The sequence below is a fragment of the Canis aureus genome, unplaced genomic scaffold (assembly GCF_053574225.1).
Source record: "Canis aureus isolate CA01 unplaced genomic scaffold, VMU_Caureus_v.1.0 ptg000141l_RagTag, whole genome shotgun sequence".
Taxonomy (NCBI): Eukaryota; Metazoa; Chordata; class Mammalia; order Carnivora; family Canidae; genus Canis; species Canis aureus.
The window spans coordinates 138,324-210,412 of record NW_027554447.1 but is presented as its reverse complement, the minus strand read 5'-3'; the positions used below and the strand labels follow the sequence as shown (position 1 = coordinate 210,412).

Here is a 72,089-nt window from a genome sequence, read left to right as displayed (position 1 = left end):
AAGCTGATCCGATTAGCACATAGAGCAATATTTAGTGAACTGCACATAGGTCAACAATATGTTAAGACCCTTAATAAATCTAACAGAATATAGAAAATGGTAGTGTTAGAATGCATCTTCAAACAGCTATGCAAAGCCAATCAGGCTACTTAAATTTAATTTAAGTCCCCTACCTAGCTTTAGCAGTACCTAAAGTTAACGAATCCTGGCTTTCCCATCCTCCTTCCTATTTTCATTTTAATAAAATATAAAAAACAGTAACATAAAGAAAAAAAATCAAGATGTGGCAGTGTCCAAAAGCTATATAAACAGTAGGACATGGTAAATAAAATAAAGGAAAGACCAAATTCTGGTCCTTATCATTCAAGTATTTTTTATCCCCATTCCATAAGATTGTATTCAAGGAATTATCATTACAAATTAGGAATTACTTTCAAACTTTATTAAATTTTCTTATTAAAAAGGTAGTATCTGCAATATTACTGATGATTAAATATGTACGCTAATATTAATACAACCAAGTGACTATTTTCCTCTATCATAATAACCTGGCGAAATTATATATTTATTCCACTGATAAATGTACTGTACATTTTTTGTTTTCTAGCAAATCTCTTTTGGAATTGCCTTTAGTACCAGTTTAAGAAGCCACAAAACAAAACCCATTTTATTACTTTTTAAATTCATCTTTTGTTTTGTTTTATAACCAGAAATCTCCCACTTTGGTCACTAGACTTATTTCAAAATGACTTCTGGTTGTTTCAAAAACAAAGATATTCTCATTCAAAAACTTGAAATGTGGGAATGTGGGATGCCTGAGTGGCTCAGCGGTTGAGCGCCTGCCTTCAGCCCAGGGAGTGATCCTGGGGTCCCGGGATCGAGTCCCATGTCGGGTTCCCTGCACAGAGCCTGCTTCTCCCTCTGCCTGTGTCTCTGCTTCTCTCTCTCTGTGTGTGTGTCTCTCATGAATAAATAAAATCTTTAAAAAATTTTTGAAAAGTTAGTATGTGCCTGTTTTAAAGACTGTGCAATCTCTTACTTACATCTCTTCCTTGTCATTCCCACAGCCAGTGCCCCAATCCAATCCCTCATTTCCTCTTCCCAGATCTCTCTTTCAGCTAATGTCCCTCTGATCTTCAGTTATGCACAGTACTGCCAGGATTGTCCTATCAAAGCACAGCTTCTATCTCTTTGCCCCCATTGCTCAAAAGCTTTCAGGGGCATCCCGGAAAGAATGTCCACCCTCCTGCCTTCTAACACTTACATAATGCTTGCTATATGCTGGGCACTGTTCTAGGTGCATTACATATGGTATCTTATTGTTCATATCAACTTAATAAAAAAAAATAAAGATATTATCCCCATTTTAAAGATGAGAAACTAAGACACACAGTTCAAGTCACTTGTCAAAAGACAGTTAATATGTGTCAGTACTACGATTTATACCCAGGGACCCTGGCTCCAGAGTTCTATCTCCCTGGTTTCTTTTCTTACTTTACCTACTATTCAACCATTCTCTAATTGAACCAAGTGCTTTTCTGCTTTTGGTCCTTTGTTTACAAGTTTTTTCTTCTTGCCTGACATATCCTTTTCCCATATTTTCCTACCCATATCCACCAAGATCCATCTGAAATACAACCTCTTCCATGAAGCTCAACCAGATACGTCATCTATTTCACTCTATGCTTCTTTTATAACTATTAAAACATTGTATTTTGTACTATATTAATTTGTACATACATTTCTAAATGTTAACTCTGAAGGAAAACCATTTCTTATTTTTTACTGTCCCCCTTCAGCATTGTTACTATTACTGACAGAAGGGAGAGTGGCAGACAATTGATATAATTGAAAATAAACAAACTACTAGCCAAAACAATCTTGAGAAAGAAGGACAAAGCCAAATACTCCCAGATACTACGAAGCTACAGTAATCAAAACAGTGTGATACTGGCAGAAAAAAAAGACACAAAGATCAGTGGAACAGAACCAGAAATAAACACAAATTTATATGGCCAATTAATCTACAACAAAAGAGGCAAGAAAATACAATAGGGATAAGATAATGTCTTCAATAAATGATGCTGGGAAAACTGGCCAACTACATGAGAACAATGAAGCTGGACCACTTTTTTTTTTAATAATAAATTTATATTTTATTGGTGTTCAATTTGCCAACATACAGAATAACACCCAGTGTTCATCCCGTCAAGTGCCCACCTCAGTGCCTGCCACCCAGTCACCCCCACCCCCGCCCTCCTCCCCTTCCACCACCCCTAGTTCGTTTCCCAGAGTTAGGAGTCTACTGGACCACTTTCTTATACTATACACAAAAATAAACTCAAAATGGATTAAAAACCTACATGTAATACCTGAAACCATAAAACTCCTAAAGGAAAATATAGACAATAAACTCTTTACTGGTCTTAGCAACATTTTTCTAGATATGTCTCTGCAGGTAAGGAAAATAAATGCAAAAATAAAACTATTGGAACTACACAAGAATTAGGGACTGCTCAATGGGAGAAATTTATAAACTATATATCCAATAAGGGGTTAGTATCCAAAATACACAGAAAACTTATACACCTCAACACCAAAAAATCCCAGATAATCCAGTTAAAAAATGGGTAGAGGACCTGAATGGACGTTTTTCCAAAAAAGATATATAAATGGCTAACAGACATATGAAAAGATGCTCAATATCACTAATCATCCGGGAAATACAAATCAAAACTACAATAAGATACCATCTTATACCAATCAGAATGGCTAAAACAAAAAGACAAGAAATAACAAGTGTTGGTGAGGATGTGGAGAAAAAGGAACATGTGTGTACTCTTGGTGGAATGTAAACTGTGCAACCACTGTGGAAAACAGTATGGAGGTTCCTCAAAATATTAAAAATGGAAACAGCATATGATCCAGTAATTCCACTTTTGGATATTTAACTAAAGAAAACACTAATTCAAAAATATATATGCATTCCTATGTTTATTGCAGCATTATTTATAACAGACAATATAGTATCAATATAATACTTAGGAAAACAACCTAAGTATCCATTGATGGATGAATGGGTAAAGAATATGTGGCATCTATGGGACAGCTCAGTTGGTTAAGCAGCCAACTCTAGGTTTTGGCTCAGGTCATGAACTCAGGGTCATGAGATGAAGCTCCAAGTTGAGCTCCATGCTTGGTATAGAGTCTGCTAGGGATTCTCTGCCTCTCCCTTGTCCCTCTCCCACTTAGGTTTTATCTCTCTCCCTGAAATAAATAAAATCTTTGAATAAATAAATGTGTGATATATACACAACAGAATATTATTCAGCCATAAAAAATGAGATCTTGCCATCTGAGACAACATGGATAGACCTAGTGGGTATTATGCTAAATGAAATAAGTCAGACTGAGATAGAAAAATACCGTATTATTTCATTTATATAAGGAATTTAAAATATAAAACAAGTGAACAAATAAACAAAAAAGCAGAAATAAACCCATAAACACAGAGAACAGACTTATGGTTGTCAGAAGGGAGTGGGGGAGGAATAGATAGGTAAACCATGTGAAGAGGAATGGGAGATACAGGCCTCCAGTTATGGAATGAATAAATCAAAGGGATAAAAGGCACAGCATAGGGAATATAGCCAGTTGTATTGTAATAGCTCAGTATGGTGACAGATGGCAACTACACATGCAGTATGCATGGCATAACAGACTGGTCAAATCACTATGTGTACAAGAAACTAATGCAACAGTGTATGTCAACTATACTTCAACTAAAAAAAATAAATGACAACTGATGAGTAAAATCATGCTACTTAAAAATATGTACTATAGGCACTCTGTAAATGTTAACTGATATGAAAAGATGAGTATATTCAAAAGACTGTACTAAAGGCTCTGAACTCTGAAAGCAATTCCAGAACTCCTGTGGACATTGATGCAATAAATATGTATCATACCAAAAGAATCTCTTTTAACCTGACAACTAATTTTTATGGACTCAGTGAACCATTACTACTTATTGAGTACCCATTCTGTGCCAAGCACAAAGATATATAAAAAAAAAAAAACAACTAAAGTTCTAGTGTATTTCACACACACAAAAATCCAGCTAGCTCCCTCATATTTTTTAGGGAAGCAATATTTCTTAATGAGAAAATATTACAGAAAATTTTCCTGTGCTGTAAGTTTCTAAAAGACATACTAACAGGGCCTAGGTCTTCAGTGGGGATAGTCAGAAGGAACTCAAAGAAAAAGTTCTAAAAACAATGATCTATAATTTATACACTCTCAGGGACTTTCAGGAAGAGAAATTTCATGCTTTATATATTTAACATGTAATAACTACTATGTATAGAATTTGTGGGAATATGAGATTCCTGGGTAGAAGATGCTACAATAGTAGTTCAAAGTCTGAACAAAGATGATAGCTTTGTCTGCCATCAAAAATGCAGCTTTACTCTATCTATTAAGGGGTATGTTTGAAGCTGTGCTATTTCCTAGATCTCTATATGATAATATCCTCAAAAGAGAAGACTAGGTTTTTAAGAACTGCAGATTTTTCTTCTTTATTTCCACAGATGTCTGCTTCTATTTTGAGCCACTCTTCCTCTTATTCGTATGGAATAAACTCAATCATAATGTTCCTTTGCCTTCAGTTTTTGTTTATTTAATTAAGATGATTTTCTACATGAGTAATTATAAAGGCCATAATTATACTATCAAGTTTCTGCCAAAGTAACAATCTAAGGTTAACACTTGGCAATATTTAAATCTAAAACAATATAAAAACCCTGAGTATATGAATAAGGTGGATTTAATCAGGCTATTTCCTCTGGAGTGTAAAAGAACATTCTAGCTGTCATTGTTTATTATTATATACTATTTTAAAGAGAAATAGTTTATAAGCTATTATAAATAGTAGATGGCTGTGCCAAACCAAGATCCTTCTGAATTTATAAAGGCAGCAGCTATTATAAAACCAGGAAAGATAATATGACAATAGAGTAAAATAGCATAAGCAAGGTATACATTAGCAGGTAATATTTATGGTTAAGATATTTTGGGATAGCAGAATCAGAAAATTGTGGGAGTCAAAAGAGATTCCTTAGAATTTTCTCTTTCATTTAGATGGGAACATATGTGCATACTTATTCTAGTTAAATTAAGAGCACTCTTTGTTTTTCAGTCTCTCTTGGAGTTAGAGATTTTACCATCCTCTTTGGTCATCCATACTGGGTTTACATTACATTTAAGTCTATTTCTCTTCTTCTGTCCTAAAGACAGAGAACTGACAACTATCCTTTCTGCAGCAAGAGCCTTCCTACACTTGAAGATAACATTTAATCACTCATCAGCCTTATTATCTCCAGAAAATGAAAGAAGATCAAAATAATTTTTAAAAGATGTCAGAGGATATGGTTTAATGTTACCCACACATAACATTCAAAAACCTGAAGCCAGTGAGGGAAGAGGAAAGGAATAATCAAGAATAAAGGAACAGCAGACCAGATTACATAGGAAATAAAGGCTATAAGGAGAGAATAAAATAATAGATCCATGATGGGCTTCAAAAATACGATTTGAGTGCTTATATATGCAAGGCACTGTGCAGAGTACTTTATATATGCGTTGTTGATATCATCATCTTCATCCTATTAGCTAACACTTAATGTGCACTTTGCATCAGGCATCATTCTATGTACTTTTCATATATGAACTCATGCAATCTTCGTGACATCTTAAGGGTAGGATTATTCCCATATTTCAGAAAAGGAACTAAAACATAGGTTTATAAAAACTTCAAATTCTTGGTGCATTCTATAAGGGACATCAAAACGTCTCTAACAAATGAGAAAACTTGAGTACCACAGATTAAATAACATAATAAAAATAGTTGTTAAGTGACAGAGCTGGGATTTTAAACCATGAATTATCTGATTCCAAAGTTCTTTTTGACTACATGTTTAACTTGAGAGAAGAAATAAAATAACAACAATAAGCACAGTAAGAACATATTACATACCAGGCACTGTTCAAAGTGTTCAGTATTAACATATTGAATCCTTATAATAAGCCTATGAAAATAGGTACTATTATTATTCCCATTTCACGGTTGAGAAAACCAAGGTACATGATCCTAATCTATCTGGGTCATTCAGCTGCTAGCTAGGGCATTGGGACTCATATTCATGAAGTCCAGTTCCAGGGCTGTGCTCTTACCACAACACTATACTGTCCCTTGTAATTAATATATATAAGGGGAGCAAATGTTTGCAATACTGATGAGAATAGTCTCACAGGTAAATAGTCTCACAGTACACTGGCACTACTCCATAGCTAACATTTATTGAGCATTTACTAAATACTTCTGGGGGAAACTGGGATGGGCCACCCAGATATTCCTTTAGGAATGAAGGACTTATTTCACCAGCTAATGGGAGACCTGAGAGAAGATGGCCCTCAGTTGAAAAAACTTACCTGTAGCTCTCAGTTGAAAAAACTTACCTGTAGGATTGGCTGAGGTCTTTGCTGGGAATGCACTACAACTCATTTTCCAGAGGTGCTGATCCCAAGAGTACTCCCTAATAAATGGTAAACATCCTGAATGCTCATCTCCATGTAACTCAACCTGTAACAAACTTTGTATAATCTCTTGTAATTCTGATCATCATATGAATCAGGTGTTATTACCCTCACATACTCATTTTACAAATGAAGACACTGAGGCTTAACTTGCCAGAGATCACAGAGTTGGTCAAGGTTGGAAACAGAATTTGAACTGAGACTAATTCTGGAGCCTACACTCAACTTCTACATGATTTTATATAAGAGAAAAGTTTCAGTAATTCAGACTTATTATTAGTTCAACATATATTTAATACTGAAGAAAAAGAGGCACTCTGAAAGACATTGACATCTTGAGGGAAAAGAAATCTAACATTTTGTTTAAAGCATAGGTAACAATCATGGAAGTAAGTAGCATGACCTTGAAATACAAACCAGGTGGCCTGAAAAGGAAGCCTAGTCAAGAAAATACCTGAACAATTTTTCCTCTATGCTTTCTACAATTTATTTCTTGGGAAAACAGAACTGAGGACAAAGAAAAGTTCCCATTTGATATGGGAGAGAAAAATGTTCAATTAAAAATAAACTCTCGCACATTAAATTATCTTACATTCAAAGAGAAAAGGCTTCACTCTCCAATATGCAACATTGACCATCTGATACATCTATCCAGCATCTTTTCTCATTAAAGAGAAGCTGAAAACATAAAATGACAGCATATGGTTCTGACTTCAATGAAAAGTTATAGGATCTGATATCTGTCCACAATAGTCTAAGAGACATGGGATAGTGTTAAATGAAGGGGTGGAGAAAGGGAGTTGAGGAAGCACAGAGCCACAGCTTTTGCCTGAGCTAGCCTATACAACTACAGATTTTCTCCAGTGTTGTAAATTTCCAGGCACTATTACCATCTTAATTTTCTCACATTTTCCAGATGAGATTCAAGAGATAAACAAATCCCTTGACTCAGATGGAAGCTTAAATTGTGGACTCCACTTTTAAAAATTATACCTCTTTTTTTCTGGGCATAGATAATTTCCTCCATTTCCAACAGAGGGAAGGAAAAATTGCAACTAAAAAAAACCCTTACAAATATTAAATTTATCCTTTCAGTACTCATATGTCCTGGTGCATTCTTGATTTCACTTAAAACCAAAAGTAAACCTAAAATATACCCAGAACATAAGAGGACCTGAAAAACCAAGTTCAGAGAAAATGGGATGCAGTTAGCAAAGATTACATGCATCAGTGAACTGTACTAAATTGAACACTTTTAAATGCCAGAGATTTTCTCTGTGAAACTGGGGGGGTTTGAAAGAAAAATCAATAATGTTGGAAAAGAGAAACCTTCTTCACACATCTCTAATCAGTCATAGCAGAATCTGGTGGATTTCCATATTACAACTGGATCAAACTTCTGAAACTGGTTTTGATCCCAGACTCACTCAGTACATCTTCCAGGAGAAGTTCCACTCAAGACAATCAAAGGCTTTTCAACCTTGAATGATCCTCAAGATCACTCTTTCAGTCTGCATCCATCCTACATTATGTTCTGCGGCTGTCTAATGTTGCCTACAGCAAATCTCCCTGGAATTACCCTGAAAGAGCTCCATTTATAAAAACAGGCAAAGGATCTTCAAACTGTTCAGCTTCAACTTTAGCTCGAGCTTTCAAAATCTATAATAATAAGTAAAACCAGGCATAAAGAGGCAAAGTTCTTCAGATCTTTTATTTTTTTTAACAAATCAAATAAATATTGGCCATATTGTTTATATTTAGAGCATGAACTCCTCTGTAAAGTCCCTGTTCAAGTCTAATAATGGACTAGGTAAAGGGTTTCTGTATTTTTCTGAATAATCAATACCAAAGCCACTGATGAAAATTTATTTGAACCCCAGGGAACACATCCTTTGAAGTTCTGGGAAAATTTTAAATATAGTGTACAAATCAATAAGTGGACAAAAACATCTCTTTCAATGTGTTCATTTTTATTTAGAGAGGAAATATTTATCTTTAATTGTAATCTCTCTTTCATTCCATCTGTGAACCCTTTTCCCAAATCATTTATTCTACAAAATAAACTCATGACAGTCAGTTGACCTTAAATTTTTTTTTTTTTTTTTTTAACCAGAAGTGGTGTAGTTGTCACCTTTCTGAATGGGATGATTTCTCAAGCCCAAAACATAGTATTCCTCTTTCCACCCTCTTGTAATGCTATTCTACTTTGCTCTCTTCCCAACCACTTCGCATCCAGTTTTGGAGCCTCAATAACCAGAATGGTTTGAGGGCATTTCTAGAAGGGATTCAACTGGCCTGGTTTCGTGGTATGCGCTGTTTCGAATAGGATACATCTAGGAGATTAAAAATATATTTTTTCATTACTGCCTATTTTCACAGTCCACTGAGCAAAAATACAAAGCAATTTTTTTTTCCTCTCCCCATTCTCCCCTTTTCCTTCGTTCTCTTTCTTCCCCTGTGGAGTTCAAATTAAAGAAAGGTGAAAATTGAAGCTGTTGTAGGCAAGGCGATTGCAACATGCATATTTGATTTTTATGATGGATCTAAATTGCTGAATAAGGCCATGGAACAAAGGGAGACTGCAGCTTCCTGCCCATCACAAGCAGCCACTGAATGCAGAACAAAAGCTTCGGCCATTAGGGGCTCAGCAGGGAGACACATTATATAAATGACTTTGTCTTTTCTGCCCCCTCCCCCCTACTGGGTGCACTGGACAGGGATGGGTGTGTGTGTGCCTGTGTGTATGTGTGTGTTATGATTTGCCAGGGCAAGAGATAAGAAATTCTGGGAGCAGCAATAGGAATAGAAATGTACAGCACATTATGATCCCAAAAGGCCATGCTTTACTCTTTGGACCAGTGTAGCTCCCAGTGCTGTAGTAAGAGCGCCACCTAAGACAACCACTCCCCTAAAGAAACTTGGCATCTTTTCAGAGTAACCTATAGCTTTTCTTTTTACTGTTCTTGTTTCTTTCATCAGGAATGATAAAGCATAAAGAAAAAACGTGGAAAAAATATGAAGGCCTAGTATTCCAAGGTAATTGCCAGACCTGCTTAAAGAACAAATTGACCTACCACACAGTTCATTGTGGCACTGGTTTCCTCAGAAACTACTACTCTTAATTCCTTCTTCTAGACTCACGGCTTTTCTTTTAGCAGGAAGAGAAATATAAACCAATAACAATCCTAACCTATCATATAGTGAAGTCAACTGACTTTTAAGAGGTCCCCTGTGGTGGTGACTTGAATAGGTGCTACTGTTCTATCTGGCTTGAAACATCAGCAGTTCTGCACAAACACACTCAGCAATCTTTGCATCTAATTTGTTTTGTAGAAGGACTTTAGTATGCTTCACAAAAATTGATTATTTTACTAGTTCTAATATCACTGAAACAGGTAGGAAATAAGAGGCTCTAACTTCAAGTTTAGAATGGTTAAGTACATTGAAGGTGACACACTGAATTGCAGCAAGACTAAATGAAACCCAGGTCACTGGATGCTCACTTCAGTTCTATCACTACAAGTTTCATACAAATTGTAGGAAGATGCTCTAACAGTCCTCCAACTGTCTGAGGGATAGTAGAGAAGGTAGTCCCATTGTGGACCAAAATAAATGAAAATCACTGTCATGTGGGATCCCTGGGTGGCGCAGCGGTTTGGCGCCTGCCTTTGGCCCAGGGCGCGATCCTGGAGACCCGGGATCGAATCCCACATCAGGCTCCCGGTGCATGGAGCCTGTTTCTCCCTCTGCCTCTCTCTCTCTCTCTCTCTGTGACTATCATAAATAAATAAAAATTTAAAGAAAAAAACCACCTCTTTAAAAAAAGAAAAAAGAAAAAAGAAAATCACTGTCATGTGCTGCAGAATTCCCACTAAGGGTTCTTAGAACGTCCCAAAGACAAATTCAACATATGAATATATACAACCTTAAGTAACCTAAGGGTGAGTGAATTGTGTAAAGCCAGCTAAGTGAAATACTATGAGACAACTGCCACTTGTCACATGCCATCATTATTCTGTCTTAAAATGGGCAATTCATGTAAAATAAGGTAGACTCTTATGATTTATATGAAAGCTGAGAAGTCTTAAGAGACAAAGCATGTTGTCACCGTAGCGTAATTCATTTCTGAGCTACAGAGGTCATCAAGCTTTTCACTAGTTCTTTTGGATCTACTTTAAGATAGTTAAATCCCTTTTTGGTGAGTGGGAAAAGGTCTCTCAATGAAGACTGCTTAGATAGAATTGAGATTTATGTTTATCAATAGTTTTAAGCAACAGGGCTGAATAGATGGTTAAGGGAAGTCCTTAATGGCCTGAGGTATGTGGATGAGAACCAGGATGGATAAAAAAGCAGAAAGACGAGTATAGTAGAAAAGACTGCTGTATAGTCATTCACTTCTTTATCGGAATCTTTTCTGGATCTTTTATCCAGGTGTCAAATATTCACTAAGGGCCTACAACAATTCCATGAACTATAGACTGACAGTAAGACACTATCCCTGCCCTAAATAAAATCTTATGTGTGGCTGGGGTTGTGAAGATATTATATAATTATACAAATATCAATATACGTTAGTATATGGCAAGAGACAAGAAGAGAAAGTGCAGAATTCTACAAGAATGTTAACTAGGAGGAACTACTTCATCTAGAGGAAGTCAGGGATGGCTTTAATGACCAAGAAACATTTAAGCTAAGACAAATATATGAGAAAAAATATATGTACTCTAACCAACTACATTTCACCTTCTGAGATGCCTCAAAGTATCAATTAAAAATGACAGTCAAGGAAATTATGTTTAAGTTCTTATTACTTTGCTTAAAAGTAAAGCAAAACACCAATTTGGCTATAAATGCTTTAGGTAATTAAAATTCAATTATTCCAGAGTAAAAGCCAAAGGCAACACTGGCTAGAGCTGCAGGGTTTAACACAGTAGATACTAGCCATACATGGCAACCTCAATTTCAACTGATTAAAATTTAGATTCCTTAGCTACACTAGCCACACATGGTTCAGAAGTCACCATATTAGACACTGCAGCTAAAGACTATTAGAATTAAATAAAATTAAACATTCAGTTCCTCCATTATACTAACCATATTCTGAGTGTTCAGTTTCAAGTGAGTAATGGTTAACACAGTGGGCAGCAGATAAGAACATTTCCATCACTGTAGAAAGTGCTAATGGAGAGCACTGCATTACTATCTGGCGCCTTGTTGCCTCCCTAACCTCATTTTACATTGCTCTTGCCTTACTTATGCCACTTTAGCCACGCTGGAATCTTTGCTGCTCTGAGTATACTCAGCATGACCCAGCCTCAGGGCCTTTGCAGAGTTTGGTCCCTACTTTCCTCTTCAGCCCCATGCTGTATGAGAGTCTCCAGCTGGTTTATCCATCCTGAGCTGTGCCAGCCTTCTTTCTATTTCCCTTATTCTCAAGGTCTTTATTGTCTCAGGGCTTTTCATATATTAGTACCTTCCTTTGTAAGGCTCCTCCTTCCCTACTTTAACTTTCCTTCAAATATTAGCTTACTTATTATTTTATCAGAGAAGCCTTTTCTGATTAGGTCAAATTTTCCTTGTACAAACTCACATCCCTATCTTGCATAATGCTTTTTACAATAGCACATTTACATTTATTTGTCATTTTTTATTCATAAAACTCTCCTCTGATCAACTGACAGCTCCATGAGGGCAGGGATCATATCTGTTTCTGACCACCACTATATTTTCAAAAGGTAGCAGAATGCATGGAACAAAATAGGACATAAACATAATAATATTTATAATTATGAAAGAATGAATAGATGCTATAGAAAAAATAGCCAATGGTCAGTTTAAAAAATATATATATTGTACTGCTTCTTCAATGCATGTCAAGTGCCCAAATACACAGTGAGCAAAACAGAATGACAGGGATTGTAATAATTTCAGAGGTAGGACATATTTGTTTCAGATAGATAAAAAGTACTGTTCACCCAATGGATAACAGAATCATAGGTATAATTTGCATTTGTTTTGCTTATCTGAATTGTCTAATATTTCTCCATAGTCATGTATTGGTTATAAGAATATTATCTTTAATTGCAATGTCCAAAGTTATTCTGCTCCAGTGCAGCAGAAAACCAAAATACATGGGAGGCACAGTGGTTAAAGGGGTGCTTTTTTTTTTTCCTACCATACAAACCAGAGTTGAATTCCTGTCTCCTGTTCTTTTGCTGGTGACCTTGAGCATATTTACCTCACCTCTCTAAACCTCATCTTTCAAATGAGATAGTAATATTCACTATAGTAGGTGGTTGTGAAGTTTCAATGAGACAATGGATATAAAACATTCAATAAATGGTAGCTTAAAATCTACATGCCAAAATGACCATATTTAAAGTGTAGGTGTACATAAACCTCAATAACTCTCTATTATTAATCGTTAATTTGAAAGTAAAAGATTTTAGGTCATAGATTCTAAGTTTGTCTTCTCATGCTAGATTTCCTCCTAAGATTACACTATCTTTCTTTTGAAAGTGGCTGCTCCACATACTCTAGAAATTGAAGTTAGTTCCAAGGAATTAAATTCATTCACTTATTCAACAAATATTTTTGTATGCCTTCTGTATAACAGGCATTGCTGTGTTAGGGATAATATGGTTAGCCAAACAGATATTAATATATCTCTTTCAATCTTAATAGCCTATGTGATTCTGGGCAAGCATCTAAGATAAAAACTTAGTTACCAACTGTTACATAAACTATTTGCATTAATCCAGTAAGAATATATTTGAATAAATGACTTAACAAGTGCTTTTTATAGATGTGTGAAAAGTACTTTTATAAAGATATTCTCTTAGCACTGTTTATACTATTGAATATTCAAATGCCTAATAATGTATTAGTTATATTAATGGTAATAAATTCACAAAATAGAATACTACGTAACTATTAAAAATGCAGTGGTAGAAGCATTGTAAACATCTTCCTATACCAGTAGGAACATGTTGGTAAGTTTAAAACGTTTCAAAATTGTGTGCTTCATAAGAATCTATATAAAAATTATGTTTATACAAGCAAAAAAGACCTGAAGGACATTAAAATATTATTTTCTCTATCAGTTGTTCATAATGTGACTAAATATTAGAGTCAACATGGCAGGGCACCTGGATGGCTCAGTTAGGTACCTGCCTTTGGCTAAAGTCATGATCCTGGGGGTCCTGGGATTGAGTCCCACATTGGGCTTCCTGCTCAGTGGGGAGCCTGCTTTTCCCTTTCCTACTCCCTCTGCTTGTGCTCTCTCAAATAAATAAATATTTTCTTAAGTGGCAATTTAAAAAATATAGATGCAAAGACACAATTAGAAATTATGATTTAAATAATCCTCCAACAGGCCCAAAGCATCAATATTTAAAGAATGCATACTTGACAATTCCAGTGTACATCTAGGATTGAGAAACATTTTTTCCTAACTATTGGGACACTATTTTACTTTGTTATCTGTTTTTCTAAATTATATACACAAGTATCATATATTCTTTATACAGTAAAAAAATTATGCCACAATGTAGAGCCCTGTTAATATTACTATATGTTGCCAAATGGTGAAGTAGGATATATGGTAATGTCTCCCAACTTTTTAATTCCTTTTTTTTTTTTTTCCAACTTTTTAATTCCTGAATTTAGTTAGTTATGCCTTCTTTTATTTTTAATGATGAGTTCTGTCTGGGAATAAGTATCAATTTTATTTCAAAGAAACTACTTTTGGCTTGTTGATTTGTTGAATATTTATTATTTCATTAATTACTATTCTTAGTTTTTTCCTTCTAGTTTCTTTTCGTTTGAATTTGTTGTTTTTTCTTCCTTCCTCAGATAGTTGCTCAAATCACTTTTTCAGCTTTCCGTCTTTTCTAACATGTGAATCTAAAGCCAAAATTTTCTCTGTAAGCTTGTTTTAGCTATACACCTACAAGTTTTAATATATAGTATTTTCATCAGTATTTAAAAATATTTTCTATTTTTCTTTTTTTTCCCTTGAGGCATGAGATATTTAATGTTCTATCTTTAAATTTACAAATATATAGGGCTTTTCTAATTATCTTTATGTTATTCTTTTGTAATCTAATTTCATGATGATCTGAGAAAATATGATTTCAATCCTTTGAAATTTGATAATTTCTTTATGGATGAACTATAGTCAAATATTTAAAATGTTCTGTATGTACTCAATAATAAAGGGCATTAAGTAGTTTTAATATTCATTTTGAAGTTTTACATACAAGATAAGTAAATCAAGCTTGTTAATTGGGTTAAAATTTTCCTTCTATTAATTTCTGTCTGCTTGTTGTAAAAGTCATTGAGAATGGTAAGTTAAAATCTGTGATCATTAATTTTCATATTTCTCCTTTTTTTAAGATTTTATTTATTTATTCATGAGAGACACAGAGAGAGAGGCAAAGACACAGGTAGAGAGAGAAGCAGGCTCCATGCACAGAGCCCAATGTGGCACTTGATCCTGTGACTCTGGGATCACACCCTGAGCCAAAGGCAGACGCTCAACTGCTGAGCCACCCAGGTGCCCCATATTTCTTCTTTTTGAATTGTAAATTTTTGTTTTCTATATTTTGAGGCTAGTTATTAGGTACATATATATTCAGAATTATTTTTGCTTACAGGTAAATTAAGTATTTTGTCAAGAAACATCACTGTTTATCTCTAATTTTTTTTAATTTTTATTTATTTGTGATAGTCACAGAGAGAGAGAGAGAATGAGGCAGAGACACAGGCAGAGGGAGAAGCAGGCTCCATGCACCGGGAGCCCGACGTGGGATTCGATCCCGGGTCTCCAGGATCGCGCCCTGGGCCAAAGGCAGGCGCCAAACCGCTGCGCCACCCAGGGATCCCTATCTCTAATTTTTTTAATGACAACTTTGAGCATAGCTTTCTCATACTTGTTTTGGTTAGTGTTTAAATGATTTGGTACATTGTATTATTGACCATAGTTCTTCACCCCTTCATTTTGTGTCCTTTGCCATGTGACTACTGTTCCTTCTTCTAGAGATAGAATACCTTTCTGAGCTTTGACTTTGGATTAAGTCACATTACTTATTTTAGCCTTGAGATGTTAGTAGCTATAGTGCATACAGAATCTTGAAATGTGTTTGTTCAACTGAACTTGCCCACGCATCTGACATTACTGTAAGAATGTGCCCTAACTACATAGGTGGGAAATAGAGTAGACTTAGACCTAAATTCCGGTTTGGAGTCTAGACCAGCTCATTCTAAGATGTATAAAAAAGAATAAATTATTTTGTTTTAAGCTACTGAATTAGAGACATTACTATAGCAAAAGTGAACAGCTATAGAAGAAGTAAGCTGTAAGCAGGGTGCTCCAATAGCAAAAAACTAAAATACATAATAGTTTAGAACCAGGAAGCAGGTATTGAGGAGACTCTAATAGGAAGCTGGAAAAATGGCAGGGAAAAAGAAATCAGAAAAATTATGATTCATATAATGGCAAACAGTTGGCAAAAATGTTGCATGGGATAATCTAGCAGAAAATAATTTAATAAACTTACAGAACTGGGGGAGGAGATTTTGAGGAAAAATGTTAAATGCACAAACTATTTCATTTGGTAAGATTCTACAAGAAAGAGATGACTTGAGAAAAGGCATGATCCATTTGCAGGCAAAATTAAAGAGATTATAAATTGCCCAGACATTTCAGATTGGAAAATAAAACATTCTCATCTAATAAAAGCCCTAGCCATTAAGAAACAGCTTGAGGGAAAAGACTAAACCTAGGGCATTGGGTAAAGACCAGATCAAGGATAATGGCTATTGAACATTTTCTTAAGAGCTCTGGAAGAATTAAGATGGTACCTTGCATATCAACAACAAAGGTAAACAAGTTAATTTCTAGAAATACAAAAGGCATAGTCCCACAAAAGTGTGACATCCCCCAAGTATCTGTAATTTAAGTGTAGAGAGAAGGGCAAGTCTCAAATAGAATCAGGGGTTTGGTTTTGGCATACAGAGTTGATTAGAATCAAATATGAAATCCCCGTTTTTTAAGAGAGATGAATCAGTAGAAGCACTGCCCACTTGGAACAAAAGAAATTGTGATATTTTGAGGCAAAAAAGACTTCTGGATACCATTACACACCTTTTAGAATGGAAAAAATCCAAATCAGTGGCAACATCAAATGCTGGTTAGGAGGTAGAGTAACAAGAATTCTCAGTCATTACTGGTGGGAATACAAAATGGGACAGCTACTTTGGAAGACGGGTTAGCAGGTTCCTACAAAACTAAACATACTCTTACCATATGACCCAGTAATCAAACACACTGGTATTTACTGAAAGGACTTACAAACCCATGTCCACACAAAAATCTGTAACATGGATATTTATAGCAGCTGTATTAATAACTGCTAAAACCTGGAAACAACCAAGATGCCCTTCAGTAAGTGAGTACTTTGGTACTTCAACATAATGGAATATTATTCAGCACTAAAAAGAAATGAGCTATCAAGTCAAGAAAAGACATTTAAGGAAGAGCCTTAAATTCATATCACCAAGTAAAAAAAGGCAATCTGCAAAGGCTTCATACATGACGCATGATTCTAACTATATGATATACTAGAAAAGGCAAAATTATGGAGACAGCAATAATATCAGAGGTAGCCAGGGGTTGGGAGAAGGAAGGGATGAATATGTGGAGCACAGAGGACTGTTAGGGCAGTGAAAATACCTCATATGATACTATAATGGTGGATAAATATTATACACTTGTCCAAACTCCCAAAATGTACATCAAGAGTGAAATCTAATGTAAATTATAGACTTTAGGTGATAATGTGTCAGGGCAGGTTCATCAACTATAACAAATGTACCATTTTGGTGGGGGGAGGGATTTTGACAATGGAGGAGATTAGGAGATATGCAGACAATGGGTATAGGAGAACTCTGTACCTTCCTCTCAATCTTTTTGTGAAGCCAAAAAAAAAAAAAAAAAAAAAAAAAGAAAAAGGACTTCTGGGGCAGAGGATTCTAGGAAGATGGTAGAGTAGGAAACATTAACTCATCAGAAATCTGTCTCCTCACCTAGACAACTATTGCACCAATGGAATCTGTCTGATGTAACTATTTTGGAACTCTGGAGTCTATCTGAAGGCTTATAGCTAGGTTTCCAGGGAAGTCTTGGACAGTAAACAGTGATAATCTCTGGGAGCTCTTAATACAGCATCAGCTCTTCACCCCCCACTCCCTAGCCTCATGGCAAGCAACTGTGTACACGATCCTGAAGCAGTTTGTATGCAGCCTGTGAGAATCAAGTGGGAAACCAGACCTTTTCCTTTAAATATTTGGGGATCTGGGCTCTGACTGCTGATTGCTTCTCCTGACAGTGGAAGGAGAGATACAGAGCCAGGCAGCTGTTACTTTAAGTTCATCCACCTCCATCCAAAGTGACTTCCAGGAGATTTAAAGGCTTCACACACATTTTATCCTCCTGCCTCATTAATGTTTATGTTTTTCTTCTTTTGGAAGCCAGATATTTAAGAAGTAGGATATTGGAAAGCAACTGCATATATAGGGGATTTAGAATGTCATGGCAAAGGCCCAAAGAAAGGAGAAAGCATAGAATAGATCTAGAAAGACCTTAAGTTTACATCTCAGGCAGATCCTCAGCACAGAATCAGGCTACAAGAACAATAAAAAACAACAATGACAACAACAAAAAGAGCATATGGTGGCAAAGAGGGAAAATATGCTTTTGAGCTGCTACATTATATGATTCAGTTTTTGTCTAGTTTTTACATAAAAAATCAAAAGGCATACAAAGAATCAGAATAGTATTTCCCAAAGAAAAACATTAACAGAATACATCACATTAACAGAATGAAGGAAAAAAATTACATGACTATCTCAACTGATGTAGAAAGAGCATTTGACACAATTCAATACCTTTTCATGATAAAAACACTCAATAAACTAGGAATGGAAGGAAAACACCTCAACATAATAAAAGCCACATATGAAAAACACACAGCTAATATTATCCTCAAAGGTCAAAGGCTTGTTTGGAATGAGACAAGGATGTCTATTTTTGCAACTTCCATTCAGCATAGTACTCTAAGTTCTAGGCAGAGCAATTAAGCAAGGCATCCAACTTGGAAAGAAGTAAATTTATCTCTATTTGCAGATGATAAGATCTTATATGTAGAAAGCCCTAAAAAATTGGACAAAAACTTTTTAGAATAAGCAAACTGAGCAAAATAGCGTGATACAAGATCAACACTCGAACAACTGCATTTGTATACATTAACAACAAGCAACCTGAAAAGGAAATTAAGATAATTCCATTGACAATCCCATCCAAAAGAATAAGATACTTAGAAATTTCAACCAAATAGGTAAAAGATTTGTACAGTGAAAACTACAAAACATTGGTGAAGGAAATTAAAAATTACTTAAGTAGAAGAATAGGCTATTGTGGATACTATTTAATACTGTTATGATGTCAGTGCTAACCACGGTGATCTACAAATCTGATTAAATCCCCACTGAAATTCCCATGATGCTTTCTGCAGAAATAGAAAAATCCATCCTAAAATCTGTATGAAATCTCATGGGACCCCTAATAGCCAAAAACAATCCTGAAAATGAAGTTAGAGGACTCACACTTATGATTTCAAAACTTACCAAAGCTATAGTAATCAAAACAGTATGGTGCAGGCATAAAAACAGATAAACAAATGGAATAAAGAGCCCAGATATAAACCCTTGTATACATGGTTGCTATGGACTGAATTGTGTTCCCCCCCTCCCTGCACTCCACAATTCATATTTTAAAACCCTAATTACCCATGTGACTGTGCTGGAGATAAGGCCTTTAAAGAGTGATTAAGGTTAAATGAAGTGACAAAAATGGATCCCTGATCTGTAGACCTAGGGCCCTTACAAGAAAGGAAGAGACACTAAAGGTCTCTCTCTCTCTCTGCCATGTGATAACACAGCAAAAAGCAGCCCTTTGCAAGTCAAAAAGAGAGCTCCTACCAGAATCCAACTATGTTAACACCCGGATACTGGACTTCTACCCTCTAGAACTGTGCTAAATTGATTTCTGTTGTTTAAGCCACATTTAAAACTTAACCCAAAATGGATCAAAGAAACATAAGAACTAAAATTATAAAACTCTTAGAGGAAACATAGGACAAAAATGTTACAAAACTGGGTTTGGTAAAGATTTCTTGGAATGATGCTTAAGGCACAGGCAATAAAAGCAAAACTAGACTTAATGAAAATTAAAAACATGCATCAAAGGACACTATCAATAGAATAAAACTATAACCCACAGGAGAAAATATCTGAAAATCACATATCCAATAGGAATTAAAATCAGAATATATAGTGTCCTCATATATTATTCTTATTGTGAAATCTGCGTCTAAAACCCCCATCATCTAAATCACCTGTATAAGTCTCTTTGTATTGGGTGTTGTTTCTCTTGTTTTTTTATCATGCAGTTTTATCTTTTGTGCCTATTTTCTATTTTGACTGAACACCAGTAAGTGTTCCTCTATAGAAATTTCTGGGAGTGGATAACTCCAGTAGTAATTCTGTATTACCTAAACCAGATCAAGATTTGAAATTATTTAAAATTGGTTTTCAGGGGCATCTCAGTGACTCAGTCAGTTAAGCATCTGCTTTGGGCTCAGGTCATGATCCCAGGATCCTGGGATATCAGGCTCCCTGCTCAGCAGAGAGTCTGCTCCTCCCTCTCCCTTTGCTGCTCCCCTGCTTGTGCCCTGTGTGTCAAATAAATAAATAAAATCTCTTTAAAAATAAATAAAATTGGTTTTCAGTCTCTGGCTAGGCTGGTCTATTTCAGGTTCATCCTTCCTCTGAGATTTTATCAGGTATTATCCCCCTCTTTGGGGGCCTTGAACTCTAGTTTTTCCCACAGACTTCATGATTGTGAGTATCGCAGGCTTTTAGCCATCTTTATTGGAAATGGCAGATACTCAGATCTACAAGAAATGGCAGAAACCTCTAAGGGAAAAACACCTCTAAATGCTAGACTCATCTCTCTTGAATGTCCTCCTAGTTGGTCTCATAGGTTCTCACTATACTGTTAGTTACAAGGCCTCAAACAGATTTTTGTTTCTATTTCAAAAAAACCACTTTCCTAATTGCTCTCTGTAGGAGAGATGGTTCAAATTGCTTAGTTTAACATTATTACTAGAAGCTAAACTCCATACTCACTTACTTTTTAAAAGGATATTTATTTGTCAAAGTAAACTTCCATAAACTGGCCTGCAGATCATTTATATAAGAATTATCTAGGGTGCCTGGGTGGCTCAGTTAAGTGTCTACCATCTGCCTTCAGCTCAGGTCCTAGAATTCAGCCTGAGTGGGGCTCCCTGCTCAGCTGGGCATCTGCTTCTCCTTCTCTCTCTGCCCTCCACCTCATGCTTTCTCTCTTACTCAAATAAAATCTTTTTAAAAAAATGTTTAAATGCAATTCCTAAATTCTCTCTCCAATCTAGCTGAGTCAGAACTGCATTTTTAACCAGCATCCTGGTTCACCGAGTACCCATCTGTATATAAAAATAAGCAACTGGGGCAGCCCAGGTGGCTCAGCAGTTTAGCTCCACCTTTGGCCCAGGGCCTGATTCTGGAGACCTGGGATCGAGTCCCATGTCAGGCTCCCTGCATGGAGCCTGCTTCTCCCTCTGCCTATGTCTCTGCCTCTCTCTCTGTGTCTCTCATGAACAAATAAATAAAATCTTTTTTAAAAAATTAAGTAACTGGAGGGGCTCAGTGAAAAAAAAAGTGTTAGACTTTTGATTTTGGCTCAGGTCCTGATTTCAGGGTCGTCAGATCAAGCCCTGCACTGGGCTCTGCACTCAGCAGAGTATCTGCTTCTCTCCTTCCTCTGCGCCTCTTCTTGCTCATGCTTTCTCTAAAATAAATTAAAAATAAATAAATAAGTGGAGAGATACTCTTTTTTATTTAATGATAATTGACCACTCAGTCATAAAGTTACTACTTTACAGAAAAGTTAATGGGAATACTTGTCTTCTAAACAAAAAATCCTAGTATACTTGCATTTTAAAATGTAATTAGGTAGGGGTACCTGGGTGGCTCAGTCAGTTAGGTGGCTGCCTTCTACTCAGGTCATGATCTCATAGGTTCTGAGACTGAGCCCCCAGTCAGACTCCTTGCTCAGCAGGGAATCTGCTTCTCCCTCTGCCTTTCCCCTGCTCCCCAGCTCATGCTTACTCTCAAATAAATGATAAAATTTCAAAACATACATTAACTTCATGATCTTGTATTTAAATATAATGTTGGGCAGCCCGGGTGGCTCAGGGGTTTAGCGCCGCCTTCAGCCCTGGACCTGATCCTGGAGTCCCTTGCAGGGAGCCTGCTTCTCCCTCTGCCTGTGTCTCTGCCGCTGTCTCTCTGTGTCTCTCATGAATAAATAAATAAAAATCTTAAATATATATATATACACATATATAACTGTTATTTTCCTTTTTTTAGTTTAGTTATTTTTAAGTAATCTCTATACCCAATATGGGGCTCACACTCACAACTTTGAGATCAAAAGTCACATACTCTTCTAAGCCAACCAGGCACCCCATGTACACTGTTACTTTAAAACATTATTAGGGGATCCCTGGGTGGCTCAGCAGTTTAGCGCCTGCCTTTGGCCCAGGCCACAATCCTGGAGACCTGGGATCTAGTCCCATGTTGGGCTCCCAGCATGGAGCCTGCTTCTCCCTCTGCCTGTGTGTCTGCCTCTCTCTCTCTATGTCTATGATGAATAAATAAAATCTTTTAAAAAATAATAAATAGGGATCCCTGGGTGGCGCAGCGGTTTGGCGCCTGCCTTTGGCCCAGGGCACGATCCTGGAGACCCGGGATCGAATCCCACGTCGGGCTCCCGGTGCATGGAGCCTGCTTCTCCCTCTGCCTGTGTCTCTGCCTCTCTCTCTCTCTCTGTGACTATCATAAATAAATAAAAATTAAAAAAATAAAAATAATAAAAAACAATAAATAAATAAATAAATAAATAAATAAATAAATAAATAAATAAAACATTATTAGGAGATCTATATAAGATATGAAATGTAAAGAACCAAATCAAAAAAAAACTCATCTTATTAATAAGATCAAGATGTGTTAGGGACGACTGGGTGGCTCAGTGGTTGAATGCCTGTCTTCGGCTCAGGGCCTGATCCCAGAGTCCTGGGATCAAGTCTTGCATCGGATTCCCTGTATGGAGCCTGTTTCTCTCTCTGCCTGTGTCTCTGCCTCTCTCCGTGTCTCTCATGAATAAATAAATAAAATCTTAAAAAAAAAAAGAAAAGAAATGGGAAATATTTTATTTTCTCACATACATAACCCCTACTGGCATGTTAGATAGCTTATATTCATCCATGAAACTTCAAATGTTTATAGCCCCTTCTCATTTTACAAAACTCAAATCTAGTTTTTTTTAGTCAAGCCACACATATTAACTTCTATTAAACTTGACTTTAAAAAAAAATGAACTTGACTTTAATGTCTAAAAATATAGTCTTATTAATTTCCTTTTATTAATATCTTCAAAATGCAACACAATCTTCTTGGGTAGTCCTACCAAAAGGAACAGAAATATATAATTGTATTCCTTTCAACTATATACTAGCTTTTATATGATTATTGCTTTACCAAGTAGGAACATTTTAATCAATTTTTTATTTCCCTATTATTTGTTTCTACCTATTCCTTAGTCAACTTCACAAATATTCTGCACAGTCTTTGATCTTTTAACCTAGTCTAACCACAGTGTCTCCCAGCATGTTATTCACCCTCTTAGATTCTTCATCTCTGATAAAAAGGTGACCTTCAGGGGATCCCTGGGTGGCTCAGTGGTTTGGCGCCTGCCTTTGACCCAGGGCGCGATTCTGGAGTCCCGGGATCGAGTCCCACGTCGGTCTCCTGGCATGGAGCCTGCTTCTCCCTCCTCCTGTGTCTCTGCCTCTCTCTCTCTCTCTATGTCTATCATAAGTAAATAAGTAAAAAATTTTTTTTAAAAAAAAGGTGACCTTCAATTGTGCTATCCAATCATCATTGGATTTTGAGTCATGACTTAGTCTGCCTCTTAAAATCAATGTGTTTTTTTTTCTTTTTCCTGTCCTGTAACAGACTTTTAGTAAAACTTTGGTAAAACTTTCAATAAAATATTTTACAAAACCCAAATCCAGACTGTATGTTACTAGGGAAAAACAAAGCCAAAAAAACCCCAAATAAACAAGGTTAAAAGAGAACCTACCCACTCAGGGATTTGGGGACCATATTGATGGTCAAATCAAATTATTTAAGCCAAGTATATTTTGTCTGGCATAAACTTTAAGAATTGGCCTTTTATTTGATTCTGAATTCTAAATATAATTATATCATGCTCTACTATTCTCTACCTCCAAAATATTACTCAAGTCCATAAATTAGCCATTTCTGAGAATTTATAGCACTGAGTTTAATAATGACAATGTATGTTTAAAAATATATGTCTGTGTTGCTTAATTTAACACACATTTTAAATTATGTACATAATTTTCTTCTACATTCTGGTACTCCCATTCTTATTCCAGTCCAATTTATCTTTCTCGATATTAAAGTCTAGGAATCTGTCCATTAGTTCCTCTCATGCAAAGATTTTATTACTCAACCATATCTGAAGGACTGCTTTCATCAAGATTTCTAGTAATAGGCTCTCCCTGTCCTTATGAAAATAACCTTCAATGTGGAGAGCTACAGTGTGAAGAACATTAATGAGTTCATGACTGGTACTCTTTCCTAGTTATGGTGTGAGTTAGGTGTGAAGACATACTGCCAGGGTGAAGATGGGGGTTCAAAAATGAAATCATTATTACTAAGTGAAAAATAATTGATATTTAATTTGGCAGAACTTCATGCCTGAGGGGCAGTTAATTTTAATGTATTTGGTTCCAACTTTAATGGAAATATTAAGAGAAAAATCTTATGGGAATAAGGTTAAAATCAATAAGTGTTAGGAAAACCTTAGAACACATTAGAAACAAACTCATTGCTATAATCATAAAATCTCAGATGTTTCTCCTGTTTTCTCTTTTAGGCTCAAAAAGAGGCTAAAATTTGAATTAAGGGCTTAGAAGATTTTTTTCTCGTCTTTGTAAAATTGAGTAGATAAAAGGACATGGAGAGAAACAGGACTGTTTGACAATCCTTCTCCTATGATACCACCCCAAACATAAAAAGATCTAAATGGTAGCTCACCAAATAATGTCTGCATAAAAAGAATAAAAACAAGTCTGCATAAACACTTTAGGAATTTTAATTATACTTTTTGTTTGCTGCATATTTTTTCCTTTGTTCAGGGACTTGCAATGGGAAAGGAAGCTGTGCCCCAAGAAAATTCCCAGAATGCACCATGATTTGTGCTGCATTTGAAGCCTCTGCTTATTAAGGACACCTATGAGTTTCTTCTTTGTTTTTTAAGAGGACAGAACCCAGTAATAACTCAAATGCTCAGACCTCTCCCCAGACATCATTTTTCTAACAGTCCAAGAGGAGCTGATTCAAGGTCAGAGGTCATAGGCTGTGCTCCCATTTGCCAGCTGGCAGTAAGCTCCAAGGACAGAGGGTGCAAGAAGCGTGACGATTCCTGAAGATGCTCATTCACAAAGCACTGAGAATATCCCCACGGATACCTCAGAAATACTCATTTTATGTCAGTTTGGTGGGTTGGAGAAAAGGGGGTCAATTTTCTGGGATAGCTTTGCAGAGCTTCACATCTCTGATCTCATCTCACTGAAGCTGACTTTATTTTACAATAACACAATAAAGTCTAAGAGAGGATAAAAAGTTTCTATTATAAACATTATCTGCCCTGTGACTCAGAACAGAGCTATACTGACTAAAAGGCAAATATCTGGAAACCTCAGTTGAGAGAAACAGTGGCTAGTATGAACATTCTATCTAGAATGACAAGAAAATTTCCAGACAGAGGGAAATCAGGATATTGAAATGTTGATCTACAGTAATTTGGGGTGAGTTCTTTCCTCAAACTTATTCTTGAGTTTTTGTGCACTGGTCCCATACCACATTCAGAATTTGACTGTTTTTTTCTTTTCCTAAATGGCTAAACTGAGATGCTGTGTGTAAGAAATGGAAATTGACAAGATATGACCGAAGCATTGGAAATCAATCCAAACTAAATGTGCTTCTTAACTATAAGTGAACAGTTGAAAACAATCCTCTTTTATAGCCATGGAGATAAATACTCTGTTTTTATTAGGAAAAAATTGCTTTGGACTGAATAAAGTCATTTGATTAACAAGTCAAAGCAGATGGTTTATTGATGTTTCAGAAAGGAGTTTACAAGGTCTAGTGAAAAAAGAGACCTAGCTCTGAATTAACAAATTACCCTGGTATATAGGACATTGACAGTTCACTGTTAATAGATTTATGGGCTACTGCTGGGTGTTTCATCCCTATTTGGTTTATTATGATAAAATATTGGGGCATGGGTAACCTATAGCCTTATTGCAATATACCATATTGACCTTTGAACTTTAGGACCTGACAGCAAAACTATGTATTAGATTTTTAATTTGTCTTAATCTAACAGGATCAACATCAGTGTTGTGTGGTTTATTTTGAAGAGGCCATTCAGTGTAATTAACACATGGCATACTGGCTTGGGATTTGCTAGAACTCAATAAATTAGCTCTCAGAGGTTATAAGAGTCACATGTTAAGATCCAGAAGTCACTGGTGAAATGGCATGTGGTTTGAGTAAAGAAAGTATCTGTAAGGAATCTCACTCTTCAACTTGGAAATATTTTTTGTCTCTCTGGAAATTTCAGAATCTTTGTATTTGACAGTGCATCTTCTGACTTCAATAAATTTTTTATTTCTGGAAGTTCTTCTTTTTATTTTCAATCTGCCTGGATATCTGTCTGTTCTCTTTTCCATTTCTTTTGTATCTTTAAATGTTTAGAACAGTTATTTTATAGTCTTTATTTGAGAATGCTATTATTGAGAATTCTTGGGCGTCAACACTGCTAGTTTGTGTCCTAAATTTGGGTTACTGAGTTCATTTTTTTTTTAATTTTTATTTTATTTTATTTTATGATAGGCACACAGTGAGAGAGAGAGAGAGAGAGGCAGAGACACAGGCAGAGGGAGAAGCAGGCTCCATGCACTGGGAACCCGACGTGGGATTCGATCCCGGGTCTCCAGGATCGCGCCCTGGGCCAAAGGCAGGCACTAAACCGCTGCGCCACCCAGGGATCCCTACTGAGTTCATTTTTAAGTGAGGTTATATTTGTGGGAATCCTTGAATGAAGTTATGTATCCCCAAAATTGTTGCTTTCATTTCTTATAGATGCTGTCTGGATCTTTCCAGCCCACGGTGATTATTATTATTATCATTATTATTATTTTTTAGCCCAGGTTGGTTTTTATGTCTGTTTCTGAGTTTAGGAATTCCTGAACCACGTAGACAAGGTAAATCTGACCCCAAACAGGAATGGGGGCAGGCCTCGGGCCGTGGATACACAAAGGAAACTAGATATTTCATTTCTCTGTCTCTCTATTAACCCCCACCCCCTTAATCCAGAGCCCAGGGCTAGAGAGACAAGTTTTCTTGAGTTCTTACTGTCCCATTGGGAAGATTTTTTTTTTTTTTTTTTTTAGTTCTGCCCTTTTACTTGGGACGTAGTCTTTGGAGGACTTTGAATTTCAGCTACAATTGTGTGCCTTTCACAGCTCCAAGTCCAACATGGTAGGTTAAAACCACAGACCCTTGGATACTGAGACCAGCAAATTCCTACAGGCAGCTGCAGCTATTAACTCACACTCAATTTCTTTATCATCTTAATTTTAGGCTACTGGGAAATAATTTTCCTTTCTTGTTTTTTTCTCTGTTACCTCAGTTATACATTCAAAAATATTTTTAAAATAGCTTATGCTGAAATATTTGATAGCAATTTTCAGGTTGACAAATTCACCAAACTGTTAGGACTGAGTAGTCAGAACTCATTTTAGAAATGCTCCTTTTCACACAAATGAATTAAGTAGATGCAGGAAGGAATCTAAGGCTTAAAATTTATCCTATCAACATAATACATTTCATGAATGACCTGATTTATTGCATTAGCCTATATATTTCATCATTGCTTGTTTCTTCTATTTGGTCTGTTTTCTATATTCTGGATGTAGGGTTCAATATTTTGGGACAGCACATGGAATGACACATGAATAGCTCTTTAGAAAACTACCATGTTTGAAATACAGGGACTGCTTTAACTGGCTAGTTTTATTTAAATTATCATTAAACTTTCATGATATAATAAACATTTAGCCTGACATGGTTATTTTCAAAGGGATTTTACATGGATCATTCCAAAAACTGGAAACCATTGTATTGAATAAGCTCACAAATACCTTCCAGAAATCTGCAGGCCTTAAAACATTTCTGCTTTTTCAGAGAAGCAATCACCAACCATTGAATACAACTAATGCTTCACTCTTCTGTGGTTCCTACATTCCCTGCTGCCATCATATTGGATGCAACACGCTTCAGCCTAATGTGTATTGACACTACAGATTAACTAAAATACAATGAAAAAGAACTGGTAAAAGTCTGAAAGTTATAATTTTGATAGGTATCTATACTCCTTCCAGATAAAAGGAAGGTTAAAATGGGGATGAGGAATAAGTCAACAATAAAAAAAGAAAAATATTGATGAAATAATACTGTAGGTTTTCTCCAAAGAAGTCATGGACATCTTCCAGAAATTAGGTTAATCTTATAGCATGTTATTTAATATAAAATATTTAAATTACTTTTCTTACTCTGTGTTTTTGGAATAATACTTATTACAAATAAGAGAGTGGAATCACTTAGTGATTAAGTAATTCAAGGGCTCTATAAAAACTATTTTTGAGGTATAGGCAATAAAATCATTGTTGCTTGGTTCACATGGAGAATGGTGATTGCATCAATGACATTTTTCTCATCTCTTCATTCAATCTTAAAACTTTCCTTTGAGCATTCCATGGATAGAGGAAAGGATCCATTTAACAAAAATATTATTTTAAATTTTAGTTTTGTAAAGATAGGAGCAAGATTATTGAACTGAATGGAAACAGTGGTACATAGATATTTCTATCCTTGCCCATTTAATTATACCAAAGGACTTTTACTTAGTAACTCAACTTGCTATTTGGATTTGGGGTTCTTATTTAATTTTGACACTCAGACTCATTATCTGAAGATTTCTGTTTATGGTTCAGAGTCTCTCCTTCAAAAACACATGCACACACGCACACACACACACACTCTGCATACTTTATACTGAAGCTAACATTCAATTCCACCATTCCGTAAACTTATTATTTTCTGCTCTGCTCAAAAAAAAAAAAAAAAAAAAAAAAAAAAAAAAAAAAGATTAAGACTAAAAGAAGGGCCATTTAAAGAAGATGTCTAAGATATTTTAACACATTATTCTGAAGCTAGAGGAAGCAATGGAACAGAAGAGTAGTTCTGCCTCTTAAAAGTTATACACTATTAACTCTGATACAAGAAGAAAAAGTTCTAGATTTTGATAAATTATGTAAAAGAATATGAATTAGATGGCATTTTCCATAGGAATTTAAGAGAAAAAGGCAGAGTTATTCTGAATTGATGAAAGGGAAAATATCTGAAATCAGAGAATATGCCTTTATTTGCACCAAATTTTAGTTTTGCAGTGGTGCCAAATGATATCTGCATCCGAGGACAGCATGGTGATGAACAGAACATGAAAGCATCTTTTACTGTGTCTGCCACTTTTCTTTATTGAGTACTGGACAGATAGATACAAAAATTCTTATGATTTGTTCTGCTGCCCCTTTTCTGCTTACTTTACTGTAATAGGATCTGCAGAAATAATTTGAAAGGCTGTAAGATAATTTAGTGTTTAAGCCTTCTTTCCTCCACCCCCTTTACACTTTCCATAAGCACTAAGTACCCTTGAAGTGAACTAATCCTGCTGTAAAATATTACTTCTGGTCTTATTCTTATCTATCAACTGCCCTCAGTTTTAATTACATGGCTTCAGATTAACTGTGGTTGAAATTACTATTCTTTTTTTTTTCCTTCTCTTTGGACTTCACTTTCAATAATTTATTTTTCTAAAAGCTATTTTCTTTCTATCTCTTCACCATGCCCTGCCTCCCTTTTCTCTCTTTGTCTATAAGAAGTGTATTGTGTAAAAAAAAACAATTCTAGAAACTCAATTTTCATTCTCTCAAAATTTTATTAAAGAATTTTTACTCTTTAGAAAAATAAACTCCAATTATCAATATACCTTTAAATGTCTGAGTAAATATGCTTTTTGTGTAGATGGAAACTCTTATTCTATACTTGAAAACTAAAGACCTGGAAGTGAACCTATATACTGAGAATAATATATTTTTATTACCTTGGGTGATATAGCCCACCCAAGGTAAACCATAGGCTAAGAGGATACTTGAACATCTAGGAAGCTGGACATATTTCTGGGGTGACTCTGGAGCACAATTTGCTGTGGTTCAAAGACAGACTCTTACTGACAATGTGATAACAAGTCTATACAGTTAGCTTTAAACAATGGAGAGATCAAAACATAAGTATTTTTGCTTTAGGGAAACCACCTCTAATGAGATCATAGGTATATTTCAGTAAAGTAGTAAAGCATTTTGAATTTTATCTTTTAGATCTTAACTGATTTTCATGGCTAGGTTTTTATCCATCCCTTTCTCCCTTTAAGAAATCTTTAAGAGTTGAGATGTGCTTATTGAGGGATATACAAGGGGCCTCCAAGCAAAAGCAACCCAGTTTTAAAGCAAGAGTTCTGATAAAAAGTCATAGGCATAAATTGTTAGCCTAAGCAATGCATTGAATAATTTTATTTAATTAACCAAGACCACCAAGTAGCTCTGGGATGAACCCATAATGCTATTCCAATTTCTGTCACTCCCAAATTAACATAAATTCCCTTTTATAAGGTGCCTATGATGTGTCTTTCATTTTGAGTTTTTAACCTATAAAGATAAATGAAACCATTTTTAAAGGTGGGAAAATACTTGGGAGTTTGTAATCACAAACAACTCAAGTTTATGATGTAAAGGAGGGTTACAGTTAAGCTAGACACCGTGGAATGTTATTTTTTTAAAGATTTTATTTATTTATTCTTAAGAGACACAGAGAGAGAGGCAGAGACATAGGCAGAGAGAGAAGCAGGGTCCATGCAGGGAGCCTGATGTGGGACTTGATCCCAGGACTCTAAGATCATACCCTGGGCTGAAGGCAGGCACTTAACTGCTAAGCCACCCAGGCATCTCTATGAATGTTATATTTTTGGGAAAAAAACAATTAAAATGAAAAATATTATGAATGAAATAAAATAAATGGGGTGCCTAGGTGGCACAGTCCATTAGGTAAGGGTCCATTTCTTGGTTTTGGCTCAGGTTGTGGTCTCAGAGTCATAGGATCATGGGATTGAGCCCTGCATGGGGCTCTATGCTCAGCACAGAGTCTGCTTCAGATTCTCTCTCCCTCTCCCTCTGCCCCATCTACTTTTTTTTTTAATTTATTTTTTATTGGTGTTCAATTTACTAACATACAGAATAACCCCCAGTGCCCGTCACCCATTCACTCCCACCCCCCTCCCTCCTCCCCTTCTACCACCCCTAGTTCGTTTCCCAGAGTTAGCAGTCTTTACGTTCTGTCTCCCTTTCTGATATTTCCCACACATTTCTTCTCTCTTCCCTTATATTCCCTTTCACTATTATTTATATTCCCCAAATGAATGAGAACATATAATGTTTGTCCCTCTCCGACTGACTTACTTCACTCAGCATAATACCCTCCAGTTCCATCCACATTGAAGCAAATGGTGGGTATTTGTCATTTCTAATAGCTGAGTAATATTCCATTGTATACGTAAACCACATCTTCTTTATCCATTCATCTTTCGATGGACACCAAGGCTCCTTCCACAGTTTGGCTATCGTGGCCATTGCTGCTAGAAACATCGGGGTGCAGGTGTCCAGGCGTTTCATTGCATTTGTATCTTTGGGGTAAATCCCCAACAGTGCAATTGCTGGGTCGTAGGGCAGATATATTTTTAACTGTTTGAGGAACCTCCACACAGTTTTCCAGAGTGGCTGCACCAGTTCACATTCCCACCAACAGTGTATGAGGGTTCCCTTTTCTCCGCATCCTCTCCAACATTTGTTGTTTCCTGCCTTGTTAATTTTCCCCATTCTCACTGGTGTGAGGTGGTATCTCATTGTAGTTTTGATTTGTATTTCCCTGATGGCAAGTGATGCAGAGCATTTTCTCATATGCATGTTGGCCATGTCTATGTCTTCCTCTGTGAGATTTCTGTTCATGTCTTTTGCCCATTTCATGATTGGATTGTTTGTTTCTTTGCTGTTGAGTTTAATAAGTTCTTTATAGATCTTGGAAACTAGCCCTTTATCTGATATGTCATTTGCAAATATCTTCTCCCATTCTGTAGGTTGTCTTTGAGTTTTGTTGACTGTATCATTTGCTGTGCAAAAGCTTCTTATCTTGATGAAGTCCCAATAGTTCATTTTTGCTTTTGTTTCTTTTGCCTTCGTGGATGTATCTTGCAAGAAGTTACTATGGCCGAGTTCAAAAAGGGTGTTGCCTGTGTTCTTCTCTAGGATTTTGATGGAATCTTGTCTCACATTTAGATCTTTCATCCATTTTGAGTTTATCTTTGTGTATGGTGAAAGAGAGTGCTCTAGTTTCATTCTTCTGCATGTGGATGTCCAATTTTCCCAGCACCATTTATTGAAGAGACTGTCTTTCTTCCAATGGATAGTCTTTCCTCTTTTATCGAATATTAGTTGCCCATAAAGTTCAGGGTCCACTTCTGGATTCTCTATTCTGTTCCACTGATCTATGTGTCTGTTTTTGTGCCAGTACCACACTGTCTTGATGACCACAGCTTTGTAGTACAACCTGAAATCTGGCATTGTGATGCCCCCAGATATGGTTTTCTTTTTTAAAATTCCCCTGGCTATTCGGGGTCTTTTCTGATTCCACACAAATCTTAAAATAATTTGTTCTAACTCTCTGAAGAAAGTCCATGGTATTTTGATAGGGATTGCATTAAACGTGTATATTGCCCTGGGTAACATTGACATTTTCACAATATTAATTCTGCCAATCCATGAGCATGGAATATTTTTCCATCTCTTTGTGTCTTCCTCAATTTCTTTCAGAAGTGTTCTATAGTTTTGAGGATATAGATCCTTTACATCTTTGGTTAGGTTTATTCCTAGGTATCTTATGCTTTTGGGTGCAATTGTAAATGGGATTGACTCCTTAATTTCTCTTTCTTCAGTCTCATTGTTAGTGTATAGAAATGCCACTGACTTCTGGGCATTGATTTTGTAACCTGCCACGCTACCGAATTGCTGTATGAGTTCTAGCAATCTTGGGGTGGAGACTTTTGGGTTTTCTATGTAGAGTATCATGTCATCAGCGAAGAGGGAGAGTTTGACTTCTTCTTTGCCAATCTGAATGCCTTTAATGTCTTTTTGTTGTCTGATTGCTGAGGCTAGGACTTCCAGTACTATGTTGAACAGCAGTGGTGAGAGTGGACATCCCTGTCTTGTTCCTGATCTTAGGGGAAAGGCTCCCAGTGCTTCCCCATTGAGAATTATATTTGCTGTGGGCTTTTCATAGATGGCTTTTAAGATGTCGAGGAATGTTCCCTCGATCCCTACACTCTGAAGAGTTTTGATCAGGAATGGATGCTGTATTTTGTCAAATGCTTTCTCTGCATCCAATGAGAGGATCATATGGTTCTTGGTTTTTCTCTTGCTGATATGATGAATCACATTGATTGTTTTACGGGTGTTGAACCAGCCTTGTGTCCCAGGGATAAATCCTACTTGGTCATGGTGAATAATTTTCTTAATGTACTGTTGGATCCTATTGGCCAGTATCTTGTTGAGAATTTTTGCATCCATGTTCATCAGGGATATTGGTCTGTAATTCTCCTTTTTGGTGGGGTCTTTGTCTGGTTTTGGAATTAAGGTGATGCTGGCCTCATAGAACGAATTTGGAAGTACTCCATCTCTTTCTATCTTTCCAAACAGCTTTAGGAGAATAGGTATGATTTCTTCTTTAAACGTTTGATAAAATTCCCCTGGGAAGCCATCTGGCCCTGGACTCTTGTGTCTTGGGAGGTTTTTGATGACTGCTTCAATTTCCTCCCTGGTTATTGGCCTGTTCAGGTTTTCTATTTCTTCCTGTTCCAGTTTTGGTAGTTTGTGGCTTTCCAGGAATGCGTCCATTTCTTCCAGATTGCCTAATTTATTGGCGTATAGCTGTTCATAATATGTTTTTAAAATCGTTTGTATTTCCTTGGTGTTGGTAGTGATCTCTCCTTTCTCATTCATGATTTTTTTTTAGTCTTCTCTCTCTTCTTTTTAATAAGGCTGGCTAATGGTTTATCTATCTTATTAATTCTTTCAAAGAACCAACTCCTGGTTCTGTTGATCTGTTCCACAGTTCTTCTGATCTCGATTTCGTTGAGTTCTGCTCGAATCTTTATTAACTCCCTTCTTCTCTTGGGTGTAGGATCTATTTGCTGTTTTTTCTCTCGCTCCTTTATGTGTAAGGTTAGCTTTTGTATTTGAGTTCTTTCCTGTTTTTGAATGGATGCTTGTATTGCGATGTATTTCCCCCTTAGGACTGCTTTTGCTGCATCCCAAAGATTTTGAACGGTTGTATCTTCATTCTCATTAGTTTCCATGAATCTTTTTAATTCTTCCTTAATTTCCTGGTTGACCCTTTTATCTTTTAGCAGGATGGTCCTTAACCTCCACCTCCTTAAGGTGTTTGAGGTCCTTCCAAACTTCTTGTTGTGATTTAGTTCTAATTTCAAGGCATTATGGTCTGAGAATATGCAGGGAACAATCCCAATCTTTTGGTACCGGTTCAGACCCGATTTGTGACCCAATATGTGGTCTATTCTGGAGAAAGTTCCATGTGCGCTTGAGAAGAATGTGTATTCAGTTGAGTTTGGATGTAAAGTTCTGTAGATATCTGTGAAATCCATCTGGTCCAGTGTCTCATTTAAAGCTCTCGTTTCTTTGGAGATGTTGTGCTTAGAAGACCTATCGAGTATAGAAAGAGCTAGATTGAAGTCACCTAGTATAAGTGTACTATTATCTAAGTATTTCTTCACTTTGGTTAATAATTGATTGATATATTTGGCAGCTCCCACATTCGGGGCATATATATTGAGGATTGTTAAGTCCTCTTGTTGAATAGATCCTTTAAGTATGATATAGTGTCCCTCTTCATCTCTCACTACAGTCTTTGGGGTAAATTTTAGTTTATCTGATATAAGGATGGCTACCCCTGCTTTCTTTTGAGGACCATTCGAATGGTAAATGGTTCTCCAACCTTTTATTTTCAGGCTGTAGGTGTCCTTCTGTCTAAAATGAGTCCCTTGTAGACAGCAAATAGATGGGTCCTGCTTTTTTATCCAGTCTGAAACCCTGCGCCTTTTGATGGGGTCATTAAGCCCGTTCACATTCAGAGTTACTATTGAGAGATATGAGTTTAGTGTCATCATGATATCTATTCAGTCCTTGTTTTTGTGGACTGTTCCACTGAACTTCTTCTTAAAGGGGAATTTTAAGAGTCCCCCTTAAAATTTCTTGCAGAGCTGGTTTGGAGGTCACATATTCTTTTAGTTGCTGCCTGTCTTGGAAGCTCTTTATCTCTCCTTCCATTTTGAATGAGAGCCTTGCTGGATAAAGTATTCTTGGTTGCATGTTCTTTTCATTTAGGACCCTGAATATATCCTGCCAGCCCTTTCTGGCCTGCCAGGTCTCTGTGGAGAGGTCTGCTGTTACCCTAATACTCCTCCCCATAAAAGTCAGGGATTTCTTGTCTCTTGCTGCTTTAAGGATCTTCTCTTTATCTTTGGAATTTGCAAGCTTCACTATTAAATGTCGAGGTGTTGAACGGTTTTTATTGATTTTAGGGGGGGATCTCTCTATTTCCTGGATCTGAATGCCTGTTTCCCTTCCCAGATTAGGAAAGTTTTCAGCTAGAATTTGTTCAAATACGTATTCTGGCCCTCTGTCCCTTTCGGCACCCTCGGGAACCCCAATTAAACGTAGGTTTTTCTTTCTCAGGCTGTCGTTTATTTCCCTTAATCTATCTTCATGGTCTTTTAATTGTTTGTCTCTTTTTTCCTCAGTTTCCCTCTTTGCTATCAACTTGTCTTCTATGTCACTCACTCGTTCTTCCACCTCGTTAACCCTCATCGTTAGGACTTCTAGTTTGGATTTCTAGCATCTCATTCAATTGATTTTTATTTCTGCCTGATTAGCTCTAAATTCTGCAGTCATGAAGTCTCTTGAGTCCTTTATGTTTTTTTCTAGAGCCACCAGTAGCTGTATAATAGTGCTTCTGAATTGGCTTTCTGACATTGAATTGTAATCCAGATTTTGTAACTCTGTGGGAGAGAGGACTGTTTCTGATTCTTTCTTTTGAGGTGAGGTTTTCCTTCTAGTCATTTTGCTCAGTGCAGAGTGGCCAAAAGCAAGTTGTATTGGGAAAAAGAGAAAAAGAGAGGAGAGAAAGAAGGAAAGAAAAGAGAAAGAGAAAAAAAAGGGAAGAAAAAAAACGAAAAAAAAAAAAAAAAGAAGAAAAAGAAAGAAAAAGAAAGGAGAAAAAAAGGGGGTGGGGAAGGAAACAAATCAAAAAGCAAAACAAAAAAAAAAAAAAAAAAAAAAAAGAACCACGGGGGAGTATCTTCTGATTCTGTGTACTTTAAGTCCCTTGGCTTCTCCTGGAAGTTGTCAGTCTAGCTGGTGTTCTGGGGGAGGGGCCTGTTGTGCTGATTTTCAGGTGTTAGCAGTCGGGGGAGCTGCTGTGCCCCTGCCTGGTGCAGGGCTCAGTGGGGGTTGTTTACCCCATGAGGCCGCAGGAGGAACAGCCCCAGTGGCGGGGCCAGCTCTGGAAACCTGGATTCAGCTCCGGCAGGAACTCCGTCTGCAGGGCCTGGAGGCTCCGGGGCGGGGCCGCTGATCTGCTCAGCTGGGGCAGGAGCGTCCTTGCTGTCCTGGGCCCTCCCGGCCTCTGCCTGTCCCGGGGGAGGCCGGATCCTGGGCCGTGTCCCGGCGCCCTGTGCTCTGGAGCCTGCGCTGTTGGATTCGCACTCCCGGGCCGCGCAGCCCCCTCCGCGGAGCTGCCGCCCGAGCCCCTCCGAGCTGCTCCTGGAACCGCACAGGCGTCTCTGCATGGAGCCTCTTCCTCTGCCCGAGCCCCTCCGAGCTGCTCCGGGTCCCGCCGTGCGCGCTGCAGCCCTTAGGGAGCTCGGCGCACTCTCCTGGGCGCGCAGTTGCTGTTACTGTCCCAGGGAACCCGAGGGCATCCTCGCCCTCCTGGGTCCTGCTCCACCTCCCCGCAAGCCCCTCTCCGCCCGGGAAGGTTGGTGCAGCTCCTGCGTCTCCGGGACGGGGCTCTCCTGTCCTGGGGACACTCGCCCCGGCCTCAGCCCGGCTCCTCGCGGGGCCCCTCCCCCTTGGAGGCCTTTGTTTCTTTATTTCTTTTTCCCCGTCTTCCTACCTTGATAGATGCGCGAACTCTTCTCACTGTAGCATTCCAGCTGGTCTCTCTTTAAATCTCAGGCCGAATTGATAGATTTTCAGGATAATTTGAAGGTTTTCTAGGTAATTTGGTGGAGACAGGTGATTTGGAGACCCTACTCTTCCGCCATCTTGCTCCTCCCCCCTCTGCCCCATCTACTGATGTTCTCGCCCTCTCACTAAATTTAAAATTTTTAAAAAGAAATGAATAATCGAGAAATGAATAAAAGAACTATATAGCAAATATTTTTAAAATGGAAGAATGATATGATATAGTATGCTAATCATCAAGGAAGTCAAAGGAGACAAAAAAAGCAAAATGAAATAATGTCCGATTGAGGAATTAATGGAAATCAGAAAGAATTAAAAACAGACTCAGATGGAAGTGGGACAGGACCGTGACAAAGCACAACAAATGAGAATTTGCAGGAATGTTAAATAGCTCTTTTGCTTAACTTTCTGTGAGAAAGGCCAATAATAAGAAAAATAAGAACATTATACAAGATGCCAGTAAGGGAATCCAATAGTAGAAAAATCTATGAGTCTAAAGGGCTAATATGGAGATTGGAAAAAACAATCTTGTAAATTAAATTGACCGACTGACTGATTGAGAGTCATGACTGATTGAGAGAGTGTGTGTGTGCAGGAGCCTGGATGGGGGAGAGGCAGAGGGAGAGTGAGACAGAGAATCCTAAGCAGACTCCAAGCCCAGCATGGAGCCGCACATGGGGCTTGATCTCATGACCCTGAGATCATGATCTGAGCCAAAAGCAAGAGTTGGATGCTTAATGGACTGAGCCAGCCAGGCACCTCTGTAAAGTATATTTAAATCTAAAGATTTAGGGGTATCTGGCTGGCCCCATTGGAAAAGCATAGGACTCTTGATCTCAGGGTTGTGAGTTTGAGCCACGTCAGGGGCACAGTTTACTTAGTAAAAAAAATAAGTAAATCTACAGATTTGTATGAACTAGTCTTAAAAATGAATAACTATGGAGCATCTGTAACTGATCTTGGAGTCAAGTTAATTCCATTATCAAAGGACAAACTAACAAAGAGATGCTACTTCCACATTCTCAAGAAATGAGAATTTGAAACCTTGTGTTAATATAGCCTGGGCACTGGTTCCATGAAACTATAAACTCACTGCTAATTCATATATAAGGAGCTAAAAGAAAGATGACAGATTACCAGCAACCCTAATTTTTCCTAAGTAACTCATATCAAATAAACCACACCAGCTTTTCATAAAACTTAAGATTTACTTCATAATGATAATTTAGAATGGAGAGACCAAGAATATTTGGTATCTCCCCAGGCAAGAGAAACAAAAGCGAAAATAAACAACTGGGACTATATCAAAACAAAAAGCTTCTGCACAGCAAAAGAAACTATCAACAAAACAAAAGGCAAAGTACTGAACTACTGAATGGGAGAAAACATTTGCAAATCATATATCCAATGGGGAGTTATTATCTAAAATATATAAAGAAAAAATATAGAAAGAACTCATATAACCCAACAACAAAACAATCCGATTAAAAAAAGGGGAGAATGGTGGCACAGTGGTTTAGCACCTGCAGCTCAGGGTGTGATCCTGGAGACCCGGGATCAAGTCCCACGTCGGGCTTCCTGCATGGAGCCTGCTTCTCCCTCAGTCTCTCTCTCTCTCTGAATAAATAAATGAAAAAAAAAATGGGGAGAAGACCTGAACAGATACTTTTCCAAAGAAGACATACAGATGGCAGAGACATGAAAAAGATGCTCAATGTCATTACTCATCAGAGAAATGCAAATCAAAACCACAATAAGATATCACTTTACACCTGTCATAATGGGTAGAATCAAAAAGATAAGAAATAGCAAGTGTTGATGAGGATGTAGAAAAAGGAACCCTCTTTACTGCTGGTGGTAATGTAAATTGGGCAACCACTGTGGAAAACAGCATAATGTTTCTCAAAAAATTAAAAAATATTAATACCATATGATCCAGTAACTCCACTACTGGGTATTTACCCAAAGAAAACAAAAACACTAACTTGAAAAGATATATGAACCCGTATGTTTATTGCAGCATCATTTGCAATAGTCATGACATGGAAACAATCCAAATATCCATTGACAGATGAATGGGTAAAGAATATATGGTATAGGGGCACCTGGGTGGCTCAGTGGTTGAATGTCAGCCTTTGGCTCAGGTTGCGATCCTGGGATCCTTGGATCGAGCCCCTCATTGGGCTTCCCGCAGGGAGCCTGCTTCTCCCTCTGCCCATGTCTCTGCCTCTCTTTGTGTCTCTCATGAATAAATAAAATCTTTAAAAAAAAAAAAAGAATATGTGGTATATATACACAATGGAATATTACTCAGCATAGAAAAGAATGAGATCTTGTCATTTGCGACAATAAGGATGGATTTAGAGGGTATTGTGCTAAATGAAATAAGTTAGGCAGAGAAAGGCAGATACCATATAATTTTGCTTTTATGTGGAATCTAAGAAATAAAACAAATTAACAACAAACCCATAAATACAGAGAACAAACTGGTGGTTGCTAGAGGGCAAAGGGTTGGCAGATAGGCAAGAGAGGTGAGGGGACCAAGAGACACAAACTTCAATTATAAAATAAGTCGTGGGGATGAACAATATAGCATAGAGACTACAGTCAATAATATCTTAAGAACTTTTTTAAAAAAGATTTTATCCATTCATTCATGAAAGTCACAGAGGCAGAGACATAGGCAGAAGGAGACACAGGATCCCTGGGGGGGAACCCAATGCAGGACTCGATCCCAGGACCTCGCGATCACGACCCAAGCCAAAAACCGATAGATGCTCAACCACTGAGCCACCTAGGTGCCCCTTATTTTAAGAACTTTTTCAATAGCTGATTAAAAAGAACAAATATTTCTAGTAAAAAAAAAAGAACTTTTTATGATGACAGGTGGTAACTACACTTATTTTAGTGAGCATTTTTTAATATACAGAAGTTTTACATTATTATGTTGTACACTTGAGACTGATATAATATTGTATATCAACTGTTTCAATTTTTTAAAAGAATATTTGGATATTATCAGGCATTTTTCAATACCAAATTATCATTTCTAAAAATTTATGACACTGAATAAACTCCAAGAAAATAAATTATGGTATGGTTTCTATATGAGTCTATAAAGGTGACACTGAAGTCTATTTCATTTTGATTACATATTGCTGATTACCTGCAGTTGCAACGAATTCAGTGCAAAAGACAGTGAATGTAAAGTTCATCATACCACATGTTAGAATTTGATGAATAGGTCGGGAATAAAGAATAGTGATCTATGGTAAAAGCAATGATAATAGAAAAACAGTAATAAATAGAATTAAACCCTACATTACTTTCCCTCTTTATCAGTGTCTAAAATAAACATTAACTCATTTGTTTTAAGTTAATGGAACACAAATCCAACCATTAGGTTTTATGAACAAGAAAAAGATGTGACTCTTGATTATTCTTATCCAAATTTTGTGAAAAGATAGAGTAGCTAAGGGGGAAAAAGGAGTCAAGAAGAAAAAGGAAAACATTTAAGCTGGTATTTAGAGATATTTGGAGTACTCAAGCATGTGTCCGAAATCTATATGGGGACACCAATTTAAAAGATACTGCAAATTCTATTATAAATACCTCTCTAAATGTCAACACCACTGCAAAGGAAAGTAACAGTAACAATGAATTCAAATTATGATGAAAGGATTAGAGGATAAACACCAGATGAAGTTTTCCAAATTATCTAAATGGTTGTACATTTTGTATTCATGGTTTAGCAGACTGCTTCCTTTTTTCCTGCATAGCATGGGAAGGAGATTACAATGATAAAAAATAAGAATTATAGAGCTCTCATTCCATGATTAGGATAGGTGAATGACAAAAATAAAACAAGAAAACATGGAAATCTAATGCTATAATTAGGACAATTCTACACTTATTTTAATATTTTGTTACCTTAAATAAAAGTATGAAATATAAGGGACAATAATCTGAGATTAGGAAAAAATTCTTAGGAATATTCTCATAAGAGATAGCACAATAGAGTAATTTAAAAGATAAAGACAAAACTGGAGGAGCCAGACTCAGAATAAATTACCCATTTGTTAAAGTGAAATTGTAATCTTATCTTTAAAATGATGAATTCCTAAAATAACTATACAAAAGGCAGCAATCAATAATCCTAACTTTCATAAGAATAACAAGAAAATACTCCCCATCATCTTCCAAGTGGTCCTTAATAATACCTTTAAGAATCTACAACCCGTCTATAAGGTAAGTTAACGTAAATTTAGGTAACAATGATGGCTCCTGATAAACACAAGTAATTCATTACCTTAAAAAGCAGTAGAGCCTGGTAACTCAGAAAATTTACATATATTATGAATGACAGATGCATAGGAAGTTAAACTTTTTAAGACTTGAAGTATGGCAGACAAACACTCTCTCCCATAAAACCTGCTTGGCTTGGCATTACTTTTGGAAGCTGAATACCATGCTGGTAGAGCTGCAGGTATAACAATGTACGGTAAATCTTATGCTTCTTGTACTTTATGATTATGTCATAAAGAATATTTCTTACAACCATAGTAACCTGACTATATTTAGAGTGCAAAAATAACATATTCTATCAAAATCAACATTAAAAATCAACACTGGAATCCAAAAATTCCAGGTCTAGCAGCAAATTTCCTGAGATAAGTCATACTAGCTCTTTTTTCCCTAAACCTTACTAAGTTATATTCGTACATGTGTGTGTGTACATATTCTTTTCACCACTATGTTGAAGACTCAAGTTTTACAACTTTGTTGAACATCTTCAGAATTACTATAGTAGCAAAATAAGAATATTTCTCCTTTTCGTGCAATTATAAAGAATCCAGAACTCTTATTATATGTTGGCAGTAGTAAGCATGTTAGAAATAAACGTATGTTACCTTTAACCAAAACCTATATATAGATTGTAGTTTACAAATACAAAATATTTAGCAATACAGAATTTATTTAAAGGTGTCAGAGTTCTGTGAGGTTACTTCAATTCATGTCTATATAAATATCAATTGATCACAGGTGATGACAGCCGGGGCAAAGCAAGAAGAATGATGAAAATAGACCATGATAACTAGCTACACAATGAATGAAACCAAGAAATCTAAAGATTTCTTAGAGGGTGGATTTTGATTGGTTTATTATGGGAGAGTTAGAAGTCAACAGTCTTAGGATGAAATCTGAATAATCAGGAAGTCTACTTGGAACTTACATTCAGAGATGTTTCTAGGTGGTAGAGCCAATATGAGAAATCTAGCACTCACCATGATAAAATCATTAAAGAGAAGTCCAGAAAAATCTGCAACTTTGCAAAATGAAATAAAATCTTGCTGGTGCAAACAAACAAAAACCCAAATAAGTTAATCTCCTTACCGTTTAATCAACTTTGCATTTGACTATAACAAATACTTTGTTCTATTGCTCACGTTATTTTTCTGTTTTGTGATTATAAAAATCATTTGATAAAAATACAGGAAGTTGGTAAGGGTCAGAATTCAAGTCTATTGTTTTCATGAAGAATATCTGGGGGGCAGCCCCAGTGGCTCAGCGGTTTAGCGCTGCCTTCAGTCTAGGGTGTGATCCTGGAGACCTAGGATCAAGTCCCAAGTCAGGCTCCCTGCATGGAGCTTGCTTCTCCCTCTGCCTGTGTCTCTGCCTCTCTCTCTCTCTGTGTCTCTCATGAATATCTGGGAAATTATTAGAAGCCCTTCTCAGCCACAAATATTCAAAATGATTCCCAATACGCTGGCTATACCACTGCAAAAGATTTAAAAATAAAAAGATATCCTAGGCACCAAAGAACTCATGGCCAAGGATCTAGTCTCAGCTTCTAAGAGAGATGAAGATGTTAAGACCTAAATAAAAATCAAGAAATGGTAACAAATAGCATCCAGATGACAAGAATATTTCGAGGCATATGTGGCTTTCTAAAGATACTAAGTTGTAGATGAGCAAAAATTAGATGTTTAATATCAATAGTAAACTAGATTCTTGTATGCTTTAAGTCAGTGGACATGATCAGTTTTACTATCTATTGTTGAAGTGACTGTAGAAATGACAGCTATACCTCTGACACATGAGTCATGAAAAAATAATGACCAGGTTACCTCGAAGAATATAAAGAAGGCAACTTTTTGGAGTTTGTCACAGAAGTGTCTAAGAAAATACTGAACAATATGAATTATTTCAGGTACAGAATTATCAAGTCCCTTTTTACTTCCTGTCACAACGTTTTTCAAAGAATTAATGATAAATGTGCTTATATCTAGTCTTTTAACCTCCCTACACTTCTGGTGTTTAGGGTTCTGTATTTTATGAGAGTTAAGGCTGGGTTGTCCAATAACAAATAATTTAATAACCAAGTATAACACCTAGGCATCTAGAGCCTGAACTGAGGGAACAGTTCTTGTTCTTTATACATTCTTGTTTTATATATATATGTATATATTTTATATGTAGAGCTATATCTCTACAGTAAGAAGCTTTGCTGAAAAAGGAGAATAGATGATATTGTTTAGTTTTATAAAGATCTTGAGACAACCATATCATGTGTGTACTCTGTAGGCATCCAAGCAGCCATATAATTAACACAAATATCCTCAATGCATGGACAAGAACCTTAGAATTCATTTGATCCAGCCTCCCATCCAATGTAGGATTCTCCTCAGTTTCTTAAAAATACAACATCGAGCACTAAAAAAAAAAAAAAAACAAACAAAAAAAAACAACATCAATTTATTGTGTAGTATCCTTTCCCCAACTATGCGGGGTATTCCTTCCTTCATCTCTGTGCCCACTATGACTATATATAAAAGAAGAGGGGGTTGAGACAAGATCTCACATATTTCTTCTAACTCACTGATTCTCATAAATATTTTGTTTGTTGTAATCTACTGAGCCTAAATATTATGTATGCCCTTAGGATTATACATTTTTTTCATACAGATGTTAAAGAAATACATACTCTTAAACCATAAAAATAAAAATTCATAGACTTTTTTTGTACTGGGAAAGTTTTTTCAAAAGCATCTATTATGTTATACTTAATAAGTATATGTAGTCATCTAGAAGAGAGATTTCTTCATATATTATTCTGAATGACTCCTTGCCAACAGGTGATAATGCCTTGGGGTTTCCTGATATATGCTGTGATCACTGGAATATTGCACTGCTACTAGAATTCTGATCTATGTGGTTTTTTTTTCTTAAAGTTGTTATTCAGTAAGGTCTCAAGTACAACACACTTCTCAGATGTTACTCTAGTTTATGCTCTGTTTTATAGCTGCTGGTAGGAGCATATGCATGCATTTGCAAACAAGGCTTGCATCATTGGGATGTAGATGTGACTTAAGCTTCAGTCAGTTTTAGTAAGTAATCAAGAAAGGCTATATTAATTTAATTTAATCTTAATGAAAATGAGAAATTACAAAGAATTTGTAAATTTAATTGGAGAAACAAGGGAGAAGGTTAAAAAGAGGTAAGGTTCTCTGAGGCTTAGTATAAGTTGTGTGTTTGACAAAGGGTCACCTATGTGGGATATGAATTAGAATCAGTAGTTATGAATGGAAAGACTGGTGAAAAAACTCAGTATAATTTGCTGAAGATAAACATACTTGTCAGCCATGTTCTAAGGCTTAATCATTTTTATTACTACTTCTATTTTGTCAATGGTAGTTAGGTACCAACTTGACACAAAACGAATTCTGTCTTCCAGATGTCGTTTTACTGGAGGTCTGAAGAACAGACCATGCTATCCTCTCTTTGTGGTATGTAGTATATGCAGCCATAATCTTCAAAATCACTATATCATAAATTTCTATCTACTTTAATATTCATTTTCACTTTGAGGTCCTTTTGACCATTTGATGACTTTCAGATCGCAATTCCTTTTAATACCTATTCTGCTTTATTGTTTTTCTCCTAATGCAGTAGTAGTTTCTATTTTAGAGGGGTAGAATCTCATCTTGTCTCCACTCCACATGTCTAAGTTCTCTGCATACTTTTATATTGCTTTGCTGCCCTTACTGCTATTTGCAATTTAATATAATCTGTGAATTTCATTAATATGCTTTTTCCTCTCTTTTCTACATCATTAATGCAGCACCTAGGTAAGACAGGACGTAACACTGATCCTTGCAGCACCTAGACATATTCGCCAATTTGATACATTTCCTTTTATGCTTTATCAATATTTTTTATGGTTCTCCAGCCAGGTTTGAATACATCTGACTCTGTTTATATCCAGGACAACTTGAATTAATTGTGCACAGATGTCATGAGACACTGCATCACGGCTTCACTAATTTGAGAAATACTACATCCCCTATATTTTTTCACTTACTAATATATCTACAAAACTCACATTTTCAGATTAGCTTAATATTTATGATTCTAACAATCTATATTTAGTTCTCTTTTAATACTCGTGCCATTATTTCATAGAGATAGATGATCTTCATTCTTTGAACACTCCTTTATTAAACTTTTAATTTTGTAACAATTTGAGATTTACAGAGAAGTTACAAAGATAGTAGAGTCAGTTCCCTCTTACCTTTTCCCCAGCTTTCCCTAATATTATCTTTAAAAATCACGGTAGAGTGACACCTGGGTGGCTCAGCAGTTGAGCGTCTACCTTCGGCTCAGGGCATGATCCTGGGGTCTGGGATGGAGTACCGTATCAGGCTTCCTGTGTGTCTGCCTCTCTCTCTCTCCGTCTCTCTCATAAATAAATAAATTAATCTTAAAAAAAAAAAAAAACCATGGTACATTTGTCAAAACTAAGAAGTTAACATTGATATAACATTATTAACTACAGATTTCATTCACATTCCACCCATGTCTGTCCAGTGATCTTTTTCTGTGCAAGGATCTAGGATACCACATTGCATTTAGTAGTTATGTTTCCTTAGTCTCGAATGATCTGTGACAATTTCTCAGTCTTCCCTTGTTTTTTATTCCATTGACACTTATGAAGCATGCTGGTCAGATATTTAGTAAAATGTCCCTCAATCTGGGTTTGTTGGACATTTTATTGTAATAAGACAGGGGTTATGTTTTCTGGAGAAGACTCCTACAAAGGCAAGATATCCTTCTCACTGTATCATACTAGGAGTATATGGTATTAGCAGTATTTATCACTGGTGATGCTAACTTTGATAACTTGGTTAAGGTGGTGTCTGCTAGATTTCTTCACAGCAAGTTAGAAATTTTCCCTTTCCATACTCTTCTATGCATTCTCAGTGGGGGGGTATTATAACATCCTCAAGGAAGTAAAAACTCATTCCTGCAGGCAAAAAAAATTTAACTCTTTTCATGCATAAAATAGTGGATATATAAATAGTACATAAAGAGATATACAGTGTATTTATGGTAATAAAATTTCACCTGGGTGAGGGGGGGCATTATGAAAAAATGTCTAAAAAGGTTCCTGTGTCTGTGTGGAGTCGGGGATGGTTTTTTAAAGGAGGAGGCTGGGGATCCCTGGGTGGCTCAGTGGTTTGGCGCCTGCCTTTGGCCCAGGGCGTGATCCTGGAGACCCGGAATCAAGTCCCGCGTCGGGCTCCTGGAATGGAGCCTGCTTCTCCCTCTGCCTGTGTCTCTGCCTCTCTCTTTCTGTCTCTATGTCTATCATGAATGAATGAATGAATGAATAAGTAAATAAATAAATCTTTAAAAAAATAATAAAATAAAGGGGGAGGCTGCTGGTAGATACTTCCCTATTCATTGGAAGCAATGAACCCCACATTGGAAGGGAGTAGAATTAAGCCCTAGCTCCTAAAAAGGAGAGAGTATATACACACATTATTTGGAATTTTTCTGTAAGGATATTTCTTTTCCTGTAAGTCATCATTTTGGTCCATTTTCTGTCAGTAGTATGTCAGGTCTGTGTTTCTGTAATGGTTTAGGTCTTCTAACAAGCATATCCAAATAGGATTAGGTAAGCAAAAGATTTGGGGATTTGCTTATAATAGGTGATGAGAAGGGAGCAAAGGAAGGTAAGAGAGCCTCCAGGCTGTGAAGGAAAAAGGGAAGAAGGAGGCCAGGTGGGAAGAGCATCAGACTGCAGCACAGTTCTAAGTAAGTTTTGGCTCAGTCAGTGGGAAGTCCTTGAGTCAAAGTATGCCAGTAAAGGAGTCCTGCATCTAATTGGAAAGGACCCGCTTTACAACACCCATATACAGTCATTGTCTGGAAGGATCACTTGGGAATCCTGGCCTTGGCATGAATTTGAGATTGGGTCTAAAAGGCAGCAGATGGGGTCATCAGTCATTTATGTTTCCCATAGCAGGAAATCTAAGCACTACATTTTCATGCCCATCACATTCCTTACTTTTATACAGTTGTATTAAAAGTCCAGAACTTATTTTTGAAATAATATTACCTAATTCTTTCCACATTCTAAGAAGTATGTTTTTATTTTTTGTTTTTCAAAACATAGCTGCATACAACACAGTAAGCAGCAATTTCTTAGAAAATATACCCTTATCAAAATATCAATAGCATTTTTCACAGAACTAAAAAATTATCCTAAATTTGTATGGAACCGGGCAGCCCCAGTGGCGCAGCGGTTTAGCGCCGCCTGCAGCCCAGGGTGTGATCCTGAAGACCCTGGATCGAGTCCCACGTCAGGCTCCCTGCATGGAGCCTGCTTCTCTCTCTGCCTGTGTCTCTGTCCCTCTCTCTCTCTCTCTCTCTCTCTCTGTCTTTCATGATAAATAAATAAAATCTTAAAAAAATGTAAAAAAACCCTAAATTTGTATGGAACCACCCAAGACCCCGAATAGCCAAAGCAATATTGAAAAAGAACAAAATTGGAGATATCACAATCCCAGATTTTAAGAGATACTACAAAGCTGTAATAACCAAAATGGTATGGTATTGGCACAAAAATAGATACACAGTTCGATAGAACAGAGAGCCCAGAAATAATCCCACAATTATATGGCCAGTTAATCTTTGACAAAGGAGATAAGAATATGTAATGGGAAAAAGACAGTCTCTTCAACAAATGGTGTTGGTAAAACTGGACAGCTATCTGCAAAACAATGAATGTGGACTGCTTCCTTATACTATACACAAACTTAATTCAAAATATATTAAAGACCTAAATGTAAGACAGGAAATCAGTAAAATCCTAGAAGAGAACAAAGCCAGAAACTTCTCTGACATCAGCCAGACAACTTTTTCTTAGATATGTCTCCTAAGGGAAGGGAAATAAAACAAAAATAAACTATTGGGACTACATCAAAATAAAAAGCTTCTAACACAGCAAAGGAAGGTCAACAAACTAAAAGACATCTACTGAATGGGAGAATATATTTGCAAATGATATATCCAATAAAGGGTTAGTATCCAAAATATATACAGAACTTCTACAACTCAGCACCAAAAATAAACCAATTAATAATGGGCTAAAGACTTGAATAAATATTTCTTCAGAGAAGACACAGAGATGACCAACATACACATGAAAAGATGCTCAACATCATTCATCAACAGGAAAATGCAAATCAAAACCACAATGAGGTATCATCACACACCTGTCAGAATGGCTACAAAAAAAAATACTAGAAACGAGTGTTGGTCAAGTTGCAGAGAAAAAGGAACCCTTGTGCACTGTTGGTAGGAATGCAAACTGGAGCAGCTCAAATGGAAAACAGTATGGAGGGTCCTCAAAAAATTCAAAATAGATTTACCTTGTGATCCAGTAATTCCATTACCAGGTATTTACCCCCAAAATAAGAAAACATCAATTGGAAAAGATACATGTACCCCTAGGTTTACTGCAACATTATTTACAAGAGTCAAATTATGGAGCCCAAGTTTCTAATAATATATGAATGAGTTAAAAAGATGTGGTATATACACACACACACACACACACACACACAAAATGGAATATTACTAAGCCATAAAATAGAATGAAATCCTTCTATTTACAACAACATGGATGGATCTAAAAGGTATAATGGCAAGTGTAATAAGCTAGTCAGAGAAAGACCAATACTATATGATTTCCCTCACATGTGGAATATAAGAAACAAACAAGCAAAGAAAAAAGGAACAAAAAAACAGACTCTTAACTATAGGGAACTGATGGCACCAGAGGGGAGGTGGGTACAAGGATGGGTGAAATAAGAGTACACTTATGATGAGCACTGGGTAATGTATAGAATTACAGTGGAATTAAAAGTAATAATTTTTTTAATTAAAAAAAGAAAATAAAGGAAATCCTCACACGTGCTCCAACAAAGATGAACCTTGAGGACATAATGCTAAATGAAATAGGCCAGTCACAAAAAGACAAATACTGTATGGGTTCTATACACAAGGTACCTACAGTAGTCAAATTCATGGAGACAGAAAGCAGAAATGTCAGGTACTTGTGGGAAAGGGAATGAGGAACTGTGGCTTAATTGGTATAGAGTTTCAATATTGCAAGATGAAAAGAGATCTAGGGATTAGTTGCAGAACAATGTCAATGTACTTAACACTACTGAAATACAAACTTAAAAAGATGATTAAGATGGTAAGTTTTATGTTATTTTACCACAATTTTTTAAAAGTCAGTTAATTGTTTAGAGCAAAAATAGCAATATGTATTTTTGAGCTTATAGAAAGTATAGATGTAAAAATAATGACAAAATTAGTACAAAGAATGAGAGGGAAGTATATAAAATTACATTGCTGTAAGGGAAGTTATAAGTGAAGTAGTATAACACTAATCCAAGGTAGACTGTGATAATTTAAGTACGTATATTTCATTTCTAAAGGATCCTATTAAATTACAACACAAGTATATATGACCAAGCAGACAAATGAGGAGATAGAATAGAAACCGAAAAAATACTCGATTAACCTAAAAGAACATAGGAGAAGAGGAATGAAAGAACAGAGAATACAGGGGACATATAGAAAACAAGTATCAAGATGACAGAGTTAAATTCAACCACATCAGTAATTAAATTTAACTTAAACACACCAATTTAAAAATATTCTTACAAAATACATTGACAAATATTAACAGCCTTATTTACGAAACCTTTTTATTTTTTTTAAGAAACCTTTCTAAAAATAGGATTTTAACATGAAAATTTATATATCGATATAATGGCTCATTCTTCATATAGTTATGATTTTACCGTATGTCATGGTTATTTATAAATATATATGTTCTATTAGTTGCCTGTATTACAGATATTTAAAAAATGCTTCTAATGAGACATACTATAACATTTCTCTATGACAAAAAGGAGATGGTACAAAATCAAGAAAATTTCTACTAAGTGAGTTATTTTTAGGGGGATTTTTCTTCTTCAATGAATTTCATTCTAAACCATGTCTTGCTGTTTTCTTCAATTGTTTCTATGGTCTCTATTTTTTTTTTTTTAAGATTTATTCATTTATTCAACAGAGAGAGAGGGAGTACGGGTGTTTGTAAGCAGGTGAAGCAGCAGGCAAAGGGAGAGGGACAAATAGGTCCCCCTCTGAGCCGAAAGCCCAACGTGGGGGTCGATCTCAAGATCCAGAGATCATGACCTGAGCCGACGGCATAGGTGTAACCAACTGAGCCATGTATGCAGGCGCCCCTGTATCTTTTCAGTTTTATAGATTTTACAGAAATAGAAACTAAAAAAATATTTCAATATCTTGTTTCTTTTTTTTCTTGCCATGCCAGAATGCTATTTATTTATTATTTTTTTATTGGAGTTCAATTTCTTAAGTTTCTTAATAAAATTATTTACATATCAAGCAAAGTTCATAGTAGCAAACAGATTTTTTTTTTAAGATTTATTTATTCATGAGAGACACAGGGAGAGCATAGAGAGAGGCAGAGACCTAAGCAGAGGATTTGATCCCAGGGCTTGATCCCAGTCACAGGATTTGATCCCAGGACTCTGAGATCACAACCTGAGCCAAAGGCAGATGCTCAACCCCTGAGCAACCCAGGTGCCCTCAAACAGATTTTTTTATATGGAAATATCTAAATGTGAGACAGGAATCCATCAAAATCCTAGAGAACACAGGCAGCAACCTCTTCTACTTCAGCTGCAGATGAACTTCTTGCTAAACACATCTCCAAAGGCAAGAGAAACAAAAGCAAAAATGAAATACGGGACTTCATCAAGATAAAAAGCTTTTGCACAGCAAAGGAAATAGCAAAACTAAAAGGCAACCCACAGAATAGGAGAAGATATTTGCAGACATTTCTGATAAAGGGTTAGTATCCAAAATCTATGAAGAACTTACCAAACTCAACACTCAAAAAAACAAAAAAATCCAGTAAAGAAATGGACAGAAAACATGAACATATATCCAAAGAAGACATTACATACAAATGTCTAACAGACACATGAAAAAATGCTCAACATCACTAGGCATCAAGGAAATACAAATCAAAACCACATGAAATACCATCTCACACTGGTCAGAAAGGCTAAATGAACAACTCCGGAAACAAGAGATGTTGGTGAGGATGTGGAGAAAGGAGAACCCTCTTAAGCTATTGGTGGGAATGCAAACGGGTACATTCTGGAAAACAGTATAGAGGTTCCTCAAAAAGTTAAAAATAGAGTTACCTTCCAACTCAGTAATTGCACTAGTAGGTATTTATCCAAAGAATACAAACATAGTGATTTGAAAGGGCACATGCACCCCAGTGCTGATAGCAGCAATGTCCATAATAACCAAACTATGGAAAGAGCCCAGATGTCTACTGGCAGATAAATGGATAAAGAAGATGTGATATATACATACATACATACATTCACATAATGGAATATTACTCAGCCATCAAAAAGAATGAAATCTTGGCATTTGCAATGTGGATGGAACTAGCGTGTATTACGCTAAGTGAAATAACTCAGAAAAAGACAAATACCATATGATTTCATTCATATGTGGAATTTAAGAAACAAAACAGATGACCATAGGGGAAAGGAAGGAAAAATAAGACTAAAACAGAGAGGAAGGCAAACCATAAGAGACTCTTAACTATAGGAAACACAACTGAGGGTTACTGGAGGGGAAGTGGTTGGGGGGCTGGGATAATTGGGTGATAGGCATTAAGGAGGGCACTTGATATAATGAGGACTAGGTGTTACAATCAACTAATGAATCACTAAATTCTACCCCTAAAGCTCATAATATACTGTATGCTAACTAGAATTAATTTATATAAAAAGTTTGAAAAAAAATCTATGTTATCCTAATGATGCATGTTTACTTTTAGTATTATCATGGCCCTTTTATTTCTTTATTTCATTTGATCCTGCTCTTAAGAATTATTTTTTATTGTTACAAAAAATGGAAATCTCTAACAGATTTTAAGTATCTTCCTCAGTTACCTCTTTCACATAATGACAATCTCATTTCTTTTCTCCAGTTTCATTGAGATATAATTGGTATACACCACTGTACAAGTTTAGGGTGTACAACATAATTGTCTGACCTACATATATTGTGAAAAGATTACCATAATGTTTAGTTCTCATCTATCATCTTATATAGATACAATAAGCAAAAAACAAAAAAGTTCCTTGTGATGAGAAGTCTTAGGATTTACACTCTTAACTTCACATGTATCATATAGCAATGCAAACTATAATCAACATAAAAGGTACATTACATCCCTATTACTATTTATCTACCATTAGAAGTTTGTACTTCCCCTACCGGGGTACCTCCCCTCCCCCGCCTCTCATAACAACAAACCTGACCTCTTTTTTGAGCTTTGTTTTTACACTCCACATGTGAGATCATACAGTATCTGTCACCCTCCAACTTATTTCACATAGCCTAATACCTTCAAGGTCCATCCCTGTTGCTACAAATGGCAGGATTTCCTTGTTTTGCTTTTTTATGGCTAATATTTTACTGTGTGTGTATATCACAGCATTTTTATCCATTCATCTTTTGATGGACACTTAGGTTGTTTCCCTGTCTTGGTTATTGTAAATAATCCTGTGAACATGGGGGTGTAGATATTTTTTTCTTCACATTGTAAATTATGCCTAATCATCCCTAGCTTAAATTTTCTTGCCATCATTTATTTTTCAACTCATACCAACCACACAGTTGTGTAAAACCCCCTCTATTAAAGGGTACCAAATAGATCTTCACGTTCACCCCATAACCCTTGTAGTTCTCATCCACACTCGACGATATATTCTTTATTTAAGACTCTTGGTTTTGGTTTTTCCAAGTGTTCTCTCCACCTTCTCTTTCATATGTTGCCTCCTTCATCTCAAGATCTCTAAGAAAACTAATGCCCCAATTTTCTCCATGACTCTCTTCTTTTTCCTTTCTCTCTCTCTCTCTCTCAGGAATCTTTGTTTTTATCACAAGGGTTTTCCAAATTTTTCTTCACCCTGTACCTTTCCCAGGCTCTCACACTGAATTTCTTCCTGTTAAATAGCTCCATAGATGAACTTCATTTCCCTCTAAACCAAATACCGAGTGTCTATTAATGGCTTATCATCTTCCCTTTCACTCAAGATTTAATCTTTAGATTTTTTTAAACTTCCTTCTTACAATGGTCCACAGATCAATGTGTTCTTAAATTGAGGTCTTAAATTAAAAGATTAAACAACCTAAATAAAAATCATGAGTCAGGGTTGTTAAAAATGCAGATTCAGTGCCTCACCCTGGACTAACTAGGATTTCACAGGAGAGTCGCAACCTGCTTTTTAAACAAACATCCCATCTAAGTCTTAGGCACACTATGTTTGGGAACTAGTGCATTATATCAAGTATCATCTAATTCTGCAGATTCTACCTTTTCAATGTTTCTCATTTGGTTCTCTCCTTTCCTGTGGCCTTTACCCTAGTTTCAGGCTGCTTAATCTTTTAGCTGGACATCAGTAATAGGACTTCCTTGCCTCTAGGATATTTTCCATTCTAATTCATCCTACACACTGGAGTCTTATTAATCTTACTAAGTCACAGCTCTGCTCATATAATGTGACAAGAATTTATTGAGAGCATACTATATACTAGGTGCTCTAGGGCAGGAGGTTCCAAATGGGGCTGATAATCAGAGTCATTAAATGAAAGAAGCCTTTTCAAAATAGATTCTCTATCACCCCTCCAGGCCTATTAAATTAGAATCTCCAGAAATAGAGTTGAGAAGTTTATTTTTAAAAAGTTCCCCCAGGTGACTCTGATACTTTTGGGCAACATGAGATTGGTTAATATAAAGACTAAGACATTCTTGTGTATTTCAGAGTATACTGGGAAAGATGGGAACATATACAAATAGCTACCATATAATACATTGATTAATGCTGTATAACAAGTACCATGGGCCGTAGGAAAGATTAATTCTAACTGCATTAAATACCTTTAATAACACACCTAGCTGGAAGAAATCTTTTCCTCCTCTAATTTCCCACAGTACTTTATCTATAATTCTCCTAAAGTCTCACTTTTATCTTGCACTATAATTATTTTTGTCTATGTTTCATGTCTTCTACAGGATACTTCAGGGAAAAGCTTTGGCTTTAGGAGGGCAAATAATCTGACAGGGAATTTTTTGAGTTCTAGTTTATTTACAGGATAGACCTGTATCAAAATAAATAAACATAAATCATGCATAGTTATACACTTAATAAATAAATAAAATCTCAAAAATAGGATGTCCCCGTAACTCTCGGATATATGAGGCCAAATTTGAGGATTTTAATCACACTACAGCATTCAGTAAAGTTCTTTCAACACAGCAGGTACTCAATACAAAGTTATGTATGAACCAATGGGATTTGGGGAAAAATGCCTTTGGATATAGAAAAACATACTTAATATGTCCAGCATCTATCATAAAAGGTTATAGATTCCAAATGAAATAATATGCTGGTGGTTTTTGCAAACCAATGCCTGTAAGCCAAAACCAGTTAGTCTGTTTGTTTTGTTGGAATAGCCCAGTATTATTAGGGTGTTTGTTTATAAATTTTAATTTAAATGTCTTTCGCTCAGGCAGATATTCTGATTTACCACAGGCTCTACTACTTCCTATTATCTCACATTAATCTGATTACATATTTATGTCTATATAAATGGTCTAAATAGGAGAGTGCTAATCGTGACAGACAACTGCTCCCAACCATTTGTGCTTTTTAATTGTTGCCTATTATGGGCTGGACTGTGTGCAGCCCCCATCAAACCCCCATATTCCTATGTTGAAGTCTTAACCTCCAGCTTCTCAGAATGCAGTCATATTTGAAGACCAGATCTTTAAAGAGGTAAATAAGCTTTAGGATAGTATGAATCGTGTTTTTAATATTTTATTTATTTATTCATGAGAGACACAGAGACATAGGCAGAGGGAGAAGCAGGCTCCTTGCAGGGATCCCGATGTGGGACTCGATCCCAGGACCTGGGATCACGCCCCAAGCCAAAGGCAGATGCTCAACCGCTGAGCCACTCAGGCATCCCTGAATCGTGTTCTTTTAAGAAATTTGGACACAGAAGTTTACATACATATAGGAAAGACCATGCAAAGACCAAGACAGAACATGGCCATCTATATAATCCAAGGAGAGAGGCCTCGGGATGAAATCAACCCTAACAACTTGATCTTGGACTTCCTACACTCTAGAATTTAAGATAATAAAATTCTACTGTTTAAGCCCCCCCAGTCTGTAGTATTTTGTTAAGGGTGTCTGAGCAAACTAATACAGCTACCCAACTATATTTAATATTAATCTTAGGCATTTTTATATCAAAATCATGTTTACCATGTGCAAGTCATTCTGCCAGTACACTGATAAATATCATTCTAAGCATCTTAGAACCTAGTAGATGATGCAAACTATACGTACAATACATTTAATCAACATTAAGAAACATTACAAGATCCAAAGCAAAAATGCCATATAAAGAGCACATTATAATTCTATATGCGGGCTACATCTCAAAAACTTCAAAATTCGACCTAGGTCTTGAAGGATAAGTAAGATTCAGCAAAGCTGTGTGGAAAGGACATCTGGGTGAGAGGAACAGCATACAAAGTCAAATGTCTACTATTTGTAGAAACATTTTTTCCAAGTATAAGTACATCTAACAAGTCCAAGTTTCCTTTCTCAACCCTAAAGTCACTAATCATTTTTAAATTAATGACCAAGTCCTTATAAAATTTAGGCTTTTTTTTCCCTGCCAGATAAATAACAGTCCAAATGACTTTGTTCAGTACAATACTGACATCCAAAGGTCATTCTAGTTCATCTCTAAGATCTCTTGGGCATCTGCTAAGATTTAGTTTTATCTTCAAATGATCTGTGAAGGCAGTTAAGGTGCTCATGGAACATTCTCTTTTGACGTTCTGGCCATTTTTTTTTCATCTCTTGCCTATATATCAAACCTTATCACATTAGAATGGCTCTATAATGCAGGTGGTCTGTGTTTTCTTAAGTGCCTCCTCTTCTGCAGAATGTATTACACAGTTCATTAATGCTTCATACCTAAGCATTCTAATGTATTTAATTTTTTATTTAATGAAATTTCTAACCTACAGGCTGAGGAAGTTATTCAAAAGGTCTCATCCAAGCTACAGGAAAAGTGCTCATTAGCAGGGAGTTTTGAAGATGAAATATTAAGAAAGAGGTTGGAGGGACCTAAAGATAGATAGATCTAAGCCTTCATAAATACTTCCCTGCCCTAATTCTAGAGGAATAAATTCTTCCTGATAGGCAGGGAAGTTTTGGTGAAGTTTTCTACAAGACTTTGGTGACAAGAATTTAACAGTGACTTTTGCTGCTTCTTAAAACATGTGTTTCAAAGCAGCAAGGTCTTTTTAGAAGAATTATGTGTCTTTGAAGAGCCTTATTTCCCCCCTATCATTTCAATGTTTACTTTCATAAGTAAGACTGGAGTGAGACCAATACCGTCCAATGAGATTCACGTTGAACCGAAGGCGCCATACTTAGCACCTAGCTCCAATTATTTTAGATTACAATGATTCTCGGAAAGAAAGGAGACAGCTGAATCGGTTGGATTCCTGGAACGGTTTAGGCTCAAAGCACCTGGCTATTTTACCGTCTGCCTTTAGATTTGTGGGAGATCAGGAACTTAAGTCAGAGAAGCTTTGCGACTGTACAGAAAATTTGAAAATTCAGGTCTTTGTCCATTACCAAGTTAGGGCGGAATTTGGCAGTCAGGAAGAACCAAAATTTTAAATTTAACAGTACGTCGAATGGCGCCCGTGTTTTAAAACTACAAAACGTGTACAGTGAAGTAAAAAAAATCCGCACTCTAAGTTACTGAACTTCCTTTTTTTTTTCTTTTCTTTCTTTTTTTTTTTTCTTTTTAATCACCCGCTCCTCTCCTCGAGTGACGAAGTGGACTAGGGTTTCTATAAACCCTTACTTAACGAGAGGGTAGGGTTACCACACGCTTACCTTAGGGCAACAACTTGCACTTTGTAACTGGACAGGAATATCGTTTGATGACAGAGAAGGGTAAAGGAAACGCAGGCCTGTGGCGGGACCCCACCGCACGCCCACCTTTACTCTCGAGGAACCTGCCTCAGCCCGCCAGCTCCTCCTTCAGCTTGGCAAGGCTGCTTTTCCCGCGGAGTCTCGTCTTCCGGCCACAAGTCACCTTGGCCCGCCCACCCGGAAGCCGTCGTCTTGGCAACAGAGTATCGTCCCGCCCTTATTTCCCTCGCCACGCCCACCGACTTGGGCGTCTGGCGCTGGTCTGGCTTTGATTGGTCGATCTCTGCCTCACTCTACGAGACGTTTGGGGCGGCGCGACTCCAGCCCTCGTATTTGAATTTGTGGCGCGTAGAGTTCGTGAGGTGCTGAAGGGTGGCTGGGCGTCTTCCTGGAGCCCGTATCTTGTGGTGAGCGACCCTGAGGGGAAAAAATGACAAAAAGGACGGCGGGAGGTGGAGGCGCCCTGAGTCAACGTGGCCGTCTCGAGATGGGAGACTTCAGCCGAGCTGCGTCAGTCGCCTGAGGCAGGACCTCTCTTCGCGTCCTCACAGCCTTTAGGTTCGTCCTCACGTATTCCCTGCGATGTAGACTGCACGTCGGCCCTCGGTCAGTCGCCCCTGAAGGAAGGCTCCTCCTAACGCCACCTTCCCTCTTTCTTCAGTGCCTCTCTCTTCCCCCGCTCCTCCCCCCCCTCCGCCCCCCCGAAACAACCCTCGAGCTCGGAAACGCAGACCCCCCTCGCGCCAACTACACTCGATTCCCCACAGCTGTCCTTCATGAGTTATATCCTCGTCCTTCTCCCGTGCAGAATCAGAAACTAGTATCTGCCCTTGACTGTGGAAAAATGTCTCCGCAGCAACTGGTGAGCGGCCCGCGCGCCTCACACACTGAATCCAGACCCTTCCTTATCGAGGATGCTGCTGTCCTCATCTTCCCAAGTGGGATGTAGTCAAGGTCACGTGGAGAGCGCAAGTGAAGCGCGGTTAAAGCACCACGGAAATGTAAGTTACTGTTGTTCGCCCTTGCTGCCTCGGAATGATGAGGGATTCCTCCCCGAAACATGGTTATTTTGTTCTTGGTCAGACCTGTGGATACATGGGTTTCAGTTGTATGTTGGAGTACAAACTCTGAGGCTTGATCTCAAACAAAAGCAACCACTGATTGGAAACCTCTTCACTAAATTTCAGCTTCTTTGTCTGGTATGACATGATTTCCCTCCACTCCCCAATGTATTTAATGTCAAATTGAGATTCAGGACCATTTCAGAAATTTTTAAAGTATAAACATGGACAGCTTTCCCTAACATCTCCTGTCTATGACCTTGAGAATCTTTTCTTTCTAATTTGACAATTTATTTTTTTAAATATTTTATTTATTCATGAGAGACATACAGAGACAGAGAGAGAGAGCGAGAGAGGCAGAGACACAGGCAGAGGGAGAAGCAGGCTCCTTGCAGGGAGCCCAATGGGGGACTCGGTCCTAGAACTCCGGGATCATAACCTGAGCCCAAGGCAAATGCTTAACCGCTGAGCCACCCAGGTGTCCCTAATTTGAAAATATAATGTAATTTTCTATTTCCATGTAATTTCTATTTCTACTATTTATACTTTTCAATGTAATTTCTATTTCTATTCACCTCTAGAACAGAGGTTCTTAACTTTGCGGGGTGGGGTGGGGTTCGTAGTGCCCTCTAAGAATCAAAAATTTGGGGGGTCTTGTGTACAATATAACACACAAAAATTTTAACTCAATTTCAGGGAGTTTTAGAGTCCACTGTGAAGCATGGACATGTATGTAGGGCCCCAGTCCAGTTCTAGAAGTTTATTTCTATATTTTTTTTAAGTAGTAGTAGTTATGCAGCAAAAGCAGGTGTTTTACTTTAAAAATGTTAATGTCGTTTAATTTCTCCGTTATGAGACTTACAGTTCTGAGGGAAGTGGGGATTGAGAAGTCTGAAGTAGTTGAATTAGTAGCAAAAATTTTTAAAGGAGCACTAATTTAAGAATTTTACAGAAGTCAATGAAGTGCTTCTTAAAGTCATAAGAGTCTCCACAGATGAGGGTAGTATATGGGCACACAGGCATACAAGAAATAAGTTGACAAGATTTTATATCCAGTCTTTTTGAATTAACATAAAAAGGAGGAAAATTCTTGATCAACTTCAGGAGTTAAAATAATTTACGTGCCTTAATTTTTTGGATGGTTTATATTGAAGTAATTTTTATTGTGAAATTCTACCAACATGTCTGTTTTCCATCGTCTTCTGAACTATTTCAAGCATTGCTTTTTCACGTTAGAACTTCAGTTGAGGGACGTCTGGGTGGCTTAGAGATTTGAGCATCTGCCTTCAGCTCAGGGAATGATCCCGGAGTTCCGGGATCGAGTACCGTGTTCAGCACCTTGCATGGTGGCTGCTGCTTCTCCTGTCTCTGCCTCACTCTCTCTATCATGAATAAGTAAATAAAATCTTAAAAAAAAAATTCAGTTCACCTGAAATTTAATTTTGTGTTTGCGAAGAATGGCTTTAACTAAGTTTTTTTTGTTTTGTTTTTTGTTTGTTTGTTTAATTGCTGTTTTGTAAACTGTGGCCCATGGGCCAAAGCTGGCCAACCATTTTTTTTTTTTAATACTTTTGGAACACTGACACATCCATTTGTTTACTTGTTGGTGTCTACTTTTGTGCTACTCTGTCAGAGTTTAGTAGTTGTGACAGAGACTCAAAGCTTTATATATTACTGTCTGTCCCTTTACAGAAAAAGTTTGCCAGCCCCTGCAATAGGACATTCTTTCCTCACTGAGTGGAGAATGTAATGCTTATCCTATGTAGTTTCCGTATGTTCGTCTTTGTTTTTGTGTTTTCTAGGCTATTTGTCTAGCTCTGTACATAAAACAATGTTTTCATTGCTTTAGCTCTAAAATAAGACAGTGTACAATAGGTAAAATTGCTCCCCTTATGCCTCATACCAAGTTGTTTTTCACCTTACTTATTCTTGGCCCTTAGATTCTCCATATTAATTTCATGATCAGTGTATTAAATATCATGAAATATCTTTTTTGGGGTTTGATAGTAATTACTTAGAATATACAGATTATTTTGGGAAGAATTATCTTTACAATATTGAAGCTTCCCATCCATGAACATAGTATATCCTGATTATGTCTTTTAATATGATTTTATAACTGTTTCCTTCAGAGTGTATTTAAGAGAGATTAGTCCTTGGTTTTGCTTTCTTGTGCTTAGTTTTAGAAATAGGGCAAGCCTGGCTGGTTCTTTAAGCAATGTAGGATGTAGTCTCTCCTCTATTTCCTGAAAGAGGTTATATAGAATTGGTATTATTTCTTTGTTAAATAGAATGCAGCATTGCATTGGCATTTTCTTTGTGAGGAGGTTGTAATGAAAATAAGAAAATGAGAACATAGTTTACTTGCTTACGTCTTAACATTTCTGTCACTTTATTTCTTCTTGTAGGTCTAAGTTTGTATCATTTTTCTTAGGTCTGAAGAACATCCTTGAACATTTTATAGTGTGGCTTGTTGGTGATGGATTCTATTACTAGTTATTAGCTTGAAAATGTTTTTATTTTGAATTTTGAACTGTATATATGATTTTGGTTTTTAGCACCTTTGTATTCTTGTTTCTGTTGTTTTTAGTTAGATATTTGAAGTTGTACTTTGTTCTCTTGTATGTAGTAATGTGCCTCTTTTTATGGCTGAGTTGTAAAAAACTTTTTAAAGGTCTTATTTATCTGACAGAGAGCAGAGCAAGGATTTACATTTTAAAACATATTGTTAATGAAATCTTCTGCAGCCTTTTGTTTCTAGTTCGTTTCACTTAGCATAATGCATTTAAGGTTCATCCTGGTTGTTGCATGTATTACTAGTTTACCCCTTTTTGTCTGTTGAGTAGTATTCCATTGCATATATGTACCAAAATTTGTCCATTTACCATTTGGTAGACATTTGGGTTGTTTCCAGGTTCTGGCTCTTAGCAATAAAGCGGCTATGAATATTGGCTGATAGGTCATTGTGTGATTATAGATTTTTATTTTTCCTGGGGTCCATACAGGAGTGAAACTATTGGGTCATATGGTAAAAATATTTTTAACTTTATAAAATACTGCTAATTTTCTTTCCAAGTGGCTATTTCCTTCTGTTTTCTTATCAGCAATTTAAGATTATTCTCATTATTGTACATTCATATCTGCTCTTGGGTGTTATTAGTAGTTTAAAACTTAACTATTCCAGTACATGTATATTAGATATCTCATTGTAATTTTAATTGCATTTCTCTGATGACTAATGATGTAGAGTGTCTTGTGTATTTATTAGCTTTATGTATAATTTTTTTGGTGAAGCATCTCTTAAAATCTTGCTTATTTTTTATACAGATTTATCAAAGTAAAATTGGCATGCAATAAATCTTATATAGTTAAGTAGTATATGTTTTGATAAGTTTTGATATGTATTTACACCTGTCACTACAATCAAATTAATAGACATGCTAAAACATGGATGATCCTTGAAAACATTATACTCAGTAAAAGAAGATAATCACAAAAGGTTATGCATGGTGCAAATGTATACAAAATGTCTTAATAGGCAAATCTGTAGAGACAGAATGTACATTAGTGTTACTAAGGGACTGGGAGAGGGAGAAGGGGAGTGGAAGTGGAAGTGTGGTTTCTTTTGGGGGATGATAAAATGTTCTGGAATTAGAGCTTGTGATGGCTGAGTAGTTGTGTAAATATTCTAAAGAACTACTGTGTTGTTTTTTAAAAGGAAAATTTATGGTAAGTAAATCTGTTTTTTAAAAAGAGGGAAGGACACCTGGGTATCTCCATCAGTTAAGTGTCCAACTCTTGATTTTTGGCTCAGGTCATGATCTCAGGGTACTGGGATTCAGCCCTGCGTCCAGCTCTGCACTCAGTGGGGAATCTGCTTGGGATTCTCTCACTTCCTCTCCCTCTGCCCCAACCCCCACTCATATTCTCTCTTTCTCTCTCTCTCTCCAAATAAATAGTTTTAAATGAAGAAACCCACTAGTTATGATCCATTAACGGACTGTTTAAATAGCATTACTTATAATTGCAAAAGCATGGAAACTAACTCAATGTCCATCAGTAGAAGAATGTTTAAAAAATGAAAAACTTGAATGAAAAATTGAATGAGAAAGTAAAGAAGCTATTAAAATAATCAAGCAGAGAAATTTGTATCAATAGGATGAATCTCAATCCTAACTTGAGCCAAAAAAAAAAAAAAAAAAAGATTGCAGAGGAATCTATAATAGGTATAATACAGAATTAAAGTTTAAAGTATATAGAGGGCAGCCCAGGTGGCTCAGCAGTTTAGTGCCACCTTCAGCCCAGGGCGTGATCCTGGAGACCCGGGATCGAGTTCCACGTCAGGCTCCCTGCATGGAGCCTGCTTCTCCCTCTGCCTGTGTCTCTGCCTCTCTCTCTCTTTCTCTCTCTGTCTCTGTCTCTCATGAATAAATAAATCTTTAAAAATATATATAGAGATAATATTATGATTTAGTAAAAATATGAAAAAATAATGGGATTATAAACATTAGCTTCCAGAGAATAATTGGTTGTGGAGATAACTTGTGATACGTACTTGTAGCAGGGAAGAACAAAAGAGCATTACTAAGGAAGAATGCATAAAGTGCTTTAACTATATTTGTTAATGTGTTATTTCTTAAGCCATGTGATAGGTATACAGAAATTTTATTTTTTATTTTTATTTTTTTGAAATTTTATTTTTAAAATATTTTAAATAATTTTTATAAGGAAATATAAAAGATAAAGCAAATGAAGATGGAACCATAGAACCTGGAAAGGATAAGTAAGCTAAAATTTTTTTTTAATTATAAAAGAATAACAATGTCAAATGTAGAATTGAGAAAAGAATGCTGAGGGAGAACTGATTTGCATAAATGAAGTTATAAATAACTTCTTTTAAAGTTATGTTTTCCTTTGGGAAACCAAGCAAAAATATAGAGCAAGATGACCTGGAAGCAATTTCACTAACATATATTTTGCAAAGTGGTACTACTCTTAGAAGTCAAATCAATGCCTTCTAGGAGATTTTAGTCAAATAGTCTCAGAGGAGAAAAATATAAGGATGTTGGATAATAGGAACATGAGATCTTTCTTACATGGCATAGGAGCTCAGTTATAAGATAATCAGAAGGTACCCAGACAAACAGATTACACATGTGAAACAAGAGGATACTTGGGTGGTTTCTGGGTGTTTGATATCAGAGCCCATTCTAGTATCAGGGAATACTAAAAATTTGATCCCTGTTCACAAATAGAAAAGGAATTTATTCAAACTATACCATCAAGCCTTTTGCCCCTTTATAAAGAAAGGACTTTGTAGAAGCTGTGAGTTCAGAGGGCTAGGGTTATTTAAAAAGCACTACCCACAGAGATAAATGAAGAAAACAGGAATTCCAAGAGACTTCCAGAAACCCAGACCTGCAGAACATGGACAGGGATTATACAAATTCTGTACAGGTTCTTTAATTTAGTGATATTCTCTATGTTGGATCAAATGATACCTCCCTCAAAAATATGTTCAAGTCCTAATCCTGGGTATTTGTGAATGTGACCCTATTGGAAATAAAGACTGTGCAGATGTAACCGAAGTTAAGATCATACTGATCGGGACGCCTGAGTGGCTCAGCGGTTGAGCGTCTATCTGCCTTTGGCTCAGGGCGTGATCCCGGAGTCCCAGGATCGAATCCTACATCGGGCTCTCTGCATGGAGCCTGCTTCTCCCTCTGCCTATGTCTCTGCTGTTCTCTGTTTGTCTCTCATTAATAAATAAGTAAATCTTAAAAAAAAAAATCATACTGATTTAGGGTGGACCCTAATCCAGTGACAGAGTGTCCTTATATAGAGAAAGGAGAAGGAAATTTAGATTTAGGGAAGAAAGGAATAAAACAAAATCCTAAGACGTGTTTCTATAGTAGTGAATAGCCAATTTATGACAAATACCCTAAAGGAGTCTCATTTGTTTTTATGTGGAATCCTCAAGATTCCTTAGAGTGACTTTTCTAAGTATTTGACCTTACTCTCAAAAGCAGTTATCATTGCTTTAAAAAAATAATAAGCAGGAATAGTAATAGCAAAGCAACAGCTAAACTAACATTTATCATCTTCTAGTTATCTCATTTGTTTCTTTTGATAACAATTATTCTTCTTTCATAGATGAGGAACTGAGGTCACTGTTAAGTTGACTTACTAAAAATAAAATCAGCATCTCAAAAAAGACATCACCATCTCCCAAAAGAGTAAGAACAACAGAAATTCAGGCATTAAATAGTACTGGTTAACAACTGTCTGAGATTCTAAGCTTAAGAGATGTTTGAGAATGGAAGGGTGAATGCAGACATTTTAATTATATGGTCTGGAGTTAAACTCATGCAACAAGTATCTTGTAGCTGCTATAGAAATAAAGATGTGGGGATCCCTGGGTGGCGCAGCGGTTTGGCGCTTGCCTTTGGCCCAGGGCGTGATCCTGGAGACCCGGGATCGAATCCCACATCGGGCTCCCGGTGCATGGAGCCTGCTTCTCCCTCTGCCTGTGTCTCTGCCTCTCTCTCTCTCTGTAACTATCATAAATAAATAAAAACTTAAAAAATAAAAAAATAAAAAATAAAAAAATAAAAGAAATAAAGATGTGATTTCTCAATCGTCATTCTATAAAGATGACACTTTATTACAGTTTGCTAGTTTTATTCTCACATTTAAAAACTACAGGTAGTTTTTTTTTTTTTATTTTAACTTATATAGCATGCATTTTTGTTCTCTACCAATGAAGATCTATCTGGAACAATATATACAACTCACTGAATCTTCTTCAGGTTAAAGAAGCTTTAAAACTATCTGCCATCATGAGACTTCTAAGAGTATACATGGAACCAATTTATATTAAAAAATAGATATTTGGAGTGCTTGGGTGGCTCAGTCAGTTAAGCATCTGCCTTTGACTCAGGTCATGATCCCAGAGTCCTGGGATTGAGTCCCACATCTTTTTTGCCATCTGTATATCTTTTTTGATGAAGTATCTGTTCACATCTTTTGCACTTTTTGCACTTTTGCACAGATGGCCATAGGGCAACTTAAAATGCTACAAAACTCATTTGTTGTTAAGGAGATTTGGCTGTTTTTCTTGAATAATCATTCCCTGAACTGCTGCAAGCCTTTGGTTAATTTCTAGCATTCTGAAAAAGTTTAATAGTTTCTGTTAATGCTGTCATTTTTTTTATGAAAGAGGATTTTCAGAGGTCTTGAGGTTATCAGTGATGTCCACCTTCCTTTTTGTGAACAATGACACAAAATTTATAAGTTAGTGCTGTAAGATCTGGAAATATTCCATGCCTGTGGAATAGGACAAGATCTCAATTAATTTACCAAGGAAGGTAATAGGCTTGCTACACTTGTATAAATGAAATCTTTCCACAATGTTACACTCATTGATAAAGTATCAAAATTTATCAAGATGTCTCAGAGTGAAGTTCAACCATGGAGGTATGGTATCTTTTGAATTTCTTTCAATTCAACGGAATCTTACAGAGAAGTCTCTGCTTCTGATCCTTGATAGGCCTAAGATACAAATAGGAAGAAAGACGGAATCTATGGGGTCAGAAAAAAAAGACATAAAAAAACCCCTAAGCATGTCTAGAAAAGAACTGTGGCTACTGGACTAACGACCTGACTGAAATAAATTACATAAGCCAAGCAACTTTTTGAGAGAATTGTATATTTTAGTTTACTAAGCACATAACAGTTTTCCAAAATGATTGTACCAATTTGCACTGTCACAAATAGTGTATCAGTTGAGATGATTAATCAATCAATCAAATAGTGTATTAATCTGGGGCACTTGGGTGGCTCAGAGGTTGAGTGTCTGCCTTCAGCCCAAGTTGTGATCCTGGGGTCCTAGGATTGAGTACTGCATCAGGCTCCCCACAGGGAGCCTTCTTCTCACTCTGTCTATGTCTCTGTCTCTCTGTGTGTCTCTCATGAATAAATAAATAAAATCTTTAAAATAGTGTATTAATCTTGCAGCAGTTATAGTAGTAGTTTAATTGGCATTTCCTTGGTATCTAATGAAGCTGAACATATTTATGTTTTCTGGCCATTTAGGTTTCTTTTTTGATGAAGTGTCCATGATTTTTTATTGTTTTGGTTGTTTGACATGTGGTAGAGTGTCAGGTGCACAAATCTTAAGTGTACAGTTCAGAACATTTTTTATTGTTTTTGGCATTTATATATACATCTAGATCAAGATATAGAACATTCTCAGCATCCCATAAGTTCCTGTTTCATTCCCAATTATTACCACTTATCTTCCCAGAGATAACTACAATGTTCTCATTATTATCGGCATCAATGAGGTTTATTCCAAATTTTTTTTTATTGTGGTAAACTATACATAATATAAAATTTATCATCTTACCCATTTTAAGCATGCACTTTAGTGGCATTAAATACATTTATAATGTTCTCCAACTATCACCACCACCATCCCTCTTCAAAACTCTTTTCCTCTTGTAAAACTGAAATGCTATACCCATTGAACAATAACTTATTTCCCCCTTCCTCCAGCTCCTGGCAACTGTCATTCTATATTCTGTCTCTGATTCTGACTACTATATATGTATATACTGCTGTATATAGTGTGTATACTATCTACCTCACATAAGTGGAATCATATGGTATTTGTATTTATGTGACTGGCTTATTTCACTTAATGTCCTCCAGGTTCATCCATGTTGTGGCATATTGCAGAATTTCCTTTTTAAGGCTGAATAATATTCTATTGTATGTATAAACCACATTTTGCCTGTTCATTCATTGGTTGATGGACACTTCAGTTGCTTCCGTGTTTTAACTATTGTACATATCGCTGCTGTGAACATGGGTATACAAATAACTCTTCAAGACCCTGCTCTCGATTCTTTTCAGTATAAATGCAGAAGTAGAATTTCTGAATTAGATGGAAATTCTATTTTTAATTTTTTGAGGAACTGCTGTACTGTTTTCCACAGTGGCTGTACCATTTTACATTTCTACCAACAGTGTACAAGAGTTCTGATTTCTCCACCTTTCACCAACACTTGTTATTTTCTTTTTTTTTCTTTGTTTTTTGATAGTTGTCCTTTTAATAGATGTGAGGTGGTATTTTCATTATAGTTTTGACTTGCATTTCCCTAGTTCCTAGTGGTTCCTGATACTGAGCATCCTTTCATGTACTTATTGGGCATTTATATACCTTCTCTGGAGAAATATCTATTCAAGTCCTTTGCCCATTTTTGAATCAGGTTGTTTGTCCTTTTGTTGTTGTATTTCAGAAGTTCTCTTTACATTCTGAATTTTAATTCCTTATTAGATTAGTGATTTGCAAATATTCTATTTTATGGGTTGCTTTTTTATTCTGTGGGTAGTGTCTTTTGTTGCACAAATTTTATATTTTTCATAAAGTCTGATTTATATATCTTTTGTTGTATGTGCCTTTGGTTGTCATATATGAGAAATCATTGCCGAATCAAATGTCATGAAGTTTTTGCCCTGTTTCTTCTAAGTTTTATATTTTAGGTCTTAGATTTAGATCTTTAATCCCTTTTCAGTTAATTTTTATATATGGTTAGGTAAGGTCCAGTTTCATTCTTTCACATGTGATATCCAATTTTCCCAGCACCATTTGTTGAAATGGCTGTGCTTTCCCCATTGAGTGGTCTTGCTACCCTTGTAAAAGTCGTTTGACCAAAGTTACCTAATTTGTTAGTATATAAGTCTTTATTATAATTTGTTGTCACACTGTGTATTTCTGTGGTTATCTTTTGTATTGTTTTCCATTTCTTGTTTTGATTTTTGAGTCTTCTTTTTAAAATCAGGAAGTGTGAGTCCCCAGCTTTGTTCTCCTTTTTCAAGATTGTTTTGACTATTTGAAGTCCCTTGAGATTCCATGTAAATTTTAGGATGAGTTTTTCTATTTCTTCCAAAACATCATTGGGATTTTGATAGGGATTGCACTGAATCTGTAGATCACTTTGGGTGGTATTGACATCTTAACACAGTATTAAGTCTTCTAATCCATGAGCATGAGATGTGTTTTCATTCATTTGTATTTTCTTTAATTTCAGCATTGTTGTGTAATGTTCATTGTACAAATCTTTAATCTTCTCAGTTAATTTCTAAATGTTTTATTATTTTTGATGCTATTATAAATGAAATTGTTTTCATACTTTTTAGATTATTCATTTTTAGTGTATAGATGTATCTAACTTTTGTGTGTTGATTTGTATCCTATTTCTTGGCTGAATTCTTTTATTCTAAATTTTTTTGTGGCATCTGTAAGGTTTTCTACATAAAAGATCACATCATCTGTGAACAGAGATAATTTTATGTATTTTCCAGTTGGGATATCTTTTTTTTTCTTAAATGCTCTGATTAACATCAATTCATTTTACCTCATTTTGAACTTCATTTACAAGTATGTGCTATTTTGTGTCTAGTGTCTTTTACATAAAATAACACATGCTGTCATTGAAGACTTTGCTGGATAGTTCTAAAGTTATCACGTGGAAGACCCTTTTTATTTTGTTTTAATTTTCTACTTCTATTATATGGGATCAGAGAACACTATTTATATTGTTTCTACTTTATGGAACATATTGAAGTATTCTTTGAGACATAATATTTGGTCAATGTTTGTGAATGTCTCATGTACACTTGGAAAGGAAAGTATTTGTTGTGGGAGCTTAAAAATCTAGATACTGGCATAGCTTTGTTTAGTTTATGACTTCTTAAAGAAATTTTTTGTACATTTGTCTTATACTGAGTTTTGGTATATTGAGGTCTTCTGTTTAGTTTCTTTTTTTTTTTTTTTTTTCTTTTATTTATTTACTTATGATAGTCACACAGAGAGAGAGAGGCAGAGACACAGGCAGAGGGAGAAGCAGGCTCCATGCACCGGGAGCCTGATATGGGATTCGATCCCGGGTCTCCAGGATCGCGCCCTGGGCCAAAGGCAGGCGCCAAACGGCTGCGCCACCCAGGGATCCCCTTCTGTTTAGTTTCTTTCTTGCATTTTTATTTCTCCTGGACTCATGTTATCAAAGTAGTTGCCATGTTATTTGGTGTGTAGATATTAATAACTAGTATATTTTGCATGTGGTCTTTAGGTCATAAAATGTTTTTTAGTATGTAATGTTTTGGGGGCTCAGCTCTACCATGTCTAATATCAGAACTAAAACACCTACTTATTTTTTTCATTTGCCTTGAAGACCTTTGTACCCTATATTTTTACTTTTTGAATCGCTTTATTTTATTTTATTTTTTATTTTTATTTTTATTTTTTTTTAAGATTTTATTTATTTATTCATGAGAGACACAGAGAGAGAGAGAGGCAGAGACACAGGCTGAGGGAGGAGCAGGCTCCATGCAGGGAGCCCGATGCGGGACTCGATCCTGGGTCTTCAGGATCATGCCCCGGTCGAAGGCTGCACTAAACCGCTGAGCCACCGGGGCTGCCCTGAATCGCTTTATTTTAGATGAGTTTCAGCAATATATTGAAGAGTTGAATTTTACTGAGTTAATTTGAAAGTATCTTAAAGATAGTTAAATCTTTATGTGTAATCTCTATACTAACACATTATATATTGTGCATATTATGTTTTCTTTATATATAGTATATTTTTATTGTACCCCGTTTTATATTTTCTTTGGTATTTGAAAGGTTTATATTTTTGTTCTAGTGGTTATTTTATGCTATTATTTATAATGTCCTTAATTCAGTTATCTTCTTGGCGCTCACTTAGAATTTCATTGTTTTGTTTGTCAGTTTAAATAAAATAACTTGAGCACCTGGGTGGCTCAGTGGTTGAGCATCTGCCTTTGGCTCAGGTCATGAGCTGATCCCAGGGTCATGGGATCGAATCCTACATAGGTCTCCCCACAGGGAGCCTGCATCTCCCTCTGCCTATATCTCTATCTCTAATGAATAAATAAATACAATCTTAAAAAAAACAAAAAAAAACTTGATTCCTACTCTCCTAATAACTTTCTTTGTATGTTACCGCTGAGCAGTCTGATACCAGTTTGATTTTGCTTCCTTTGTAAATGACCTCAGAAGATTTTTTTTTTTACCTTTGTAACTGAAGCAAATGAGAGTTCATCCACCCAATGAGCAGCAAGCGAATAAAATTTGATACTGAGTTTCTACAGTGAAGAAAGATAGGCTGTTTATTGGTGTGGTGCCACCCAGGAGAACAGGGAGCTAATGTTCAAAGGTTTTGAATCCCCGATGACTAATAAGCAGAGGTTTTTAAAGGCTGAAAGTTCAGGATAATGTTCTCAGGATTTTGAACCATGGTGATTGATTAGGTATTAAGTCCTATAGTATTTATTTTCTTGATCATCTTTTTCCTCCTGGCATCTCCCTATGGGGTTTTGATGTGATGGCTATACTAAGGTTGTCATTCTGCTTTAGGGAACTGTTCATTCTACTTTAGGGGACTAGAACTTCAAAATACTCTCTGCGTATTGCCTTAGTAATATATTTTTGGAGTACAAAGGCAGAAGTTCTATATCCTGTAACTATTACTAAGCTACAAACTGTTATTTTTTTTCTGGTAAACCTTGCACATTTTTGTTTGTTATCTTTGGAAGAACAGCATCCCACAGATTTTTCAGGGGACAATTTTCTGTTCTTTCCTAAGGCAATTTTATGGGTTTCTTTAACAGTGACAAGGGCTATGTGACTCTCATCAAAAGTATTTAGGAGCCATATGTTGAAATTGTGAGGTATGTGGGGGTTTGCAGTTTTACCTTTATTTATTTATTTTTAATAAATTAATTTTTTATTGGTGTTCAATTTACCAACATACAGAATAACACCCAGTGCTCAACCTGTCAAGTGCCCCCCCCCAGTGCCCGTCCCCCATTCAATCCCATCCCCCGCCCTCCTCCCCTCCCACCACCCCTAGTTCGTTTCCCAGAGTTAGGAGTCTTTATGTTCTGTCTCCCTTTCTGATATTTCCCACACATTTCTTCTCCCTTCCCTTATATTCCCTTTCACTATTATTTATATTCCCCAAATGAATGAGAACATACACTGTTTGTCCTTCTCCGATTGACTTACTTCACTCAGCATAATACCCTCCAGTGCAGTTTTACCTTTAAAGTCCAATTATGTATTGGATACATCCTAGAATAGAGTATTTGTGTCAATTTCTGAGATCTTTCATAGGCCTTTTTAATATATACATTCATGTTTTTTTATT

General features: G+C 36.4%; 1 long non-coding RNA gene across 1 annotated transcript; it reads right to left on the bottom strand.

The window, feature by feature from the left end:
* Positions 1–41,398: 41,398 nt before the first annotated feature.
* Positions 41,399–58,453, bottom strand: LOC144309666 (uncharacterized). Its single transcript, XR_013375604.1, has 3 exons — positions 57,755–58,453; positions 45,913–46,100; positions 41,399–44,054 (listed from the first exon to the last, which is right to left on the bottom strand). It is a non-coding gene; the product is annotated as an uncharacterized LOC144309666 (long non-coding RNA).
* Positions 58,454–72,089: the final 13,636 nt, after the last annotated feature.